The 72089-nt window shown below is 38.8% G+C and overlaps 1 long non-coding RNA gene and 3 pseudogenes across 1 annotated transcript in view; 1 reads left to right on the top strand and 3 right to left on the bottom strand.

Moving 5' to 3' along the window:
- Positions 1 to 2609, bottom strand: part of LOC138148364 (uncharacterized) — a 3068-nt gene extending 459 nt beyond the window's left edge. The window contains exons 1-2 of the long non-coding RNA XR_011165039.1: positions 2510 to 2609; positions 976 to 1107 (exon numbers count right to left, since the gene is read on the bottom strand). This is a non-coding gene — a long non-coding RNA (uncharacterized lncRNA). The remainder of the gene's footprint in view (positions 1 to 975; positions 1108 to 2509) is intronic.
- A 36305-nt stretch (positions 2610 to 38914) lies between these two features.
- Positions 38915 to 42534, bottom strand: LOC138148208 (histone-lysine N-methyltransferase, H3 lysine-79 specific-like; annotated as a pseudogene).
- Positions 42535 to 50533: 7999 nt separating this feature from the next.
- Positions 50534 to 51361, top strand: LOC138148363 (complement component 1 Q subcomponent-binding protein, mitochondrial pseudogene; annotated as a pseudogene).
- A 13612-nt stretch (positions 51362 to 64973) lies between these two features.
- LOC138148234 (vesicle-associated membrane protein-associated protein A pseudogene) lies at positions 64974 to 66111 on the bottom strand (annotated as a pseudogene).
- Between the last annotated feature and the right edge of the window lie 5978 nt (positions 66112 to 72089).

Below are 72089 nucleotides of genomic sequence, written 5' to 3'. Positions count from 1 at the left end.
CCTATCCCACCTCCCACTTGTGCCATTCTCTACTTTGATCCCGTCCCTTTTCAAAAGTGGGTGCTTCCAACTTCCCTCCCCCCCAGCCTGCCCTCCCTTCCATCATCCCCCCTCTCCATCCCCTTCCCCCCCAACTCTCCTGGAGAGTGAGATACCCTATTTAGTGTGTATTTCATTCCCACCTTAAGCCAAATTCAATGGGAATAAGGTTGACCCATTCCCTTTTGCCTTCCTATTCTTCCCCTCCATTGTAACCATTTCCCCTTGCCTCTTCTGTATGAGATAGTTTGCCCCAATCTGTCTCTCCCCATCTCCTCTCATTATATTCCTCTCTCACCTCTTAATTTCACCTTTTAAGTAACATCCCTTCCTGTTAAATTGGTCCTGTACCCTCTATCTATGTATACCTGTAAATATATATATATACACACATTCACATATGTATTCATATGCTCATATGCCCTCATACATAGACATATATATATATATTTCTAATCCCTTCAACTACTTTTTGTCCCCAAAATAGGAGTGTAATGTTGGAATCTTCTGTCTGCTTTGTTTCCTTTGCCTGGTCATGTCACCCCTCAGTCACTTGGCCCCTGGGCTTTTTGCCACAGTAGGATTCTGCCACCAGACAGGGGAGCTTTTGTCCCAAACGCTGGGGTTTTCTCAGCTGCTGGAGGTATTAGATGGGTGCCCTCTCTGAGGTCTCCACATGCTCTGGCAAGCTGGACACACACCCCAGGACCTCCACCCTAGACTGCAATCTAGATCCAAGAAGGTTAAAGCAAGAGCAATTACCCTTCAGACTGGTGCTTGGTCCCCCTACACTCTGCAGGCCAGGAGCTGAAGCTGCCACATGGCGCTGGCTGGCTGTGCTGGCATCTCAGCGGCTTCTTGGCCGGGGAGGGGGGAGGGGAGGGCAAAAGCCACACACTCTCACTTACTGGGTCCCAAAGTCCAGACTGCACTGACCTCTCACTTTGTCCTTTGCATCTATGTGTTGATAAATCTGGAAACGGCCACAGCTCACTTTCAAGCATTCTTGCTGAAAAGACCAGAGCTAAATAGAAAATTTGACTTTCAAATATAAGACTCAAGAGAAACCTGAAAAGTTAAATAGAAAAGAGAAACCATAAGGGACTTATTAAAGTTAAACTATTTATAATCCTATATGGAAAAATGATATTTGTAACTCATGAGACCTTTCTCAGAATTGGGATAGTTGGAAGGAATATATATACATACCTACATATATACACATATATACATACACACACACACATAGAGACAGACTGACAGACAGAGGACAGAGCATTGTTGAATATGATGGAATGATATCTAAAAAAGAAAATTAAGGGTTAAAAAAGGAATATATTGGGAGAAGGAGAAAGGGAGAGGTAGAATGGGGTAAATTATCTCACATAAGAGAGGTAAGAAAAAACTTTTACAGTGGAAGAAAGAGTGGGGGAGGTGAGAGGGAATGAGTGAACCATACTCTCATCTGATTTGGCTTAACAAGGGAGTAATATACACACTCTATTGGGGATGGAAATCTACAGGAAAGTAGGTGGGGAAGGAGATAAGAGAGGAGGGTTTAATAGAAGGGAGGGCATATGGGGGGAGGGGATAATCAGAAGCAAAAACTTTTTAGGAGGGACAGGGTTAAAGGAGAGAACAGAATAAATGGAGGGTGGGATAGAATGGAGGGAAATATAGTTAGTCTTTCACAACATGATTATTATGGAAGTATTTTCATGAGTACACATGTATAACCTTTATAGAATTGCTTAACTTCTCAATGAGGGTGGGTGGGGAGGAAGGATGAGAGAGAATGTGGAACTCAAAGTTTTAAAAACAAATGTTAAAAATTGTTTTTATGCTCAACTGGGAAATAAGATGTACAGGGAATCAGGTATAGAAATCTATCTTATTCTATGGGAAAATAGAAGATAAGGGGATAATCAGAATGTATGACATCTTGGTTTGGAGGAGGGGAGAGATGGGGAGAAAATTTGGAACTTAAAATCTTGTGGAAGTGAAAGTTGAAACCTAAAAATAAAGTAATTTTTAAAAATTGCAACAACAAAAAAAGTCACTTCAAAAAAACAGTTTGGACCAGAGTGCAGAGACACTGATGGCAGTCAGACCAAGCAGCAGACTTGAGCTACAGCCTAGGCCTGAGGTGATAAAGCCTGCCCCAGGATGGAAACAGTGCCAGAAGAGACAAGGGGTATGTAGCGCCAATGCAATATTGATAGCTCTCCCAATCACAATAAAGACCGTGACTATAAGTATCACATGATGTTTCATAGCAAAATATACCAAACTCTCCATATAGAGGATAGAACTGAAGCATTTATTCAGACACCAGAGAACCGAATCCCAAAACCAGTAAACTGATTCCGTTATAGTACCAAAGACATTAAGAAGCCACAATAATGCTGAGAGCCACAGTGTCCTTCAGCCTTCCCACAAACCAATATAAGACCAATATCTACTCACAAACCTTTCTAGCTCCTTGCCTGAGCATCCTCTCTCCTCCACCATCTTGCTAGCTCTGACTACCAGCTTCCTGTGGGCTCTGCTTCCCTTCAGCAAACTCCTCCCACCACAGGCTCCATGTGACTACATTCAGCCTATTAGGGGATAGAGTTTATCTTCACAGCAGGGAAGCTTCCCATGGCCTCTGCTGCACCCTTCAGCAAATTCCCTCCATCACAGACTCCATGTGATTACATTCAGCCTATTAGGGGGAAGAGTTTACTTTCAAAGCAGGGGAGGTCTTCAAACTCCCCCCCTAGGTCTATTAAGGGGCAGGGAAGATTTTCAAATTCCCATTCTCATTACAGGGTAATAGGCAAGAGATGTGATAGAAGGTCAAATCAATGGCCTGGAAAGTTTGGATATTGGAGGATAAGAAAGAAGGTGGTGCTGAGGATGACACGTGGGGTGTCAGCCTGGGAGCCTGAGAGGATGGGAGAGGGGCTCTCAGCAGTACCAGGAACATTAGGAAACAGTGAGGATTTAGGGTGGGGGGGTTGAAAAATGAGTTTGGTCTGGGCCAGCTGAATTTAAGGTGTCCATGGACATCTGGTTCCAAGGGTTCTAAAGGTAGCTGGAGATGCCAGATTGGAGGTCAGGATAAAGGTTAGGGCTGGAAAAGTAGACTTGATGCAGAGATGATCATTGACTCCTTAGGAACTGATGAGATCAAGTGAAATTGTGTAGAGGGAGAAGGAAAGAGTCCCCAGGACAGAGCCCTGACGGAAAGCCTCAGGGGCCCTGGATGAAGATGCAGCAAAGGAGACTAAGAGGGAGGGGTCAGAGAAAGAGGAGGAGAGTTATGAGAAAGGGTTTTCACAACAACCTAGAGAAAAAAAGATGATCAAAGAGAACGTGTATGAAAACTTTGTGGCATTGTTGTAACCCAGCCCTGTTTGACTAAGAAAACCAGACCTACTGCTTGCAGACTGGATTCATTTAATGCTTTAACTCAGGACCTAGTCTAGGGTCACTGGAAGCCCAATCAGATCCAAAGATTGCTGCAAGGAATATAAGGAATACCAAGTGTGACTTATGTCAGATCTGACCTTCATGAGTACCGTCTGAGGTTATCCCCTGCCTTCGAAGCCAAGGTTCGGCAGAAGGGAAGGAGATGCCATTACCTTCCTTGGTCAGCTACAAAACCGATCTTGACCAAAAGGAGGAAGGGTTAAATGCAGCTACCTATGAGCTGACCCCACTCAACCCCAGAGCCAAGAACTCCAGTTATACATTATCATTATCAAATAACCCACCTGTCCTATCTGGAAACTATCTATTCTGGCTAATCAGTGACTGTTCCTTTCTTCCTTTTTTAAAATCCTATATAATGTCTAACTTACAGACACTTAGAGCTGGGGAGAGGGGAAGGAGGAGTGTTTTTTGGCTCTCCCCCTTTGCTGAATTACTTAATTTCTTTCCAAATTTTCCAGTTTAGGAATCCTTTGTTCTCAACTCATGAGGGCAATTTAGATTATTTTTTTTAGCTCAGTGCCTTTATTTTATAGATGAGGAAACTGAGGTTCTGAAAAGGTTTAATGATTTGCCCAAAATCACACAGGTAATAAGTTTGGGATGTATTTGCAAAACCAGGTACTCTGACTTCCCATCTAGAATCCTGCTGCTTCTCACTTCCTTTTCCTTTGAGTCATCACTTGAAATCCTTTCACTCAGCCTTGACTGAGGAGACTGCAAGGAGGGGTGACTGGAACTCATACATGCAGAAACAAAGGGCCTTCAGATTCTGAGGACAAAATCGGACTTTCCCTGACCACATCTTATCCAGGTTTTAGGGGGGTTGGAACATTCTGTGGAACAGCAGTCCTCGGATGTAGCAACAAGGAGTGTCCAAAGAAACAACAGAACCAGTTCTTCAAGGATTTGTTTCTCAGGCAGTTCTTGGCTCTGGGGTTGAGTGGGGTCAGCTCATAGGTAGCTGCATTCAACACTTCCTCCTTTTGGTCAAGATCGGTTTTGTAGCTGACCAATGAATGGCATCTCCTTCCCTTCTGCTGAGGCTTGGCTTCGAAGGCAGAGGATAACTTCAGACGGTACTCATTAAGGTCAGATCTGACATAAGTCACACTTGGTATGAACATGCAGCTTGTCTAAAAAACCGTAAGAGCAACATAGTTAAGAAAATTTTAAAAAAGTAGATAGGGTCAACTAGGTGGTACAATGGATAGATAGTGCACTGGCCTTGAAATAAGGAAGACTCATCTTTCTGAGATCAAATATGGCCTCAGGCACTCACTAGGTATGTCATTTACCTGGACAAGTCACTTAACCCTGATTGCCTCATATTCCTCATCTGTAAAATGAGCTAGAGAAGGAAATAGCAAACCACTCCAGTATCTTTGCCAAGAAAACCCCAAAATGGGGTCATGGAGAGTTCACACAACTGAAAACAACTAAACAACAACAACAAATACAAAAGCTAAACATAAGTTAACAAAGTTCTTAACCCTGGCAATGAAACAAAATAATATTAATGGAAGGAAAAAGGTCAAAATAATATAAATGGGCCTTAAAACAAAACAAAAAAAATCAGATAGCAATAAAACAAATTCTAACCAAATATCCTATTATGAAACAAAATAATCTTCCTACCCATGTTTCTCTGCCAGTCTAAGAACCCAAGACACTTAATTTATAATACCCTTATGTGCCTATAATGTTAAAAATTTGTTTTTAATTAAAGATATTGTTTTACTAAAGTGCTTGCTCAAGCACATGTCAATGAAAAAGCATCAAATCAATACATAGAGTCAGCATAATATTTGAATACCAAGAGTATGAACTCCAGAAATGTCTGTAAAGCTTATAGGAAAAAAAATAGGATAACTCAAATACAACTCATCAAACACAATTCATTCTCTCACCTCTGATTCACAGAGAGACGCAATCTCCTCAATGAATCAGATTGACTGAAACATTGATAGCAGCTGTTGGGCATAGTTTCTTTTGGCAAGCAGGCCTCAAAAAGAAGGTGTGTAGGAACTGAGTGAAAGAGAAGGGTAGCCCACTCCCACTGTCCACTTCATCAGTGCATCATATCTTTAAAGTGTAGATGTCTCTTACAGCTGTCTGGTGTCTGAGAGTATCTCCTATTTCTGGTCCTCTGGAAACTTTCCTCTTATGTCCTCCGGAATAAGCCCATTCTCAGAGTAGCTTCCTGTAGCAGATCTGCTTTTCTGGTTCAGGTCACTTGTAGAGAAGTTCTTTTCTGTACAAATCTCTGGCAAAACAGATTTTAATACAGTCACTTAATTTTGCTTTGCCAATAATTAGGTCATGCAGTAAAAGCTAGCTCAAATGTTATGGTTCTAATCCTATTAATAATATAGTTATATGAAGGACATCAATTTAGGAGACCTCTACTAGTGAATTTGTGTTTTTTCCCTATTCCTTGCTGTTCCTATCCTTATCAAAACCAGACACTTGACTTAGACACTACCAACAAAAGGCCAAAAGGAAAATCTAAAAGAATCAATGAAAATCTGACTTGTAGAAGGAGCTCTTTTGGTGTAAAAAAAAAAGCAAAACATTTACCAATACAGTTATAAAAGCTGAATCTAAAAGTTTCTTTCAAATTGGCATTGACTCCACTATCATTTAACTTCTACTGTTCACCTATTTCACTCTTCACCTTGGATTCAAGTCCCAGAAATGTAAGAAATTTTAGTTTATTACCTATAATTGAAGTACCATGTAAGTTAGCAAATTGTTATGTTGACATATTTAGGAAATTCAAATAACTATCCCTCTTAAATTGCCTGATTTGTGCAGAGGGTGAACAATACAATTGCATGTATAAAATTCTGAACCCAATTCTTAGAACTTGTTATTAGAACATACACAAGGCCTTTGAATTCCATTAGAATAATTTATACTTATTTGATCTTGTTATTTTCTCAAAAAAAATGTTTCACTCTTGCTATTAACTTCAATTATTTTCTCTTGTTATTTAATCTAACTGCTCATTGCCCCTTAGGAGGATGAGATGCTGCTAAGAATCTTATCCTGTACAGGAGCATTTAAATGACAACACTGTTTGTAGGTAGGCAATTTCCAGGCCTAAGTTTAATGGGCACATAAAGGAATTTACCTAAGAAATACTTACTTTAATCCAACTGTAACAGAGGGCTGTTTTTGGAGTATCAGAACAGACTAAGTAAATAATTCTAAATTGTATCAAATTTATTTTCTTTTTTTTTTTTTTAAAGCAATAGGGGTTAAGTAACTTGCTCAAGGTTACACGACCAGTTATTTCTGGGTGTGGTGCTGAGTATCTGAGCCCAGATTTGATCCAGGTCATCACGACACTGGAGCCGGTGCTCTTATTCGCTGAGCCACCTGGCCGCCCCTAAGCAATTGGGGTTAAGTAACTTGCTCAAGGTTACACAGCCAGGTGTTTCTGGGTGGGTGCTAAGTGTCTGAGCCCAAGATTCGATCTCCAGGTCTTCTCAACACTGGAGCCGGTGCTCTTACTCGCTGTGCTACCTGGCCGCCCCCCCAACCCTTTAAACTCTCACCTCTTCTGAAAGAAAAACTAAGCTCTTTTAGCCAATATATAGTCAAGCTGAACACATTCCCATCTTGGCTGTGTCCCAAGATGTGTGTCTCATTCTGAATCTTGAATCCTTTGCCTCAATCAGAAAGAGGGTAGCGGGTTTCATTATTAATATTCTGAAATCAGAGTTGGTCATTATACTGATCAGAGTTCTCAAGTCTTTAAAATTTAACTAATTATTTTTTTATCACTAAGTGCTAAGGTCAGCTGTTTCTTCACATTAGACATCCAAGAAGCCTGATAACTGGGAGGTAGGATTGAAGTGGTAGCCCTTACCTCAAACAGATACTCTGGGAGAGGGGTTTGAAATGCAGCTTGAAGGTGATTTCCTAAAACTCTCAAGATTTTCCTCAATAGAATGTCAGTTCCTTGAGGGCAGGGTCTGTTTCATTTTTGTCTTTTCATCTTTAATGCTTTGCATGGTACTTTGCACATGGTAGATGGTTGGTAGATGCTTGGTGATTGATTAAAAGTGTCATGAGAGAGCCAGAAGGGACCTTAGGAATCATCATTACTTGTATTTATTTTCCCAGCCCTTAGCACGGTTCCTGGCACATAGTATTTGCTTACCAAATGGTCTATCTATCCATTCATTCACCTTTTTATCTAGTCCAGCGGCGGCAGAAGTGGGAGTGGGGCCCAAGAGAGGACAACACTTTGCTCTAGGTCACAGGGGCAGGCAGATTCATTCAGTTCATGCCCACACTGAGACTGAACCAAGGCAGAGTTAAATGGAGCCCAAATCTCATAGATTCATAGATAATCAGCCCTGAAAGGTGTAGAGAACTTTCATGGATCTCCTGGCCCCACTCACGGAATGTTCCCCTTTCCTATACAATATCTGCAAGGTTACAGGGCAGATAATCAGAAGGACGCCATAGTCTTGTTTGTTTATGCCTCCCCACATGGTCCTGTGGTATTGCCCTAATAAATAACTAACCTTAAGGAAGGATAAATAGTAAACAAGATCAAAGGAGGGTCCTTGTACATTGTTTGCATTTTTTTCTGGTCACATAGATCTTCTGCTGGAGGACTCTGTGAGCTCCTTGTATCTTTGGCACTGTATGAAATAGCTCGGTAATAAACCAGACTATTGATTACACCCTAGTCTTATTATTCTCACCACTCACTAGCCCACCAACTGCGCTGGCCGTAGCAGAAAGGGACCTCCGAGACATCTTGTCCAACTCCTTCATTTTCCAGAGGAAGAAATAAGTCTAGCATCAGGGTCAGAGCAGGGATTAGGAGCCAGGTCTCTAGCCTCCCAGTCCACTGATCTTTCAACCAGGTGGCTGAAATTCACCCTCCCCACCCTAAGATTCTCCAGTTTTGCCAGCAAAGTATCTCCTGGTCTCAGAACTCAGGACAAACAACTGAGCAGGGAGTGGGACCTTTGATCCTTCCAGGCTCACTCTGACCCCAAGTTCATCCTCCACACCCACTCCTAAACCTCTGTTCAGTAGGAAAGTTTGAGCAGCTTAAGAGGGCTAATGTTCAAGGGGATTAAATGATACCTGGGATGGGAAAGACTTCCACCAAGAATAGGGGCTGAGGAGTTGTCTCTTTACCCCACTCTCACTGCCTGCTGCCACAATCCCCAATTTCTCTCTCCCCGAGGGCAGTGTTGAGGGGTACTCAGGCATAGATGAAGATATAAGGGGCTGGGGAAGTGTTTGCTTTTCTCCAGGCCCTTTAATCATCCCCTCCACTCACAAGGTGACCCACTATACTTTCTTTTTATTTTATTTTTTTTGCTTTTTTGGGAGGGGTGTAATGGGAATGTAAATTTAAAGATCTTCCCTGCCCCTAGGCTAAAGTGCACCTGGAGCCTGGGGTGGGAGGCGTGTTTTTCAGTAGATACTTATTGATTAGCCAGTGAGTCAATAAGGTTGTTACATTCTCTGAGCCAGGAGAAGGCTATATAAGCCCTGATGTGTAGCTTTGTTTTGGGGCTCACTTTGAGAAGTGTTCTGTGATTTGATCAGATGAAACTCTGGGAAGCCGTTGTTGAGAGTCCCCCTGCTTTGAAAAACCCAGATGTTGATTTGGTTTGGATGTAAGGGTTGGACAATTTGGAAATCTGTCTACTTGATCTGTTTCTGTCTTGATAATTCTGTCCGTATATCTGAAGTTCGGGGTGCTGACCTTTTTACCCTAAACTAGGTAAATGATTAAAGTAAGCTTGTTAACCCATCTTGAGTTGCTTTCCTTTATCAAAGCAGATCCAAGAACCTGTGTTGGCAGCAACCCTGAGGACACTTGGGGTGCTTGCTGCTACGAGGGGGACCCACTATACTTTCAACATGCAAAGATTTTAAAGCCAAGGAGGGTGAAATTTGAAGGAAACCAAAAAAAATGTCTCACCTGGAGAGAGAGGAAAGAGAACCATCCTAGGAAAGTCACACACTCCAGCAGGGGTTAAGGTACCATCTTTTTCACCATCCCCATTAAATGTTCCCTTCTCTAAAGGTCAATTGTAGAAAGGGAGTGTTGTGGGTTGTCTCCTGGTCGCCAGGCTGCCCAGTGTTGTCTCTTCTCCTGGTGTAATGTTAAGGGGATATAAGATCTTCCCCACCCAATAATAGGCCTCACCTGGGGCCCATTAAGGAAAGTTTGCTTAGGGAAGGCTTGCTTGTGGGGAGGCTTTCACACCTGTTGCTAATTTCTAATGCACTGAGTCATGAGGGTTGTGATGCCTTCTTACTCTGAGAAGTGTATATATACTCTGAGTTGGTATTTTGTTTTGGGGACTTGCTTATGAAGAGGATCTTGTGATTCCCTGGTTGAGATTCTGAGTGGCTCTATGTCCAGAACTCCCCAACTGCTCAGATGTAAAGGATGTCTTGATCTAGGGATGTATGTAAAGTGTATAGTTGATTCAGGCAGTCAGAGCCCTGTCTTTTGGTCTTTATTTCTCTGCTTGTGTTTCCTCAGTTTGTATTTTCTCTAAGTTCAGGGTGCTGACTTTTGCCCTGAACTAGTGAATATAATTTAAACAGTTATCTTTCCTAGTAAAGCCTATCTAAGAACCTGTGCTAGCAGCCATCCTGAGTATGCCAGTGTGGTTGCTGCTACACCTGGGGAAGCAAGATGTATTCTAATATGACTGCTGACTTCTCTTGTCACCAGAGGGACTAGGCACATGCCTTCCTTCCCACCCCCGGGCTGTAGCAAAGCTCAGATCTTAAAGGAACAAGATGTCTTCTTCCCCTCTTTCTCTCTTCTCTGAGTAATCTGGAGAGAGAGACTAGCAAGCTGTTCCCACAATTGGAGCCTTCTCTGGGCCCCCTTGTTAGAACCCTGTCACTAGCCCAACCAGCCCCACTCCATCAAGAGGATCTACCCAGTTCTACCCCCAGGCTTTGCCCCTAATCCATCACCAAGCTTCCCTGGACTTCTCCCTGAGAGAAGTATGAGCTCTTTAACATTCCTGCCTTGGAGCAAAGTTCTGATCACCCCACCCTGGTTATGACTTTGACAGCCAGCTGCCATCAGGAAAGATCTGGTTAACTACTTTATACTACTGAATTATGATTCAGTTCAGTTCCACAAACACTGATTAAAGTGTTCCTAAGCAAGACAAGAGGCAGTGTGGCAGATCAGACAGAAGGCCAAACTTGGAGTCAAAAAGTCCTGGATTCAAGTCCTGCTTTTGACACATTCTAGAGGGATGTAACTTTGGTTAAGTCATTCAACCCCTCAGCGGCCCTGGCAGCTCTCTGAGACCAAGAGTTACAGACAAGTTGCCAATGTGTATCAATAAGGAGAGAGTCACACCAGTAGAGAGCTCTGTCTACTGGTAGAATCCCAGGTATGGAAAATGTACAAGTACAGGTTGGCAGGATACTTGCTTGACAAGTGATGCATGATGGCATAACAGGCCAGCCCACCCAGAAATATCTACATTCTAACAAGGGGCCCCTGAGAAATGGCTGAACAAGTTGTGGTATATGATTGTGATGGAATGAGATTATATAATAAGAAATGATGAGTAGGATGAATTCAGAAAAACTTGCATGAGCTGATGCAAAGTAAAGTGAGCAGATCCAGGAGAACATTATACATAATGACAGCAATATTGTATAATTATCAGCTGTAACTGACTTAGTTATTCTCAGAAAAACAATGATCTAAAACAATTCCCAAGGAATCATAATGAAAAATGCTATCCATATACAGAGAAAGAACTGATGAAATTAATACAGATCAAAGCATTGTAGCGGCAAGCACCCCAAGAGTCCTCAGGGTTTGCTGCCAGCACAGGTTCTTGGATCTGCTTTGTCAAAGGAAAGCAACTCAAAATGGGTTAACAAGCTTACTTTAATCAGTCAGACATATATCGTGTACCTTGTTCAGGGGAAAAAGGTCAGCACCCCGAACTTCAAAGTATACAGGCAGAATTATCAAGACAGAAACAGATCAAGTAGACAGATTTCCAAACTGTCCAACCATTACATCCATATCAAATCAACATCTGGGTTTCCACATCTGGGTTTTTCAAAGGGGGGGGGGGCCCTCTGGACAACGGCTTCCCAGAATCCAGATCAAATCACAGAACACTTCTCAAAGTGAGCCCCCAAAACAAAGCCTCACATCAGAGCTTATATAGCCTTCTCCCAGCTCAAAGAATGTAACAACCTTATTGACCCACTGACCAATCAAAAAGTATCTACTGAAAAACAAGCCTCCCACCCCAGGCTTCAGGTACACTTTAGCCTAGGGGCAGGGAAGATCTTCCAAATTTGCATTCCCATTACAAGCACCCTTTAGAAAAAAGAAAAAAAATTTTAAATTTTTCTTGGGGTTTTCTTTGGAAGGGTCTGTATTTTCTTTCAAAACATGACTAAGATGGAAATATATTTTGCATGATTTCACAGATATAACCTATATAAAATTGCCTCCCTTTTCAATGAAGGGAGAAGGAAGGAGAGAATTTGGAACTCAAAATTTTTTAAATGAATTTTAAAACACTTTTGTATTTAAAGTGTATGATCAATCTCTACTGGCCTTGTGGCTATTATTCACTCCTGACGCTCCATCATCTGAGTTGAGGTTCTGAGGGATTCAAAGGGAAGAAGCTTCCGCCATTCCTAAGCTAAGTCTTTGCCCCATCTAACTTTCTAGTATCAAAATGGGGGGGGGGGAGGAGGAGAAAGGAAATTCATAATATTCCAACCAAAAAACCTGCAAATACAAAATCTCTGAGAACCATAAATTTATTAACAAGGCTAACAATTGCCAATAAATGGTGTCAATGTCATAGTCAGAGACCCAGAATAGCATTTTTTAGAATATTTTTATAAGCATGAATGAGGAACAACAGAAAAGAAAGGAACTGGTTGGCATATTTTAGGACTTTCTATTGTTGTCATGGAAAGCTATCCTGCATCAAGAACAGGGAATTTGCACAGAAATGAGGAACCTTAGGGCATGAAGGTTTTCCAGCTCAGATGACAACTTTGTTTTTAGTAGAAATAAAAAATTTAGCCTGTTAGCTGAACACTGCAGGAACTCAGCTATTCAAAAATGGAAATTAATTAAAAGACAAGCTGGATAGATTCAATGTCCTGTTAGGCTACACAGAATATTATATACAACTTTTAACCTACTATGATTTATAAGAACTAAGCTACATATGTAATTAAAGAATATGATAAAAAATAAATGATTAATCAATAATTAATATTTTGCAACAATCAAAGATGAAAGAAAAGCAATTTTAGTAGCTATTTTTCTTAAATATAATCAACAAAACAAATCATAAAATAAAGGAATATTTACAAAAATTGACCAGATTAATAGAGCAAGAAATAGAATATGTGAATAATTTTATCTTAGAAAAAGAAATTGGACATGCCATAAATGAATGCCAACAGGAAAACTATCCCAGAACCAGATGGATTTAAAATTAATTCTATGAAACATTTAAAGAACAATTAATTCCAATATTACATAAACTTGGAAAAAAAGAGATAAAGAAGGTATCCTACCAAATTCCTTCTATTACACAAATATGATCTTGATACCTTAACGAGGAAGATTCAAGACAGAAGAAAACTGTAAACCAATTGTTTTCATGAATATTGAGGCAAAATACTTTTCAATTAAATAAAATACTAGTTAAAAAATAAAAACAATATACAAAGATCATATACTATTTCTTAGCTGGATTTATTCCAGAAGTGAGGGCTGACTCAATATTGGCAAAACCATGAGTATAAGTAACCATATTAACAATCAAAACAAACAAAAAAACATACGATCATTTCAATAGATGCAAAAAATTTTTTTGACAAAATATTATACCCATTCCTATTAAAAATAGAAAGCATAGGAATAAATAGAGTTTTCTTTGAAATGGTAAGTAGTACCTATTTAAAACAAGCATTATCTGTAATGGAGATAAGCTATACACATTTCTAATAATACCAAGGATGAAGCAAGAGTGTCCATTATTACCATTGGTATATTATATTGTGCTAGAAATGCTAGCTATAGAAATAAGACAAGAAAAAGAAATTGAAGGAGTAAGCATTGGCAACAAGGAAACAAAACTATAACTTTTTGCAAATGATGGGATAGTTTATTTGGAGAATACTAAAGAGCTAACTAAATAATTCATTGAAACAATTCACTTCAGTAGATTTGTAGGATATAAAATAAACTCATACAAATGTCAGCATTTTTGTATATTACCGATAAAACTCAAAAGGAAGAGATAGAGAAATTTCATTTAAAATAACTACAGACAGTATAAAATACTTGGGAGTCTGTCAAGATACACATAAGAACTATACAAACACAATGACAAAACACCTTTTGCACAGATAAACATGAATTAAATGAATGGAAGAAAATCAATTTCTCATCACGAGGCAAAGCTAATATAATAAACATGACAATTAACAATGAAATTCATCAGGAGGAAGAAAAACTCAAGAATATTAAGGAAATCATGAAAAAAAATGGAAGCGAAGGGGATCTAGCAGTACCAGATCTCAAACTATGCTACAAAATAAGGGATTGATCAGTGGACCAGACTAGGCACACAATATACAGAAGTTTGCCTCAGTTTACTCATCTGTAAAATGAGCTAGAGAAGGAAATGGCAAACCACTCCAATTTCTTTGCCAAGAATACCACAAATGGAGTCACAAAGAGTCACACATAACTGAAATGACTGAATCACAAAAACAAAGAATATGACTAGTCATATACTAAATTGATATTTGAAAGCATTTCCTTTACAAACCTGTGAAGTATGTTATGCAAGCAATTATTGTGCCCATTTTAAAGTTGATGAAACTGAGGGTTTTTCTAGGGTTGGTAAAATCGTGAAAAAGGAGTCAACAGTCTGATAAAGGAAGCATAAAAAACTACTGAAGAAAATAACACTTTAAAAAGTAGAATAAGCCAAATGGTAAAAGAGGTACAAAAATCCAATGAGAAGAAGGCCTTGCAAAGCATAATTGGCCAAATGGAAAAAGGCCTACAAAAATTCACTGAGCAAAAGAATTGCTTAAAAAGTTAAATTGGCCAAATGGGAAAGGAAATACAAAAGCTCACTGAAAAAAAATAATTCCTTAAAAATTAGAATTGGGCAAGTGGAAGATAATGACTTCATAAGACATCGAGAAACAATAAAACAAAATCAAAATAGAAGAATATGTGAGCAATATCATTGGAAAAATGACTGACCTGGAAAATAGATCAAGGGGGCAGCTAGGTGGTACAGTGAATAGAGCACCAGCCCTGGAGTCAGGAGGACCTGAGTTCAAATCCAGCCTCAGACACTTAATACTTACCAGCCATGTGACCTTGGTCAAGTCACTTAACCCCAAATGCCCCTACTAAAAGCAAAAAAAAATAGATCAAGGAGAGATCATTTTAAAATTACTGGATTACCAAAAAAATTTTTTAAAAAGCCTAGTCATATATGATCAAGCTCTACCAGACTTGTGACTATTATTCACAACTGATACTCTATCTTCTAAGCTGAGGTTCTGTCCTATAAAGGACATATAAAGAAAGATACTCTCTGTGTCCAGAGAAAGAACTGATAAATAGAAGCATGTATAGAATAATTTTACACACACACACACACACACACACACACACACACACAAACCTATTTATGTCAAATAGTCATTTGTAGAGTGTGGTGGGGAGGGAAGAAAAAAAGATATTTACACTATAATTTTATTGTATATTTGAAAGGAATATTAAGTTGTGCATAACAGATTTGCAGTTTCATGTACAATCATATTTTTATTATATATGTTATAGAAATGCTTGTTCCAGAAATTTAAAATAAAATTTAATAATGACTTTAAAAAAAGTTTATCAGTACTCAAACATACAGAAGAAATTTTATTTAAGATTTTTCACTTTTTTTTCCTTTTCTTCTTAAGTTTAAACTCATCCTGGTATAAAGATCAATCATTAGAAATCATTTTTATATTATGCATAAACTTGCAAATCCTCAGTAAGCCAATTTCATTGTTTAGGAACTCCATAACCCAAACAAGTTCTTTTCCCAAGGCTGATGACATTGTCTACATATCTGGTTTCCAGGAACCTGTAAAGTTTACAAAATAAAAGTAATCACAGGGAACCCAGAGAAAGGACTGAGTCTGGTGCCCCTTCCTGCCCACCCCATATATCCTCAAAGCTGCTGTGGGCTGTGCTCTTTGGTACCCCACCCCACACCATGCAAGGTGGAATAGACTGCACACTCTCATACCCCAAGGCAAACTGTTCTAAATACACAGACCCAATCAAGATAAAGCTTTCACCTCATTCCCTCCTTTTCATACAGAGTAATCGATTACCAATTTGAGGTTTTAACATTATGACCATAACCCCCAACACACACACATACATATATACATACATACACATATACATATACACAGGTATATGTACATATATGTATAAACATGCATATATACACATATATACACATACATAGATTTCGATATCTATTATCATATTCATATATAAACATATACATATAAGTAAGACAGACTAAATTTTGCAAGTTTACTTTGTTTTTTGTTTTGTTTTTGCTTTTATTTAAGCAAATGTCTTCAATTCTCAAAGTTTGCTTTTCAATTGACCTTTTGGTTTTGTGGGACAAAGACCAGGAAAAGGGGAGAAGGACTTGAGCTAATAAAGAGAAGGGAATTGTGTAGATGTTTGGACTAGTTTTTTTTTTTAAATCAGGGCTTAAATTTAGGAAAAGAATGTTAGAAAAAAAATGAGAACAATCTCTGGGTTAGTATTCTACATCTGAAACTGTCAAAGAAGGAAATCATGGGGACTAGAGGTGTGATTTCCTTGAAAGTGATAACTCCTGCATGAGGAAAATCACCCTTCCTCTGCCAGGTAGCACCTTCTCTACATTTGCCTTAATACATAATGCCTTAAAGCATTGAGATGTTAGGTGACTTCCCCTGGGTTGCATAGTTAGCATGTATTAGTGGCTGCATATGGAGTCAACTTTCCCCAGAGTTTTCCCAAGTTTTCAAAGTAGGTGAGTTATCTATTCACTATACCATGCTGCCTCTCAGAGTAAAGTAAGATTGAAAGGAAAAGAACAGGATCAAGAAGGATGGATAAGAAGAGGAAGATTTAAGAACAAAAAGTAGTTGGGAAGGCAAGTAAGAAAAAAGAAAGTGGGATAATTAGAGAGTTAAGAAAACTGAGAAAATGGATGGGTGAGTAAAGCAAATTGGTGAAACAAATAAGAAGCGGAACTTCTCCTGGACTTTGTTTAGCATTTCCTTGGTTTCCATTTTCCTGAGGGGAGAGGATGGAAATGACAATGGTCAATTGCAATGTCTTCCTTAAAGAAATCAAGAATAGCTTAAAGAGAGAGAGGATTCTGGGAAGATGGCAGAGAAAGTCAGAAAACTCCAAGCTCTCAAGATTTTCCCCCACAAAAGAAATGAAATAGCACCCCAGGGTGAACAAAGAAAGAGTGGTTTAAAAATATAAACAAGAGTAGGGGCACAAGAGGGGTCCTCCTGGGACAATAGGAAAAGATCTGAAGAAAAATCCCAGGATGAGGTTTGGTCCCTGAGAAAAGTTAACCACTTCAGACTGGGGTCAGCTTAAACAACACGTGGCAAGCCCTAGGGTTAGCTGGGTTGGAGGGCTGCCTCAGTGCCAGCCACTGGAATTTTTACCCCCAGAGAAGGTGAGGGAAATTGGGTTTCTGACTCAAGAAAGATCAAGGGAACCTCTGCCAACAGGAAATGCCAGATCCAGCTGTGCTGCAGAGATGCAGGCCAGGGTGAGAAGCAACCAGCACATGCAAGGTGAGTGCAGAAGCAGCAGGGCACAACACTGATGACTGTGGGCACTTACAGGAGTTTGGAGATTTGGCTTTGGTTCCAGACTAGAGGGGAGAACTGGAGATCTGAGGCCAGAGGCACCATCTCCCATACCCCAGAACTAGAGGTGATTACAAAAATTAAGCAACTACTACCAAAAAAAATGCACAGGCAGGAAGAAAAAAAACAACAATATGGGAATAGAGAAGAATGGGGTTCATCTTGAGAGGAGGATATTGAAGCAAAGAAACCCTCTTCTACCTCAAAGAGTAATGTAAAATGGTCATCTGCTCAAAAAGAATTCATAGAAGAACTTTAAAAAGACTTTAAAAATCAAATGAGAGAGATTGAGGAAAAACTAAAAAAAAAAAGAAAAATCCAAGAAAAACAAGAAGATTTTGGAAAAAAAAAAAGTCAACCAATTAGAAAATGGGATCCAGAATCTTATAGAAGAAAACAACACCTTGGAAATTAGAATTGGCAAGGGGAAGTCAGTGTAAGTTATAAGAGATCAAGAAATAATAAAACAAAATAGAAAGAATGAAAAAATAGAAGAGAAAGTGAAATGTTTTAGAAAAACAACTGATCTGGAAAACAGATCAAGAAGAGAAAGCATAAGAATAATCAGACTACATGAAAGTTATAAAAAAAATCTTGATACAATAATACAATAAATAAAGAAAATTAAATAATTTTAAATTAAATTTGAATAAATAATATAAATTAATTTAAATAATTTAAAATAAAAAATAATACAAGAAATAATTAAAGAAAAATTACCCTGAAGCATTAAAGCAAGAGGAGAAGGTAGAATAGAAAAAATTTATCAATCACTATCTGAAAAAGATCCTATGAAGAAAACTAAGAGGAACATTATAATCAAATTTCAAAACCCTCAGCTCAAGGATAAAATGTTAAGAACAAAAAGAAAAACAATTTAAATGTGGTGGGGCCACAATTAGAATCACACAAGACCTAGCCACGGTGAAATTAAAGGACCACAGGTCTTGGAACACTATATATTGAAGAAAAAAAGAACTGGGGTTCCAGTCAAAAATATCATACCCAACAAAGCTAAGCATAATCCTAAAGGAAAAAAATGGATATTTAATGAACTGTCAGACTTTTAGAATTTCATTTGAAAAAAAGAAACAAACCTGAATTTAATAGAAGATTTGCCATACAAGAGCCAAGAGAAATATAAGGTACATAACAAAGATTAATTACAAGGGTTTCAATAAAAACAGACTGTTTACCTTTTATGTGTGTAAAATGTAAAACGTATGTTTAAGATTGTCATTAGTAACTGGGTAGTTCATAAGAAAGATGGGGTAGACTTGAGTATGATACGACCTTAAAAAGTAAAACCCTTTAGAAATAGTTAGAAAGAGTAATTATCTTATACAAAAGGGGTGCAAGAGGAAGAACTGACATGGAGGAATTAGATCGGGGAGGAGGGCTATTAGTTCTGGAAACCTACTTTCATCAGGAATGGGTTCAAGAGGGAACAATACATACATACATACATGTGTATGTATATATATGAATAAAAAGTCTTCTAAATTTAGAAAGAAATAAAATGCTAAGGTGATAGGGAGGGGGAAAGGATAAGAGAAGGATTTCTAGAGGGGAGGGCAAGGGAATAGTTTAAAGTGGGGTATAGAAGGGAGTTTAGATTAATGAGAATGGGAGTTTAAGAGAGGGATCTTTAAAGGGAAAGGTGAGAGAATAGGTCAAAGAGGGGTATAGAAGGACATTTAGATTTATGGGAATGGGAGGATAAGGGAGGGATCCTGGGCAGGAGGGGTAGGTTAAGTAATAGAAGGGCAGGGTAGCAGGTAGAAGGAAAGTAGAGAAATCAAGAGGGATAGGAAATAAGAAACAGGCACAAACATAAAAACAAAGATCAGGAATAGAATTTGTTAGGGAAAGTATATGTCTATATATGTATGTATGTATGTACCTATATATAAATACATCTGCACTTAATTGTAGCCTGGGGTGAGAGATGGAGTTCCTTATTTGTGGCATGGGGGATAGACAGAGAAAATGCCTGGAGCTGAGAGATGGAGCTTCTTGTTTGTGGAACAGCCAGGAGGTCATTTTCACTTGATCAGAGTACATGGTGGGAAGTAAAATGTAAGAAGATTATAAAGGTAGGAAGCACTAGGTTATGAAGGGCTTTGAATGCCAAACAGACCATTTTGTATTTATTCTTGAAGATAATAAGGTTATGCTGACCAGAAAATCAGATTTGAAGACAGATGAAAGAAGTTTTTTTCACAATTGTAAGTTTCAAGCAACCCACATCTTTTTTTAAAGTAAATATTATTTATCTTTTCCACTTACATGTAAAGAGTTTTCAAAATTCATTTTTTATAATATTTTGAGTTTCAGATTTTTCTTCTTTTCTCCCTTGTATCCTTCCTCCCTTCCATCCTCCCTCCTCCCCAAGACAGCAAACAATTTGATATAGGTTATATATGTGCAATCATGTTAAACATATTTTCACATTAGTCATGCAACCCATATGTCTTATCTGGTCCTGTGCTGATCAATTAGTCATTGTTTCCTTGTTACAGACATTTGGGGAGTGGGACACCTCTTCTGAATTCAGGAAATTGTACCTGTTTACTCCTCCCTTCAATCTAAGGATCCCTACCAGGTCCTACTGACTACTCCCACAGCTGTTAAACTTGTGGGTGTGGACTCCTGGATCATCTGAAGAAAGCCCCTGCTACTGAGTGGATGGAATAACCCTGTAAGGACATCAAGATTCATCTAGTATGGACCCAGAAGCAGCTGACATCCAGATAAGGCAGCTGTCCCAAGATTCTGGACAAGAACTGAGTGTACTGTTCCAGTTTTATTCTTCTCCTCTGTCTCAGTGGGCTGTCACCATCTCCTTATCTCTGATGTCCCCCCGGAGCTTGGCATAAAAGCAGTCCTCAGCATTCACCCTCTGCATGAACTCTGATGCAGGTAGATCACAGAATTGGCTCAGATGAGCCCCAGGTGGCCCTGAATTCAGAGAAGCACTTGAAGGAACTACATTCCCGCCATGAAGCCCTTCTATGAACAGAATTTTTGTCCCTAGGTAAACTTGCCTTATTGTTGCTATTGGAACTCACGGCTTGGTTCCTGTCTAGCCACAGCTATATGTATCAAGGCTTAGACTCATTGCCTCAGGTCTTCTCAGTTCTAGAGCAGACCCTGTCTTGTGTATCTAGTTTTCCTCCTTAGATGGAATAAAGAAGGCTTTTTGCCTATAACCTCTGTGAGTTCTTTCATACTTTCAGGGTTAACAGTCGGTACATAACTTTTATAAGCTCTTTAGTCATTTATCTTCAGGGATGACTCCTGATAGGAGGAAATCCTTGATCTTCTGAGCTCTTTTTGCCTCATCTTACTCCCATTACACTTTATTTTCTCAGTATCTGTCATATATCTACTTTTATATGCACATCGTGTTTTCTCCAATAGAATATCAATTTCTCCAAGGAGCAGAGGGCTGCTGGTTTTTGCCTTTCTATTCACCTGCCTAGTACAGTAATGCCTTAAACACAGTAGAATGTTTCCTGATTGTTACATTACTAAATGTTAGAATATCAGTCTCCTCAAAAATTCAAACAAATTGTGCATAATGTGCTATGGTGAAAGTGAACAAAGTAGAATTGTCATTGTTATTTTCTTTTAATCACATTGCTTTTCCTCCAGTGATGCTTTTAGAGGACAGTCAGAGAAATGGAAAGATCAGGGTGTACCAATGTGGAACACTGTGCAGAAAGTCAAGATTATTTGAAGGGAGCTAGTTTCATGACTTTTTCTTTTTTTCTTCCTCTTAAAAAAAATTTTTTTTTGGAGGGATGGCTGTATGGGAAGCGGGAGGGATAAATATACAGAGAAATATAGGTGGGAGAAAAGAATCAATAAAAATCTATGTTTTATCTTTAGAAAGATGTTATAGGGGGCAGCTAGGTGGTGCAGTGAATAAAGCACCAACCCTGGAGTCAGGAAAACCTGAGTTCAAATCCAACCTCAGATACTTAACACTTACTAGCTGTGTGACCTTGGGCAAGTCAACCCCAATTTCCATGACTTCTCCCCTCCAAAAAAAAGCAAAAAAAAAAAGATGCTGTAGGACTTCTCCCAAAGAGAAGCCACAGCAGTCTCTCTAGTTTTGATGAATGGATAGATTTGTTGTTCGGGCATTTTTTCAGTTGGATCCAACTCTTCATGATTCCATTTTGGGGTCTCCTTGGCAAAGATACGAGATTGGTTTGCCATTTCCTTCTCCAGCTCATTTTACAGTTGAGGAAGTTGTAAGAATTATAACTGTACTTCTCACAGTTTTAGTTTACTTCTTACAATTTCTTCATCAGCAAAGACAACTACAGAAGGAAATGGCAGCAAACCACTCCAGTATCTTTGCCAAGAAAACTCCAAAATGGAGTCACAAAGAGTTGGACATGACTAGAAAAAGACCGAAAACAGGGTTGGATGTTGAGGTAGGAGTGGGAAGGAGGAGTTGGGGGACAGTAGAAGTAGGAGCTGAGAGTGGAGAAAAAGGGAGTGAAAGAGGAGAGAGAGAGAGAGAGAGAGAGAGAGAGAGACAGGCAGGCAGGCAGAGATCCTGTCCTTCAGGAGTTTCTGTTTTCCTAAGAGGAGAAAGGATGGAGAAAAGAGTGGTAACAAGGGAGAGATGTTTTGATTTGGAAAGTCACAAGAATGGTGAGTGTAACCCTGGGGAGGTAAACTGACACACCCTTTCCAAAAACAATATTGATTTCTTCTACTTCCATTTGCAAAGGGGAGGAGGTAGGTAGAAGAAGTATAGCATATGCTGAAAGGCAAGAGGCAGGAGAGAGTGCCACCCTCTGGGACATATTTGCAGGCCCAGAAGTCACTCAAGCCAGGTCAAATGAGGTGTGTTACAGTGGCCAGAGCACTGAGTGAGTGAGGGGACTGGAATCCCAGTCCATCTCTGCTACTTTCTCCCTGGCATGACCCCGTCCAAGACATTTAATTTGGGCCCAGAAAATCTAGGTCCCAGTTATTCATCTGACAAATGAAGGGGTTGAACTAGGTGCCTCCTAAGGTCCATTCCAGGTCAAAGTCTGATTCTACAAGTCAGCATAGTGAGTCCTCTGCTTGTATGGGTATGTTGCTCTATCTGGAGAAGTGCCTTTCCCACTCCATTTTCCAGATTTCTGACTTCATTTAAGGTTTTCTTGGACCTCTACCCTATTGAGATAAGAAGGGGCAGCAGGAAGCATCAGCCAATCTAGCAGAGGCAGCATTCATGTCAGGGCTTGGCTATAGGAAGGCCTTTTTCTAAGGCAGAGGTTCCCAAACTTATTTGGCCTACCAGCTCCTTTAAAAAAAATACTCAGCACGCCCCTGGAAAACTACTTTCTTTAACCCTTTAATGTTTAAAAAAAAAAAATATATATATATATATATATATATCATTTCAAAAATATATATATTTTTAAATGATGCATCTTAAATTTAATAATTTATTGTAAATTTCTGGGGGTTTTTCCTGCATTAAAATTTTGATAATGCAATATTGTGTCATGTAACTGCATAGTATCATATTGTAAACAATTCATTACACGCACACATTCCTGCCAATGCATGCTGGACTTCCCAACAATGCACAACACACTCTCCTGCCAACACTTGCTTGTTAAGGCCTGTTGGTGGAACTGACCACTGAAGGGTTATAACTTGTATTTTGCATATTTATTTGGAAAATAATATAATCACTATGACTTTAACTCGGTTATACAACAGATGAAACATATATGAATGATTTTTCAAAATTTTCTTTTCTCTTCTTTCCCCATGCTTCTACTGATCCCTTTTATTCAGTACCCCACAAATGCACCTGAGGCTACTACCACCACCACCCTGATCCTTCCGGCATCCCCTAGGGGGGCAGTATCACCCACTTTGGGAAACTATGGTAGAGGTTTGGGCTTAGGACAGTTGATTCTGGGCACAACTACTGAATCTAGAGATCTGTAGCAGCAAGCACCCCAAGCGCGTCCTCAGGGTTTGCTGCCCATACAGGTTCTTGGATCTGCTTTGTTAAAGGAAAGCAACTCAAAATGGGTTAACAAGCTTACTTTAATCAGTCAGACATATATCGTTTACCTTGTTCAGGGGAAAAAGGTCAGCACCCCAAACTTCAAAGTATACAGGCAGAATTATCAAGACATTAACAGATCAAGTAGACAGCTTTCCAAACTGTCCAACCATTACATCCATACCCAGTCAACATCTGGGTTTCCACATCTGGGTTTTTCAAAGCCGGGGGACTCTCAACAACGGCTTCCCAAAATTCAGATCAAATCACAGAACACTTCTCAAAGTGAGTCCCAAAACAAAGCTACACATCAAGGCTTATATAGCCTTCTCCTGGCTCAGAGAATGTAACAACCTTATTGACTCACTGGCCAATCAAGAAGTATCTACTGAAAAACAAGCCTCCCACCCCAGGCTTCAGGTGCACTTTAGCCTAGGGGCAGGGAAGATCTTTAAAATTTACATTGGCATTACAAGATCCTACCAAGGAAGGAAATCTAGGCTGGAATATGCCAGTGCCTTTAGGATAACACCTACCACAAGGATCTCCACAAGGGATGATCTGTACCATGCTGATTAACCAATATCTTCCACAGTGATTTAGTTCCACAAATGAAGACCCAGTTCAACTTCTGATTTAACTTGATCCAGTCTTTATAACCAGGAGAATCTCAGGACAGACCTCCCACCTCTCCCCATATGTTGTCCTATTTCATACTAACACCCCTGTCAGTGGGGTCTTATGGATATGAATGTCCCCACTTTACAGATGAGGAAAGCTATACTTAGGGAGGCTGAGTAACTTGCCCATGTCACAAGCATGAATCAAATTCTATGTTCTATTGACTCTGTGTTTCCTGTTCTTTCTAATATATCAGTCTGTCTTTCAGTTCTCAAAATTCTGACAGTGAAAAGCTATGCCTCAGAGAGAAACCTACCTTTGATATTCTTTTAAGATGCTCAACTCCAGCAGGAACTTTAGCTCTGAAAAATAATCTTCACCCAAGTATATGCCAATGAAACTTACAACTTAAATGAAATGGATGAATATTTACGAAAATATAAATTGTCCAGATGAACAGAACAAGAAATAGAGTACTTAAAAAACCCTGTCTTAGAAAAATAAATTGTTTAATCCATAAATGAGCTCCCAAAGGAAAAAAAAGAAACCAAGACCAGATGGATCTACAAGCAGATTTTACCAAACATTTGAAGAATAATTAATTCCAATATGAAATAAACTATTTGAAAAAAAAGGAAAAGGAATCCTAAACAAATCCTTTCTATGACACAAGTGTTGTCTTGATACTTAAATAAGGAGAGAGTTAAAACAGAAAAAGGAAACTATAGACCAATATCCCCAATGGATATAAAGTAAAAAATTTAAATGAAACATTACCAAGGAGAATAGAGCAAAATATCACAAAGATCATATAACCCTCTAGGTCCTCAAATGTGAGCCTTTGACTGAATGCAAACTTCACAGAACAAATCCCCTTAATAAAAGGATTTGTTCCATGAAATTTGGACTCAGTCAAAGGGCTGCACTTAAGAGCCTAGAGAGCCACATGTGGCCTCAAGGCTGCAGGTTCCCACTAGTGCTTGATAAACTCAATGATCTCAGCTACTAGGGCAAGGACTCAGAAAACTGGAAATCAATCTGGAATAAATTAGATATAAACCAACATCTCACACCACATACCATTTTAGACATAAAGGATAAAAGCACATAAAGGGAGCATTGGAAAGCTCTATATCAGCTGTATGGATAAGTGAAGAGTCCAAGACCAAACAAGAGATAGAGATTTTTACAGGAGGTAAAATGGACAATTTTGATTACATAAGATTTAATAATTTTTCCATAAACAAAAACTATACAGCTAAAATTAGAAGAGAAACAGAACATTGAAAAGAAAAAAGGGGCGGAGTCAAGATGGCGGAGTAGAAGCACGACCTCCCCGCTGCTCTGGATTCCACCTTCCCCAATCCATGTAAAAGGGGACCACAGACCAGTTAATCACCCCTCTAATTGGTAAAAAAAATAAAATCTCCAGGGCATTCTGTGTTCTGAAGGATTGAAAAATGGCTTCCTGGGAGAAGGCTAGCATAGGGATACCTTGGAAAACTGAGGGGCTGTCTAAAGTTAATAGATGCATCTAGGAAAAGAAAATAATTCTGGGAAAGAGGGAAAGGTGTGAACAAAGGTATGTAGGCAAGAATGGTCAAATAGTTTGGGGGAACAGTGAAAGTTCAACCTTGATTATTGAGTCAAAGATTTAGAGCTTGAAGGAAACTCAGAGATCATGTAGGTGAAACTTGTCCTTTGGCAGATGGGGAAACTGAGGCAGTTTATGTTTTATTAGGCCGAAGTCGGAGTGACCAGAGCAGGTGACTCCTAACGTGACAGCACCATGCAAAAGAAAGGAGTGAGAAGCAGTGCTGAGAGACAAATAAAGACACAATCCCTGTTCTCAAAGCTTGCAATCGAAAGGAAGCTCTGGTTCCCATTATACCCCTATATGATCCCTGCCCTAGGTAATCTTGCAGTCTGGTAAGTGGCATGTGGCACATTCACAAAAAACTATCATTTAGAAACAGAACATTATGAACACATAGACAAACAAAGATGTGTTATGTGAGGTCTGAGGAAGAAATATCATTTCTGACTGGGGAGGGAAGTGAAGGCATTGAGGAGAAGGTTATATTGGAGCTTGATACTAAAGGATGGATAGCAATACTTTTCCCATTCTCTTTCTCTAAGTAAAATAGAAACCTTCAGACAGTTTCCTGACTGTCAGAGCTAGGATCCCCAGTAAAGATGAAAAATCTCCACTCTTGCAAAAAAAGTGATTTCTGATGATAATTTATTGGAGGCATCTCATTTCTTTAGAAAAGTCCTATTATTTAGAAGTAACATTGAAGCTTAAGACTTCCCAGAGGGGCTCCATTCTAGAAGCACAAGGCACTCCACCTATATCCACCTATATTCCTTGGCTCAAATAAGGGGCTTAATGGCTAAAAAGAAGAAGAATAAGGGAGGGACACAAAACAGGTGATATTTCACTTTACCACCCTGACTCCCAGAGTAGTAAGGTGTCTTCTGAACCATCAGTGGAGAAACCTACACGATTTTCTAAGTGGTGAAAGACCAGCAGTGATCTAGGGCCCTAAATGTTTTATTTGTCTTGTGGTGTAAAGTCCCCGGAGCATCCTAAGTCAGTTATGGGGAGGGCATCCAACTTCCAGAAACTTTCCTTAGATCTTTAGCATATCCAGAGGACACAGCCATTCTCCAGTTCCTCTGCCAACCACTGGAGGTCAGGATTGCCACAGAAATGTCTTATACTCTGTAAAACCTGCAGAATAATTTTGAAAAATTGCTATTGGTAGGAACCCAAAGTAATATGAAATCTCATTCCTTTTTTCAGCTTAGCAGATACTTGTTGAGCTGATATAGTATCTGAGATTGTGTCCAGCACTGTGCTGGGCATAATCAGAGATACAGAGGAGGAGGCCTAAGAAGCCACTGCCATAGACCTCGGGATCTAGCTGGGAAGTCATGGTCACAATAAGATAGAATTCAGGAAGTACTCATTAGTGTGGTATGGACTGTGAATATTGGTATCTGCTCACTCTTTCTCAGGCTTCTTTGCTGGATCCTCACAAAGGCCATGAAATCTGTCCTGGGTCAACTTCTTGTGTCTCTCTGTATTGTTTCAATACACCATTTCACATGAAGGGGTGTGGGGTGTGTTCAAGTAAGACCAGTACCTCTGGTGTAGGGTAGTTTTTCTTGTAGCAGTTTTTGGGAGAGGTGTATTGGTGTGTCCTTGATGTTCCTTATCTTTGATCTTAGGAGCCATATTTGGCCAAATAGGTATGTGCTGCTTATAGGCCACTTATGCTCATGGTGTTCATCAGACAAGCTAAGAGCTTTGTGGTTTCATATCAGCAGATTATAGACACAGCTCCATGAATAACAGTTTAGAGCCTGTAAAGTGTGGGGGACAAGAAGGCTCCCACAGCCTTTTAGAGGTGTTTAGACCTCACACCCTCTGTTCCCGATTGATCAGTCTGGCCATTGATGCCCAGAGAGGTGCATTGATCTTGCCCAGATGATGAGTGGCACTCTCTGAGGAGCCAGCTGGGAGTGGACACAGGCTGTGCAATAGAGACTCCAAGATCTAATGATTCCCACTAAAGACAGATCAGGAATAGAGTGACATTGGCTTCCACTGCCACCCAGGTGGTTGAATATTAAATCAGGTTGGAAATGTGGTTATGGAGAATGAGAAGCCTTTTTTCAGGATCAACCTCTTTGTGCCCCTGTCAATTTGGGGATTTGATCAGGGTTAGCATGTTTGGAAAATCCCCGTTCTCTCACATTGACAGAATGATCTTTTTCCTATCTCAGTCACTTGTACTCCAGAAAAAATAAGAATTCCACCAGAAGAACAGTCAATACCAACAAGTTGGTATATCAATTGGAAAGGAAGATTTCAGGTCAAGGAATAAACTTGATAAGTTGGCAAACACATGTTCAGCTTTTTTTTTTTTTTTTTGCCATCTCACTTTGAATTAATGAGACTGCAGTCAACCAGCCAGCCATACTTGTATATATACATATATGTATATATGGACAGTGTGTGTGTATGTATACAAATGTGTCTATCAGAGAAGAATCCCAGGGAAAGAATAAGTGGGATTGTGAACTCAAGGCTCTTGTGATTGGTTGCCTTCTCATTCTTCCTTGACCACTATTTTCAGGTGGCAACTGACCAAGACTGGTCTCTCCTTGGGATGCAGGCAGAACAATGTGATTTTTGAAGGAGTTGGATGGTGATGAGGTTTTGGAAGGAAAGAAAGAAGGAAGGAAGGAGGAAAGGAAGGAACAAATGAATGAACGAAGGAATGAACGAAGGAAGGAAAAACAGGAGCATAAGGAAGAGGAGGAGGAGGGTGGAACATTTGGCCCAATATAGTGAAGCCTTGAATTTAAATTATTGATATACACAAATACACACTGAGTTTTAAAATTATACATACATGCTGCCTCAGTTGTCATAAGATCATTAGTTTCCCTTTCCCATCCAAATCTATTCATTCATTTAGTTTGGAGTCAAAGGAAGCGGCATAGAGAAGCTATGTTCTAGTGAACACAAGAAAAGATAATTTCATTGACTATATACTCTTCCTAGAAGATTATTTCCAATGCTACTTCACAGAGAAAGGGTGTAAAATCTATTTGGATTTTCCAAAATTCAACCAATACTTCCATTACTCCATTGGGAGGAATACATCCTTTCCTTTGTCATCCCTTGACAACAGTGTCTTCCTGATGTAGTCCATGGCTAAAAATTAGAAGGTGGAAAATACACATTTTGTGAGTATGAAAAGAAAACCTCAGACTATCTGTTTCTTCATTCCCCAGAGAAGTCAAATTCTTAAGGAGATAAAGAAGGCACAGATCACATGGTGGCCCTCAGACAGATCAGTTTCCCAGAGGTGCTCTCACTGCTGGGCTGTAGGAATTTTCTGCCAAATCATACTGTTGGGGTTCAAGGCACATATGTTGAGGTGTTGTCTCGAAAGAATTCGCTCAGACTGCCCCCAAGTCAAGGCATTTATTCATGATAACAGATCAGGCAGGCTCTTCTCCTTAGGGGAGGCAGGAGCAGCCAAGGTGAAAGGGGCTCTTTTATAGGGTAAGGGTGCCTAGGATTGGCTGACAGAAAAACTCTAAGGTTACTATAAGGTAAATAATGTTAAGTACAGCACAGGCACTAAGTTGGAAAATCCTTCTGTGGTTTTCTGGTCCGTTGGTGGTAGGTCATTAGTTAGGGGCTGGGGTATGCTTAGTTGATTCAGAAGCCTCAGAGGTCTTATCTGGATACAAGTTGTTGTCAAGGACATTCCTCATCAGTGCTCCTTTTCAGCATTAGGGCCATTGTATCTGGAGAACCAATTTCACTGGATGTGCAAAGGGCTGGTGTGTCAGGGTTTTAGTCTCTGCAGCCATTTCTATCTGATTGACTGACCCCTTCATTGCCCTTCCTCCCACAGAAAATTCCATCATTGCTGGTGTCTTTTGATTTTGTAAAGTGCGTTGGCAGAGCCTGACGCATTGGCAAAAGTGAATATGTGCCTCTCTGTCCATCACAATACTCACAAACTACCTCTCACTTTTAGTGGTGCCCACAAAAGAGCCCTCTATTCTCATGTGCTAAATGGTGGGTTCAGACCAGAGTCTTTCAGTTTGACGTGGGACAAAGTCCTTAATCCTGCCAACACAAGACGGGGAGAATATAATTTAAAATCCAGTAATGTCATACAGTTTGGAAGTTCAAGACTACCAGAGACAGAATAAACTTTAAAGGTCTTTCAGTTCAAACCTTACATTTCATAGTACTCTCATTCTGTAGTTTTAACTCACTTTTTTTCTTTTTCTGATGAGATGTCAAGGTGCCAAGAAAGGGAGACTCTACTTAAAGCCTAGAATGTCTGTCATACAATCTACAAATTATAGAATGTCAAACTTGAAAAGGGTCTTAAAGAACATTTGCTCTAAGGCCTGCATTGAAGAGTCAACTTTTGTAAGACTTCTTGTCAAACTTAGATCTTAAACCCACTCATGGGTAATTATGACACATAAGTCAACCCACTATATAAGTTTGTGTGTTTATTTTCCTTGCTCAAAATCCACATTACAAATACACTGACCAAATAATTATTAGAAAACAGACATACCTAAATCTACATGAGAAATTCACCAGGACAAAATTTACCTTCTATTTATTTTTTGTCTCTTTCTGCCTTTTGCTCAATTTTTTTCTGAGGGTTCTGAAATCCAAGGTGAAGAAGGAGGACCTATTTTAATAAACAGTTAAGGATGCATGGTAGAAATTTAGTCAGATTATATATTATCATTGAACCAAAACACTTTATCCTATCTGTCTAACAAGATAGGGAAGCTTGCTCATTAAAAATGTGTGTGTCAGGGTGGCTAGGTGGAGCAGTGAATAGAACACTGGCCCTGGAGTCAGGAGGACCTGAGTTCAAATCTGACCTCAGCCACCCAACACTTACTAGCTGCGTGGCTTTGGGCAAGTCACTTAACACCAATTGCCCTACCTTCCCCCCTCCAAAAAAAAGTGTGTGTCTTTATGTGCATACCTGTGGGTGAATGATTAAATAGTTCTTTTATTTTTTGGATATGAATAGAAGATTTCTTTCTCTCCCTTAGTAAGGTGCAGTTTTCTGATCTTTATTAGAAGAATTCGGTGAGGAAACACTGAAAATTACCCCATGTATTAGCAAAGGATAAGAGTAACCTGTAGAGTCACGAACTTTATAAACACATTAGTAGCATGTATGGTGTAATGTCAAGGGCACTGTATTAGGAGCCAAGAGCCCTGGAGTCTCCATTCTGTGCCTAGTTAGATGTGTAATTAATCATCATTTCACTTACAAAATGACGACAGGTTTGAACAAAATGGTCTCCAAAGTTCCTTCTAGCACTAACCCTCTGTGATTTCATTCAAGGAAATATTTGCCACCTCTTCTTCCAAATATCAAAGGATTTCAGAAAACAAAACACTGATTTGTCCATAAAAGTAATTCATTCAGCCAAACTTTAACTTAACAAGGTCCTTTTGGTAGTGCTCTTCATAAATAGCACAAAACAAGGTCAAGCAAAGGAGGGTAATTATCCATATTTACATAATTCTTTATCCATATGCCTGTTTTCTTCTAGACCCAGACTTACAAGCCTATAATAACTTGCAAAGTTCTAGGTTTCATAACATAAAGCAAGGGTTCAGGTAAACTGTGACGCAGGATAGAAATTTAATTTTAGAGTGAATCTTATGGGAAGGTTATCCACCAGGTAGCTCGGAAAGGTATTCTACATGTCTTTTGTTATTTAATATGCTAACAATTCTATATTTCAAATGAAGTTAGCTTAATATTATTCAAATGAAAAATGTTCTGTAGAGCTATTTCTGGGTGAGTGAGGATATGAATCTGGGAGACAATAGGACCCAGACCCATACATATGTTGTCCTTCCCTTTAGCAAAATGTGGGAAGAGGTGCTGTCTGGAAGCTTTTTCATTGACTTTGGAATTTTAGGTCAAAAATCCAGAAGTGACTAAAGAGACAAACATACACCTGGACATGATGTTCCTAGGTGTTGTATGGTTGCAGGCTCCAGGCAGAATCTTGGCTGTAAAGCAAGCAAGCAGCGAGTTCAGAAGCAAACAGCAGCTTTTGAGCTCTGACCCTAGAAGCATAATGAGGTCTCAGTTCCTACCTCTAATACTTACTGAGGTTGGTAATGGAATGACTAGACCATATATATGTATGTGTATATATGCATATATATTTATCTACATGTATATATGTATGTGTGTATATGTGTATGTGTATTCCTCCAAACACCTCAAAGGAAAAATTCAAGTAAGGAAAAGTCACAGTCAGACTCACATGTGATTTAGCAGCTTATTCTATAAAAGAGCAAGTGCTCAGAATCCTCTAGCATAGAAGACAAAGTACTAGGTTTATAAAGAAGAATAACTTATTCAGCAAAATTGAGTATGAGTCCCTAAAAGGGGAAAACATGGATATTTAGTGAATAGAGAATTTCCAAATATACCTGATGAAAAGACCAGAGCTGCAAAGAATCTCTGAAGTGTAAACATAGCATCATCAAGAGATACACCAAAAAACAAACATGAAAAGTTATATACCAGAGTTCGTTTAAACAATAATCAGAGAAAAGCAAATAAAAACTCTAAGGTTCCACATCATATCCATCAGATTGGCAAAACTGACCAGAAAGAACATGACATATACTGGAGGGCATATGGAAAAATCTGTACATTATAAAGAAAGCAGAGTTGGAGCTTCAGGTGGAAGCCCACTCTGGAAAGCAACATGAAACTAAGGAGAGAAAAAATTTTAAAGACTTAGCAACTTTGATCAACACAAAGATCAACCATAATTCTAGAGGTCTCACGAGAAAACATTCTCAGGATAAAGGAGATGATCAATTCAGACTGAGATCATTAGAGACTGAGACATTATTTTTCTTTGGTTAGGGGGGATGCAGGAATCTGTTTAGAATGACAATATATTTGCAATAGGGATTTGGTTTTTCCTTTCTGTATCAAAAGGAGGTAGGAGGGGTGTGATAAGACTGAGAGAAGGCAGGTCTCCATTTCCATTAAATAAATATATACACTCAAATATATGTATACTTATGACATACCTATATATCTATACATACATATACACATACATATCAAGAGTTGCTTACAAACATGCCTTAAAATTAAAAACTTACAAATCATCAAGATATATAATATTTTAAAATTTAGTCCCACAACTGATAACCATATTTGTCTGTAAGCTTGTCCTTCTTTTCTATCTTCCAAAAAGGTGACAGAATCCACAAAGCACATCCTATAGAACTGAATGACAGCTGTGCAAACATTTCCAAGAACTCCTTTCTCTGAAAAAATAGACACATATACATTTTATTTTGTTTTTTTGTTTTTGTTTAGACATATATACATTTTTTAAAGACTACATCCTTTAGGAGTAAGGCTGACTCATTCCCTTTCACCTCCCCCCTCTTCCCCTCAATTATAACCACTTTTTCTTGCCTGTTTTATGTGAGATAATTTACCCTATTCTATTTCTCCCTTTCTCCTTCTCCAAATATAGTTCTCTCTCACCCCTTAATTTTATATATATATTCCCTTGAACTGCCCTAAAACTGAGAAAGGTCTCATGAGTTACAAATATCATCTTTCCATGTAGGAATGTGAACAATTCAACCTTAATAAGTCCCTTATGATTTCTCTTTCCTCTTTACCTTTTCATGCTTCTCTTGATTCTTGTATTTGAAAGTCAAATTTTCTGTTCAGCTCTGGTCTTTTCATCAAAAATGCTTGAAAATCCTCTATTTCGTTGAATATCTATTTTTCCCCTTAAGTATTATACTCCAGTTTTGCTGGGTAGGTGATTCTTGGTTTTAATCTTAGCTCCTTTGACCTCTGGAATATCATAATCCAAGCCCTTCAATCCTTTAATGTAGAAGCTGCTAGATCTTGTATTATTCTGATTGTGTTTCCACAATACTCGAATTGTTTCTTTCTGGCTGCTTGCAATATTTTCTCTTTGACCTAGAAACTCTGGAATCTGGCTATAATATTCCTTGGAGTTTTCCTTTTGAGATCTTTTTCAAGAAGCAATCAGTGGATTCTTTCAATTTCTCTTATCCTCTGGTTCTAGAATATCAGGGAAGTTTTTCTTGATAATTTCTTGAAAGATGGTGTCTAGGTTCTTTTTTTGATCATGGTTTACAGGTAGTCCAATAATTTTTAAATGATCTCTTCTGGATCTGTTTTTCAGGTCTGGTTTTTCCAATAAAATATTTCACATTGTCTTCTATTTTTTCATTCTTTTGGTCTTGTTTTATAATTTCTTGATTTAAATCATTAGCTTCCATTTGTTCCATTCTAATTTTTAAGGAATTATTTTCATCAGAGGGCTTTTGGACCTCCATTTCCATTTGGTCAATTCTACTTTTTAAGGCGTTCTTCTCCTCATTGGCTTTTTAAGGACCTCTTTTGCCATTTGGGTTAATTGATTTTTTAAGGTGTTATTTTCTTCAGTATTTTCTTGCATCTCTTTTGGCCAGCTACTGAGTCATTTTTGATGATTTTCTTGTATCAATCTCATTTCTCTTTCCAATTTTTCCTCCACTTCTCTTACTTGATTTTCAAAATCCCTTTTGAGCTCTTCCATTGCCTGAGACCAATTCATATATTTTTTGGAGGCTTTGAATATAGGAGCTTTGACTTTGTTTTCTTCTGGTTGTATGTTGTGATCTTCTTTGTCACCAGAGTAAGATTCTATAGTCTAAATATTTTTTTATGCTGTTTGCTCATTTTCACAGCCAATTACTTGACTTTTGAGTTCTTTGTTAAGGTAGGACTCTGCTTCCAGAACAGAGAATGTTCTGTCCTAAGTTTCAGGCCTTTTGTACAGCTGTTGTCAGAGATATTTCTAGGAGTCAGGAGGACCTGAGTTCAAATCTGACCTCAGACACTTAACACACTTACTAGCCGTGTGACTTTGGGCAAGTCACTTAATCCCATTGCCCTCCAAAAAAAAAAAAGAGAGAGATTTCTAGGAACCTGTAAATTTTCATTTCTTCTAGGATGGTATGGTCAAAGGAGAGGTGTTTACTCCTCTTCTGGCCTGTGATCTGGTCTGTGAGGGGCCACAAGCACTCTTTTATGCCTTGGAACTGTGAGGAGAATTCCCTCTTCACAGCCGCCACAAGCTCTGCCATGCTAGCACTCCTCCTCACCCAAGAAATGCCACCCAAGACTGAGATCCAGACCCAAATAGAATGAAGCAAGAGAATCCTACCTCAGCACCAGCAAAGAGATCCTTGCAATTCCCCTCTGATCATCTGCTTGATCCCTCCACCATCTGTGGGCCTGGAGCTCCAGAAGTAGTCACTGCTGCTGCTGCCACCACCACCACCACTTCTGCCACCTGAAGCTGGAGCTGGACCATGCTCTTCTCTCACCCAGATCTGAAAGAGTTTTCCCACTGACTTTCTATGCTGTCTTTGGTGTTTGTGGGTTAAGTCTGGAAACTGCCGCAGCTGCCAGTGTTTCAATCCCGAGGCCTGCTTCAGCCTTGTCTGTGCCTGAGTTAGACTTTGCTCCACTCCCAGCCCAGTGCAATAGACCCTTCCTGTCAGCCTTCCAGGTTGTCTTGGGCTGGAGTTTTGTTTCATTCCATCATTCTGTGGGTTCTATAGTTCTAGAATTTGTTTAGAGTATTTTTTACAGGTATTTTGAGGGGTTTGGGGGAAAACTCAAGCAAATCCCTGCTTTTCCTCCGCCATCTTGGCTGTTTATTTTACTTTTTTTTTTTTTTGTTCAACTAACAGGCATTTATTTGTGTTATCTCTCCCTTCTCCCATCCCACCATGGAGTTAGGGGAATTGTAGGGTGTGACCAAACCTTGTAACAAATAAAAATGCATAGTCACTGGTCATATCCAAAAACTGTTTCCTCTCCTTTACACATATGCACACACACACACGTATGTGTTTTTAAATGAACAAAAAATAAGTCTCTCCATGCCACCCTTTCAAACTACTGTGGGAGAAATGCAAAACAATCATGCATCTTAAAGCAAAACAAATTCCCATGTTGGCCATATCCAAAAGTAAGTCATGCTGTATCCTGAGTCTATTGCTTCTCAGTCAGAAGGTGAGCAGTACAATTCATCAATGTACATCAATGATTAATCAATCATACTCTGGAGTTATGGATGGTCACTGGGCATTTATAATTAGAGTTTTAAGTCTTGCAAAGTTGTCATTTAATGCTGCTGCTGTTATTGTATAACTTACACTTCTGTTTCTGCTTATTTCAATCTGCATCAATTCATACAAGTCTTTCCAGCTTTCTCTGATACCATCTGTTGTCATTTTTTGTGTTGCAATAATATTCTATTTATTTATGATAATTTATTCAGCTGCTTTCCAAATAAAGGACACTTCTTTAGTTCCTTTTAACTGCAAAAAGGGATACTAAAAATTTTTTTTGTACATGAGTCTCTTTCCTCTTTCTTTCATCTCTTTGGAGAACAGGCATATAGTTGTATCACTGGATCAAAGGACATGAACAGTTCAGTTGCTTCTAGAGCATAGTTCCAAAATATTTTCCAGATTGGCTATAAATTTTCAATGTGGTTGTATTAGGTGGGTTTCCAGGACACAGCCATATTTATCTCTGTGTGGGGTATGGAGACCCTAACCCAAATTGACTACTCGGAGACCTCTCAAAGTGAAGATAGAAAGATTTATTAGAATCTCGGGAGAAGTGGACAGTCCAGTCTCCAGGACAGTACTGAGAGAGAGGAGGTCAGGGCAAAGAAGCTAAAGCTGGGTTAAATAAGCAAGGATTACAAACATTAACATAATTATTACTAATGAGGCTCTAATCTTGTTGGATAATATACATAATACATGAAGTCTATTGCACAAGTGCAGTAACAACCTTAGAATACTGGACCCCTTTTCAGTCTACTTGATACATTCTTATCTGGACTTGAGGGTCTCAAGGCTACTGTCTAATCCTTGATTGGTCAAATCCACCTGTTGCTGCCAGCTCCTTCCATTCTTCATTATTTTTAGTATTATCTATTAGTTTTTTTCTGAGAACCAGGGTCTAAGTTTCTTCCCAAGGTTACTGCCTATCTCCCTCTTATCAGTAGTCTTGTTCAGCAATTCTTGCAGTTCTATAGAAACTTAACCCTTTTATGGCAAGCTGGGTGAAGGGGGGGTGGTGCTGACTAGAATAGGGCAACTTGTAATGGGAATGTAAATTTTTAAGATCTTCCCTGCCCCTAGGCTAAAGTGCACCTGGAGCCTGGGGTGGGAGGCTTGTTTTTCAGTAGATACTTCTTGATTGGCCAGTGAGTCAATACCAGGAGAAGGCTATATAAGCCCTGATGTGTAGCTTTGTTTTGGGGCTCACTTTGAGAAGTATTCTGTGATTTGATCAGATGAAACTCTGGGAAGCCGTTGCCCAGAGCTGCCGGGCTTTGAAACCCAGATGTTGTTTGGTATGGATGTAATGGTTGGATTTGGAAATCTGTCTACTTGATCTGTTTCTGTCTTGATAATTCTGTCTGTATATTCTGAAGTTCGGGGTGCTGACCTTTCCCCTGAACTAGGTAAACGATACATATTTGACTGATTAAAGTAAGCTTGTTAACCCATTTTGAGTTGCTTTCCTTTATCAAGGCAGATCCAAGAACCTGTGGTGGCAGCAACTCTGGGGACGCTGGGGTGCTTGCTGCTACACAACTATATAGAAAGATTTTTAAGGTTTCAAAATCACACAATTTCTAGAAAAATGGAAACTTAGGCCTAAGGACCTACTTACTATAACAAACGGTCTCTGAGAAACCACATTTTTACCTTTCCCATACATCTCTATATCTTGGATAAATCTCCTTAAAGTGTCATGATACATTAGCAAGATCCTACAAGGTGGTACTCGATTCTTTCTCTATTCAGGAATTTTAATCCTTCTATCAATGTTTATCATAGATTTCCACCCTTTCAAAGGGGACCAGACTTCCAGACTCACTGGAAGTTAAAAAAAAATCCCCCAAACACTGCTTTGTGGGGTAGATGTTTTACAATATTATCTAGGTACCCAGATTTGAATGGCTGGCCTAGACTTCTGACAATGATTTTGATGTTGCCATGAATGAAAAATGGAGATTCATTCATCAATAAAAACTACTTTTCCCATCTTTAGGACTCTAGTCTTTGTACCGTTTTGGTTGGCCATGACAATGTTTCTTCTTTGTAAGAATGATAAGCAGTGTAGCAGCAAGCACCCCAAGCGCGTCCTCAGGGTTTGCTGCCCATACAGGTTCTTGGATCTGCTTTGTTAAAGGAAAGCAACTCAAAATGGGTTAACAAGCTTACTTTAATCAGTCAGACATATATCGTTTACCTTGTTCAGGGGGAAAAGGTCAGCACCCCAAACTTCAAAATATACAGACAGAATTATCAAGACATTAACAGATCAAGCAGACAGCTTTCCAAACTGTCCAACCATTACATCCATACCAAATCAACATCTGGGTTTTTCAAAGCAGGGGGACTCTCAACAACGGCTTCCCAGAATTCAGATCAAATCACAGAACACTTCTCAAAGTGAGTCCCAAAACAAAGCTACACATCAGGGCTTATATAGCCTTCTCCTGGCTCAGAGAATGTAACAACCTTATTGACCCACTGGCCAATCAAAAAGTATCTACTGAAAAACAAGCCTCCCTCCCCAGGCTTCAGGTGCACTTTAGCCTAGGGGCAGGGAAGATCTTCCAAATTTGCATTCCCATTACAAGCAGCTAGATTTTTTTTTGTGTGTGTGTTCTCACTTCCATCTTCAAGAGGCTTTTGTCACACTATAGAGGAATCATTATCAGCCCTTTTTGCCACTTGGAGCCTCTGCTGGTCCATGCTTATTTTCTGTAGTTTAATTAGGCTGTCTTGGTGCCATGTTATGTTTATGACCCTACTTTGTGTTTCAATGTAACTAATGCTGTTTCACTGTGCACCTGAATGATCCTTGAAATGCTTGACTTCCCCACACCAAAAACCAATGAAAGAGCTCTACCAGCCACTCTCTTTAAGAGCTACAAATTCCCTGTTTCCTTGAAGTAACATTCTGATGCTGTTGGGCTTGTCTTCAGGTCCTTGCCCTCCATCGAGGTCAGAAACAAATAAGGTGCCCTATTCATCTAGATCAAGGGCTTCTACTTTTTCAGCACAGGAGGCTGGTCATTGTCCTGGTAAGGAATAAGAAAGTTCATCAGGGAGTTTTCAGGTGAGGAAATGGCTGTTATTTCTAAAGGCTGATTAATGTTATTGACTATAGAGCTGATGTTCAGGGGTTAGACTGAAGATAGGGTGAACTGCAGAGTTTGCACTGGGGTTCCCCATGGAAAATTGCTTCCTTCTCTGCCCCTATTCTTGCCCTCCTGCACACAAGCCTTTCCAAAGACTGTGTAGATGTTAGCTGCCAAAAGGCTGTGTTTGTTAGGAAACTGCTTCAGGTTCTCTTCAGAGAACAATTTTATAGTATCTACATACTCAAAAATCTCCATCATGCTTTGAGAAGCTCCATTGAAGATCAGGATGGCTGGCAGCAAGCGTGTGGGTCGGGGAGCTCTGGCTAGAGTTCTAGGACTGCATTATGAGGAAAGAATGATTCTGTGGTAAAGAACTCTGGGAACCCACTGCGTTAAAAGAGGCTCCCTGAATTGGAGGAATCCACTAGGGCTGCCGGCTCAAGGGCTGGGCTATTAGAAAGTGTACCACTGACTGCTAAGGGGCCACTAAAAAAAACCTGAGGTAGGCAAAGCAACAGACTTGCTTCCTACAGCACTACACATACCATTATGGGAATTGGCAGCAAACTGTTTTTCAAGTGTTGTTGAAGTAGACTCTCGATTCTGATGGACTGGACTAGGTGTGTTTCTCATGTTCTCTACACTGGCCAATGGGATACTGACTGGAAGTTTATTGGACTGCACTGTACTGATAGGGAGGCTGGTAATTCTTTCTCCATTGCTGTCATAACTCTTGCTAAAATCTTGGTACTGCTCTTCCCTCCTGCAATCTGTAAGGCCAAGGAGGAGGAAGGCCTAGTTTCCTGAGGGTTCAGCTTTCGGCCATTTGATATAGCAGGACTCTGATTCACCGTTTTCTTTTGCATGTTCAACTCTGTGGTGTGTTTCATTAGTTGTAGCTTTTCCATGGATTACATGATCTTGATTCCAGTGTCTCCTTAGGGCTAACTTAGCAAGGGAATACCTGGTGTAGTCAAGTAAGGACAAGTTTAACAATTTACCTTCTGTCTGTTGTTATGAATGGGGATGCAAGGAACTATTTCTTGGTCCAGGTAGGAGGTCAGATACTGTCGAGGGTTGTGTTTGAAAGAAAGTTGGCTAAGCATACTAATGAATCTCATAGGTCAGGGTATCTAGGTGGGGCAGTGAATAAGAGCACTGGCCCTGGAGTCAGGAGGACCTGAGTTCAAATCCAGCCCCAGAAACTTGACTGTGTGACCTTGGGCAAGTCACTTAACCCCCATTGCCTTGCCTTCCCCCCCTCCAAAAAAAAATCTCATATGTGGTGGCATGATCATTCATAGAGAGTTCAGGGCTCATGCTATTGATGTTAGGCAAGGACAACTTGGAGCATTTGAGCTCCGGCTGGAACGTGGTAGGGTCAGTCTCCAACTCACCTCTGAGGCTGCTTTTACTCCACAGGTGGAGAGACAGGACTTCATCAGCTGGGCATGCAGGATTCCAGCTGCAGCAGCTCCTGCAGCCTTTGGCTTTTTCTCAGGCTCCACAAAGCTGATCTGACATTCCAGACAATGCTTTTCCTTTTCAGAAATTTGATTCTTCATTGTCTGCTTCTCCTTCAGCAAACTTTCCAGTGAGAGAGTAGACCAATCCAGCTTCAGTCCTTCACACTGAGCCCTTAGCAGCTGCAAACTTTGGTTCTGGAGTTCACTGTTATCACTTTCTAACTACTTTGTCTGTTCTTTCAGCTGTTGGCTGCGAGCAGAGATCTCTTTCTGAGCTTGTATCAGATCATTGTAGGTCAGAGCCTTAACTCCCAACTCATGAAGTTTCTGCTGAAAGTCTCTTTTTTTATTTTATTTTTTTGCTTTTTGGAGGGCAGTTGGGGTTAAGCAACTTGCCCAAAGTCACACGGTTAGTAAGTATTAAGTGTCTGAGGTTGGATTTGAACTCAGGTCCTCCTGATTCCAGAGCCAGTGCTCTATTCACTGTGACACCTAGCCGCCCCTGAAACATCTCTTGTTCTTCATTCTGAGCCTGGCAGGGATGGACAAGATGTACCTAACAACTGAGCATTCTTTTCCTTAAGGGCTTTTTCTGTAGGCCAGGAACTGCAGGTACTGAACTTTATTGATTCTAACAGCTTCTGGAGTATGGGTGGGGTTGGTGTTTCCAATAGCTGGTTGGAGGAATGCCCTTGTACTCTAGGAGGCAGTTGAGGAGAGGAGGCAGCTGGCTGGGACACAGTCTGAGCATGCAGAAGCTCCAAGTGTAGTGGGAGTCTTCTTGCGTTTCCATTCAGGGTTTGCAGCACTCATTTTCTTGGGACGTCCATGTTTTCTTCCTGCCATCTTCCTTCTTTTTTGTTTAACTTCTTTTTTCGAGGCTTGGAAGGAGGTGACTTTTTAAGGGCAGCCATCCCATTTTTATCTTCTTCAGCACCAGAATCCACCCAAGGCTCCAAGGCAACAGGTTCCCTTGTTTTCTTGGACCTTCATTGAAGTTCTCATGTTTCTCTGGCTTTCTCTTTGTTCCCTGAGGCTTGTTACCTCCCGCTCGTATGTGAGTTTCGGATTTTTGAGACTTAGAAAAATAGTTTTCAAGTATGTTTGATCAATACTATGCAGGTAGTAAGAAACTGGCTTGCCAGTCCCTGAAACCGACACTCTCAGTGGCAATAGTTTCACAACTTTCTATAGTTGTGCCAATATAGTGCCAATATCACTCAAGTTTCTGTTTATTCTAAAGGTTTGGAGATCTGGAGAACATGATTCTGCCACCTTCCTTCATGTTAGCAAATCACTCCTTCAGTTGGTGATCCAACTCAAGACCAAAGGCAAAATTATTTACAAAAATAACACTTGTTTTTGCATTTCTTTCCCACCATTCTTCTGAAAGGAAATCACCTCTTTCCAGTGTGTATTCTGCATGCTTCTTCTCAAACCATTTCATCCGTTTTTTAATTCTCTGTCCATTTTCTCAGCATACTTTGCTTGGATGTCTGCTTTCTCCACAGGGTAGTGATGTTTACAGTTTGCAGCTTGCAACTGTGGGTCACTTGCAAAACCATCAGCCCCACTCCACTGCCCAAATCAACAAACAAATCATCCTCTGTCATTTTAATCTCATCAATCATTTGCGCAACTAAGTCTAAAAGAAGTTTCTTCATACAGACCAGGAGAAAAGGGCTCATAGTTGTTGAGTTTCCCTGGATCTGTGACTGAGTGCTTATATACTTGCTGTAAGAGATGTCCAAGAAACCCACTGTATGGACAAGTGTTTCATTTCATGGGCTGGTCTGTTCCTTGCCACAGATGATGAATGTGATCAGAGACTCTGTTGTACTTAACAAAGTCTCTGAATGCTTTCAAAGCTTTGAGTATCACAGTCAATTAAACAATTTTCCATAGCAAGCTTTGAGATACGGTATTTCCTTGCAGACCCATCGAATGGTCTCAATGATTTAATGAGCAGCATCTTGGTGTTTGTCATATACCAGCAGGGGCTCACGGGGACAACCCTGGCTCAGGTCCCACGGGCGACTTAAGCCTCATCTCACCCATGATCGTGAGCGCGGCCCCAGCAGCACCATTCTAGTGGGCGTGGGCGCAGCAGGTTGGCGGGAGAGTGACCGCAGGGATGGTTGGCCGAGGGACGGCGGCTGGGGGCGGTTGGAGCCGGACGGGCAACGGGGGAGCAGGAGGGGCACGTGGACTGGGGTCACAACCGTCGGAGGCGGCAGATGCAGCAGGGCAGCGCAGGCTCTCTTCCTCGCCGGCTCCCTGGCTCTTTGTAATTACAGCCCCCTGGTCTCCAGCGCCTCCGCCACCATCTTGGGCAGGCATGAGGCCAGTGAAATGAACCAGGGGCTGCACCAGCCTTTTCAAAGAGCAGACAGAATCAAACAACTGATGAATGCAATATTTAACGCGAACGCCGAGTCTAAACTTACTAGTTTTCTCTCAGTTGATGAGGCTAAAATTATAGAAATAAAGAAAAACCTTGAAAAGAGGGGTAAAAATACGAATAATCACAATGATGGAAAATTGGAAGTATTTCTAGATTTCTAGTATTGATTTTTTTTTAATCATAGTATATACCCTTACCATTGAAGTTTACTGCATTTAATTTTCTTCGGTGCCCAACATTGATTGTCCTGTCCTCTAGAGACCATTTCCCTCTTTGAAAAACCATACAGCTATTTACAAATGGAAGTTGGTAGTCTGAGTAACCTAGGTTATTTTTGTTTAGGGTTTGAAAATTAAATCATATTTATTGAAAAGTCTTACCATAAAAGAAGTTTAGAAATGTCACAGACATTTTACATGCATGACTTTCAACAGTTGTTACTTTATGATATTTGGTTTGAAACTCTTTGACTTTGTCCTTGAACAAGACCCCTTCCATGTTTTTATTAATATTTTGAATGGAGACAGAAAGAATGCACCTCAGAGTTACCGATGACCTAAAACAGTGATGGCTAACACAATGAACAACAGAATTGTGAGACCAAAACATCCTGACAAACTGGAATGAGAGTTGATTAAAGGTGCAAGACCAGGATGGAGAAAATTATGATTATGATGAAAAGAAGCATAAGATGGGAAAATAAAGTTATGTGAAAATATCAGAAAATGTCATGGGGGACCAGAAATAAGCTATTTTTTCAGTATCACTTCAGAGGATGCAACTAGGAAGTTTGAGTAAATGGTATAGGGAACACTGCTGTGTTTTGTTTTAATCTTTTTTTTTATTTTATTTTTTTTATTAATTTGTTTGTTTCCCTTTAGTTTACAGGATTCAATTCCACAATTCCTTGAATTTCACATTTTGTTCCCCTCCCTCCCCCCCACCATGGCGGTTTATAGTCAAGTATAGGATCTGTAAATACTTTCACATTATACATTAGTCAGGTTATAAGGATGGATTGTACCAGCTGGAATGAAAAATGGTAAAGAGGACATAAAATCAAATAAGAGAATGAAAAAGATCAGGTATTTTGCTTCCACCTGGATATAAACTTAGTTCTTTCTAGTTCTTTCTCTGGTTGCACATATTTCTCTCCATCATGAGTCTTTTGGGATTGACTTATATCACTGCATTGCTGTTGTTTTAAAATCTTAATAGAAATCTGCCTAGGACTTCATAAAAACCTGGAAAGATTTATATGAACTGATGCTGAATGAACTGAGCAGAACCAGAAGACTACTGTACACAGTAACAGCCACAGTCTGTGATGACTGATGGAAAATGTCATTGACATCCAGAGAAAGTACTATGGAGTATGAATGTAGACTGAAGCAGACTGTTTTCTTTTTTGTTTTGTTTTGTTTTTTCTTTCTCATGGTTTCTCCCATTCATTATAATTCTTCTATACAACATGACTAATGTGATATTATGTTTAACAGGAATGTATATAGAGAACCTATATCAGATTGCAGGCTGTCTTGGGGAGAGAGGGTTATAGAATTTAAAACTTACAGAAGTGAATACTGAAAACTAAAAATAAATTTTTTTAAAAAGAAATCTGCCTAAAGTTTAGAACTATTCAATAATAGAATGGGCTATTTTATGAGGCAACAGGATAGGCTGAAATGACTTCTGCTAGAAGCTGGAGGACTCTGTCAGAGCTTTTGCGAGAAAGATTTCTATATTTGTCAGGAAGTGATGGTAGGATACTCAGTTTTGACTTAGCTAATTATGCAGGACAGGATAACTATAGAAATGTATGATAAGTAATGAATTTCATAATAACATGGAAAGAGGCAAAAACAGCATGGACCATATATATCTATGTATAAAAGGAAGTATGTGCTTGCTACAACTTCCAAACTTCTCTCACACAATCTCCTACTCCCTGATGGTTTAATATGGATGGAAGTTCAGTTCCAAAATCTTATTAAATCTTTGACTAAAGTTATGTCTGTTATCTTAATATTTGGCTCTTCTATGTATCTATTCAATTTCTCCTGCCTTCTCTCACATAAAAAGAAAAAAAAGATAGATGAAGATAACAAAGAGAAATGGGAAGAAGAGGAAAGATGCAAGAAGAAAGAGAAAGGAAAAGGGGAAGAAAAGAAACAGGAAGGAAAAGGGAAGAGGAAGAAAATTGGAAGACAAGGGAAGGGAACCAATTCCCAAATTTGGAAAGAACTATTTCTTTAAGATAAGGAATTATATTCCTCAACTGATAAATGATCAAAGGATATGAACAGGTATTTTTCAGGGGAAGATATTAAAGCTATCTATAGTCATGTAAAAATGCTCTAAATCACTATTGATTAGAGAAATGCAAATCCAAACAACTCTTAGGTACCACATCACACCTATCAGATTCACTAACATGACAAGACAGAAAAATTATAAATGCTGGAGAAGATGTGGGAAAACTGGAGCACTAATTCATTGTTGGTGGAGTTCTGAACTGATCCAACCATTCTGGAGAGCAATTTGGAACTATGTCTAAAGGGCTATAAAACTGTGTGTACCCTTTGACTCAGCAATACTACTTCTAGGGCTGTATCCCAAAGAGATCATAAAAAAGGGAAAGGGATCCACATATACAAAAATATTTATAGCAGCTCTTTTTTGTAGTGACCAAGAACTGGATATTGAGGGGATGTCCATGTATTAGGGAATGACTGAACAAGTTGTAGTATATAAATGTAATATGGAATACTATTGTGCTATAAGAAATGATGAGCAGGTGGACTTCAGAAAAACCTGGAAATACTGATGCTGAGTGAAATGAGCAGAACCAAGAGAGCATTGCACACAGTAACAGCAACATTATGCAATGACTGACTTTAATAAACTTAACTCTTCTCAGCAATGCAAGAACTTAAAACAATTCCAAAGGACTCATGATTGAAAATGCCATCTACATCCAGAGAAAGAAGTGTGGAGTCTGAATGTACATCAAAGCATAATATTTGCTCTTTGGGGGTGGTTTATTTTGTTTTTTCTTTTTCATGGTTCTTCTATACAACATGACTAATGTGAAAATAAGTTGAATAAGAATGTATATGGGGGTGGCTAGGTCGCGCAGAGCACTGGCCCTGGAGTCAGGAGAACCTGAGTTCAAATCTGGCCTCAGACACTTGGCACACTTACTAACTGTGTGACTTTGGGCAAGTCACTTAACCCCAATTGCCCTCCAAAAATAAAAAAAAAATGTATATGCAGAGCCCATATTGGATTGCACGCCATCTTGGGAAGGAGGAAAAGGAAGGGGAGAAAATTTAAGACTTATGGAAGTGAATGTTGAAAACTAAAAATAAATATTTTTTAAAAGAGATAATTATAAGATACTAATAATCCAAAAGACTTCCTTAAAGAAAACCTTTATTTATGAGTTAGTTTGAAAATCACTCTAAGATCGAAGTTAGGAACTAAAAAAATACATTTCCTTCATTATATTTTATATCAGCTACTCTGTTTTCAATAACAGGTCATTAAAATAATCAATGAATCTTTATTTTCCCCACTTTTAAACACAATGCACATAAATGGCCATTCTAAATTGACTTTGTCACCACTCCTAATGTCCCTTCACCATTAAGCTTGTCCTGAGGAACCTGAGTGTTCTTGAATCTCAATATCAGCTGACTCCAGGATCATTCAGTCATATCTGAATTAAAAGAATCTTGAGTTTCTAAATACTATTATAGGTGTTCTTTTTGTGCCTTCTTCATCTGAAGTCCTGATTTCTCTTTGGTTTATTCATTTTCTTCTTTCTTCCACTTCTGCTACCTGAAATTTTTCAAAATAAGTTTGTTCCTTTTCCAAATATTACAATTAATTTTTTCTACTAACTTTCACAACTTAAATTCCTGAGTCTGAAATATGCCACCTATCTCTGTAAGACCTGGTCCTCAGTGAACACCATTACAATTCTTTCAGTCAAGATCTTTTTATGGGGTGGCCAAGTAGCACAGCGAGTAAGAGCACTGGCTCCAGTGTTGGGATGACCTGGAGATCGAATCCCAGGCTCAGACACTTAGCACCCACCCAGAAACACCTGGCCATGTAACCTTGAGCAAGTTACTTAACCCCAATCGCTTAGGGGCAGCCAGGTGGCTCAGCGAGTAAGAGCACCGGCTCCAGTGTTGGGATGACTTGGGGATCAAATCTGGGCTTCCATACTCAACACCACACCCAGAAATAACTGGCTGTGTAACCTTAAGCAAGTTACTTTAACCCTGATTGCTTAAAAAAAAAGAGATCTTTTTACAAGCAAGTTGCCTATCTAGCTAACACAGGATTGATAAAACTGCAAAGACATAGTAACATATAAATTAATTATGAAGTAAAAGAGAGGAACACACACAATGAAAAGAACACATCATGATTGCTTCAGAAATATGTAACTGTACTAACAGAAATGACCATGAGGAGATGACTTGCAGCCAGTAGAATATATTAGGGAGCATTTATGAAGACCTTATAGCTGCCCATGAAGGAAACCTAAGGTTTGCAGAAGGAGAGAGGAGAGATTTGGCATTGCAGGGAGAGAGTTACATATGTAGGTTTAAGAGTGTGAAAACACAAGGGACATTTGGGAAAGGCAAGTAAGACAGGTGGACTGAAGTATTGGGTTTGCAGAGTGGCATCATGGTGGGGTGGGGGTGGGGAGGTAAGATTGTAAATAATTGTAGGTCTTTGAAAGGCCTAGAATCTATATTTCATTCCACTAGCCAACAGGGATGCATTGCCAGTTTGTGAGCAAAGGATTGGCTATGATTTAGTGGTCATAGAGCACTTTCTGGTACAATAGTAGAACCACTCACTGTCAGTACTCTTTGAGAAATCCTGCAGAATTACAAGAAAGCCTGGATAGGAGATGTTCCCATTTCCAAAGGGGCCATGTTGTTTTCAACCCTAGAAATTCAAACTATCATAAATTTCTGGAAAGTATTATGATATGGATGGCTAGAGAATTCATCAAGAAGGAAAGGCATGATCACCAAGACCAATATGAGTTCTCCGTGAAGATGTCATGTCCAAAAAACCAAGATCATCTTTCCTAGCCTCACACAATTCCCTTTTTTCCCCTCCTACCTTAATACTTTCATTTACCATCAACTTCATAGTCCCAACATTCACAGCTGTTAAAGCTTTGGTTTTCATGCTTTTCCTACTCCATACCCTGACTTCATTCCATCTAGTGATTTTGCACCTTAGCCCCTGGCGTTTCATTCAATTAAGTTTATACTTTGTTGCACATGGTTGGTTTTGACCATCTCTGTGCCTCTACCCATAGTCCTTCCTCCCACCTGAAATGCTTTTTCTCCCTATCTCTCTACATGACAAGTGTTTCTAAGTTCATAAACAAAAAATAAAACACCTTTACAGGATGAAGTATCCTGCTAATTATTATCTTTCTGTCTCCAATTAAGTATTCAAAATGAAAACTAAATAAACTAACTACATTGCCTTTGGTATACAATGGGAAACAGGCTATGGGAGAAGCAACCCCCTTCCCCTTATTCTTTTGCAGTTTTGAGAGGTACGAGGTGGTGGGATTTGCCTACAATTTCAAACTTTTCCCCAATGCATTGTTTTAATTAATGGGTTTATTTTCCTTTTTTTCAGTGTTTTAAGATATCATTTCTTATAAAATGTGTGGTTATCTCTATATAACAGGAGCGACACTTGGAGAAATATTGACAATTTTTATAGAAAAGCTACCAGCTATCAATAAAAATGTTTACTTAAAAAAATTATTTTAATAATCCAAGCAAGAGGAGACATGACTGTGAACCAGGATAAGAGGTGTTTCTTTAAGTAAAGAAAAAGAAGTAGATGTTACAGACCTAGAAGTGACAAGATTTGATAACTGATATGATGATATATAAAAGTGAGGAAAAAGGAAGAGTCAAAAATGACTCTGAGCTCAGAGAGAGTTGAGTGACTGAAGAGAAGGCAGTGTCTTCAATAGAAGTAGCAAAGTTGAATGGAGAGAGAAATTTTAAAGAAATATAATTTGGATGTGTTGAGGATGAGATACATAATGAATAATTGCTTGGGTCTAGAACTCAAGAGACATATTTTTGCTTGAATGTATAGATTTGGGAGTCTTCTTCAGAGAGATATTCATTCACTCAAATAGAGCTGATGAAATCAACAAAGAGGTGTAAATAGAAAAGACAGGGTGCAGATGTCTAGTGACACTCAGTCTTATTCAGTGGAAGGTAATCCACCATAGTGAAATGAGAAATATCCTATTTTGTAGGAGGGGCACCAGGAGAGAGCAGTGTCTTGAAAGGTGGAGGTAGAAAGAATCTGTATGTGGAAAGGGAAACAGCACCATGTCAAAAGTGGTAGTGTCAAGGAAATATAAAGACTAAGAAAAAGTCAAAAGATTTGAAAATTAAAAGACTGTTGAGGATATAGGAAGGAAAATTTTGAAAAAAAAAAAAGATAGGGGTGGCCAGGTAGCACAGTGAGTAAGAGCACTGGCTCCAGTGTCAGGATGACCTGGGTTCAAATCAGGGCTCAAATACTTAGCACCACACCCAGAAATAACTGGTCGTGTAACCTTGAGCAAGTTACTTAACCCCAATTTCTTTAAAAAAAAAAAAGAAAAATATATATCCAAAGGGCCCATTATTATTGCTATATGGCAAACTATGTCATAAAGCAGTTCTCATCAAAACTCTTTGGTCATAGTTAAAAAAGAGAGAAAAAAAAAAAGAAAGGTTGGATAACCAAAACCTTAGATAGAAGAGAATGCAAGGAACCTAATACAAAAATGAGTGGGAGAAAGATTCTTTGTCCTAGAAAAACTGCAAAGCAGTTAGGCACAAAGTAAATTTGAAATAACATTACGCAGAATTTAATATGGTAAGCTCTGGAGGCATGGCTAGCTTTAACGTAAGAAATTGTTGTTCAAACATCATGTAAATGTAAGGAAACTCCTTTCTGTGACATGGTTATGGGAAAAATTCATAACTGAACAAGGAATAGAAGCCAACATAAAAGAAAAATATTAGCTAATTCTAATTTACATTACATTAGCAAATTTTTGAAGGAACAATCAATATAGCTTACAAGAGGAAAAAAATATCAGATGAGGAAAGTCTGCATTCATTTCTCTGAGTTACAAAATAACTGGCTATGTAACCTTGAGCAAGTTACTTAACCCCAATTGCTTTAAAAAAAATAAACAGCACACCTCCATAATAACTGAGGTGCTGAGTTTCATGATGTTGACTAATATTTAAAATTATTGAAGTTTATAAGAGTGATTTGTTTATATAATAACCCTTTTGGAAAAAATAGTGAATATATATATATATATATATATATATATATTACTATTTCCATCTGAAAAAAAAACATTACAGGGAGAGGATTCTGGGAAGATGGTAGAGTAGGGCAGAAAGATCAAGAACTTCCCCCACAAAACAGATAAAATAGTGCCTCAGGGCAAACATAGAGCAGTAAAAATAAATAAAAGTAGGGGCAGAACAAGGGTCCTCCTGAGACAATTGGAGAAAATTTGAAGACAAACCCCAGGAAGATGTTTGGTCCCTCGTTCTCACCCCCCTTCTGCGTGTGTTGGTCATGGCCCTGCTGCTGCTGCCCCTGCTGTTGTGCTCTGCATCCCGTGCCCTACACCCTGCTGCCCTCCCACCCGCCATGGCCACCACCACCCGCGCCTTTGGAGGCCTCCTGGGAGGAGAAGTCACCAGCGGGCAGGGGCCCACAGGCCCCCGCCTCCTGCAGCCTTCTATGTTCGTGCACGTGTCTGTGGGGGGGGCTCCACATGGAGGGGAACAAGGCCTTTGCTGAATTCCTGACAGATGAAATTAACAAGAGGAGAGGAAGATCCAGAAACATAAATCCCTCCCCAAGATGTCTGGGGATTGGGAACTGGGTGTGCAAGGGACAGAAGCCAAGTTAGTCTGGAGAGTAGCTGGCGAGAGGATCACAGTCACATTCAATATTAACAACAGTATCCCACCAACATTTGATGATGAGCCACCAGAGGAACAGAAAACCCAAGAACAGCAAGAGCCTGAACTTACATCAACCCCGAACTTTGTGGTGGAGGTTGTTGAAGGATGATACCAAGAAGGCCCTTGTGCTGGACTACCACTATTCAGAGGATGAGGTTGAACAGGAAGAAGAGGATGAGAGTGACATCTTCTCCATCTGGGAAGTTAGCTTTCAGCCCACCAATGAATCTGACTGGAAGGATACAAACTACACACTCAACACAGATTCCTGGACTGGGCCTTGTATGATCACTTTATGGACTTCCTGGCTGACCGTGGAGTGGACAACACATTCGCAGATGAGCTGATTGAGCTCAGCACGGCCTTAGAGCACCAGGAGTACATTAACTTTCTGGAAGATCTGAAAGGATTTGTCAAGTGTCAGTAGGGAGGCCTGAGGCTGGGAGGGGGGGGCGGGAGGGCGGGGCCTGCTGTGCTCCCTGAGCCCTTCCTTCCAAGAGAACGTTTCTAGAAGCCATCATGGAGAAAGTGCTGTGCTGTGAAATACTGCCAGGCATAAATTATGTTCCCTAACCCTTTATTTCCTTTGTCAGCTGGCATTTTTGTATGCCACCATAGAATGACGAGAAATAAAACCCTCGGACCCCTAAAAAAAAAAGATGTTTGGTCCCTGTGAAGAGTAAATACCTCCAAGCTAGGTCCACTTAAATAACAAGCAGCAAGCCCTGGGGTTAGCTGGGTTGGGAAGCTGCCTCAGCGCCAGCCACAGGAACTTTTATGCCAGGAGAAAGTGAAGGGAATTGGACATCTGAGCTGGGTAAGATTGAGGGAGCCTCTTCTGACAAGGAATGCCAGACCCAGCTGTGCTGCAGAAATATAGTGGGGGTGAGAAGGTACCAGCACCCTCCCAGTGAGCACAGAAGCAGTGGGGCAAGGACACAGGTAACTGTAGGCACTTATAGAAGGCTCAAGGTCTTGGTTTCAGTTCCAGGCCAGAGAAGAGAACTGAAGGAGGATCTGAGGCCAGAGGCACCATTCCCCTATGCCCCAGGACTGAAGGTGATTACAAAAACTAAGTTACTACAAATGAAAAGAAAATGCACTGGCAAGAAGAAATAATTCAATGATACCAAGTTACTATGGAAAGAGAGGAGACCAGGGTTCATCTTCAGAGGAGGATACTGAAGCAAAGAAACCCTCTTCTACCCCAAAGAGTAATGTCAAATTATCACCTGCCCAAAAAGAATTCATAGAACTTAAAAAAGAGTTTAAAAATCAAATGAAATAGATTGAGAAAAAACTAAAATAATAACAAGAAGAAGAACAATCCAAGAAAAATAAGATTATGAAAAGAAAGTCAACCAACTAGAAAAGGAGATCTAGAATTTTAAGGAAGAAAATGACCCTGAAAATTAGAATTGGGCAGGGTGAAGTCAGTGAAATTATAACAGTTGAAGAAATAATTAAAATACAAATAATGAAAAAATAGAAGAGAAAGTGAAACATCTTATAAGAAAAATAATAGATCTGGAGAACACATCAAAAAGAGAAAATATAAAAATAATCAAACTAACTGAAAGCTATGATCAAAAAAAGAATCCTGATACAATAATACAAGAAATAATTAAAGAAAATTGTCCTGAAGCATTAGAAGAAGATGGGAAATAAAAGAAATAGAAAAAAAATCCACCCATTACCACCTGAAAGAGATCCCATGAGGAAAACCCAAGGAATTTTATAGTCAAATTCCAAAACCCCCAACTCAAGGATAAAATATTAAGAGCAACAAGAAAAAAACAATTTACATATGGTGGTGACAGAATTAGAAATCACACAAGACCTAGCAGTGGTGACACTGAAAGACCACAGGTCTTTGGAATATTATATATCAAAGAGCAAAAGAACTGGGGTTCTGGCAAAATGTATCATACTTCTCAAAACTAAGCATAATTCTAAAAAATAGACACTTAATGAATCGTCAGACTTTCAGGACTCTGTTAAAAAACACAACCTGAACTCAATAGAAGATTTGACACAGAAGAGCCAAAGATTAATTACAAGGGACTCAAGAAAGACTGTTTACCTCTTACATATGCAAAATGTAAAATGTATGTCTAAGACTGTTATTAGTAATTGGGTAATTAGTAAGATAGATTGGGGTAGATTCGAGTATGATATGACTTTAAAAAGTAAAACTGTTTAGGAACAGCTAAAAAAGTATCTTATAAAAATGGGGTGTGAGAGGAAGAATTGACACAGACGAATTAGATGGGGGAGGGAGAGCTGTGAGTTCTGGAAACCTACTTTCATCAGGAATGGGTTCAAGAGGGAACAATTCATATATATTTAGAAGAGTATAAAAATCTTTTAAATTCAGAAGGAAATAAAAGGCTAAGGGAATAAGGAGCGGGGAAAGGATAAGGGATGGATCTTTAGAAGAATGGGTGAGAGAATAAGTCAAAGGAGGGTATAGAAGGGTGTATAGATCAATGGGAATGGGTCATATATATGTATGTGTGTGTATGTATTTGTATATGTATGTATGTGTGTATGTCTATCTATATCTATGTCCACGCTTAATTGTAGCCTTTTTTTTGGGGGGGGGGGAAGGAAGAGGGTAAAAAAGAACAAGGTAAAAAGTGTGCAACAGAGAACAAAAGAAAACTTACAAGGAAGCAAAGATGGAGAGCTCTCAATATGACAGGGCATATTTATCCATAGGCTTTCTTGAAATGGAAATTTATTGCTATATATTTTGAATTCCCTCTTACATTCTGCTGTTCACAGGACATGTTATTTTTCATTTCTTATTTTGTATTTTAAGTTTTGATATATAAGTCTATAATATGTTTCTTTTCTCTCATAGTGAATTTAAGTTTTAGAAAAAAGTTTTAAAAAACATTACAATGCTGGAAAAAAAAATTCTTCACTAATTCAGAATTCCTAGAAACAGGGAAGTAGTAGCATTGCCTCTGCAGAAACATTTTTGTTTGGGGATTCCCACAGAAACTTCCAGCATCTTTAAATTGGGGGCATTGCTATAATTCCTTTTCTAAATACTCCTCACTTTCAGGAGTATATATATATAAACTTTCAGAAGAGTATTTGCTAATAGGTTATGAATAAATCCTTGTGGAAATCAAATGGAAAAGTACCTATGAATTAGACTCTCTCACCATAGTATATAACTCTCATTTTTAAAAAGAATTTGTGGATTTTGTTTTTCAAAAGTGTTATGGCCAGTTGTCTTTTGAATTCGATTTCTCTAGAGAACAAAAACAACAGTGTATGTGTTTTAAGCAGGGAGAGTACTAAATTGGGTATCAGAAGTTTTGGTTTTTATCCCAGTTCTTCCACTGATAGAGTTGAATGTATTAGGTATATTGTATTACATTCGTTGAAATCTATATAATATTGGCATCTTATCATTCTTTTGTGTGTTCCCTTTAACATCTTTCCATTCATTACTAGATAGATAGATAGATAAGATAAGATAGTATTTCTCTTTTAATTCGAAGCCTATATGTTCCCTTGTGGATGGTTACTAAATTATGGTAAATGCTTTTATCTTGGTTCTGTTTTTTGTGTTCACATTAATTTACAGAGAGGTTTCTAGGATTTTCCTTTTTCTTATACTCATTGATTTTAATTCCTGGTATCATTCTTTTTTGTTGATCATCTAGAATATCTTTAATCAGTTTCAACTTGTCAGGTTTTTCAGGCATCTCTGGTTTCTTGCACAAGAAAAAGAATAGTGCATAAACATTAAAAAAAAGAATAGAATATAACCTCTCTTTTTACCTGTTTGCATAATACATTCCATTTGGTATATTTCCAATAAAAGGAAGGCAGGAATAAAGGGGGTGGGGGGGTGGTTAACACTGTTATTTTTGTAACTTGACCAGGATAATGCCATAGTGATTCCTATAGATAATCTACCAATCTCAAACCCCACTAATAATACACTAGTGTACCTGGACCTCCAGTGTGCCAGAGTCAAAGGTTCATAAATTACATTTTCCTTGTTAGTAACATTTTCCTTTTCTCTACTTTGCTTTCCTGTGAAAAAGAAACATTTTTGGAAAGAGACAAGTAGGGACAGCTAGGTGGACAGTGAATAGAGCATTGGCCCTGTATACAGGAGGACCTAAGTGCAAATTTGGCCTCAGACATGACTCACTTGCTAGCTGTGTGACCTTGGGCAAGTCACTTAAACCCAATTGCCTTTCCTTCCCCCCCCCCCAAAAAAAAAAGACAAGTAAAATATATTTCTAATGAGAATCAAAGCCAAATTTATGAAATCAATAAAAGGAGGTTACTCTGAACTTATATTCTGATAAAGTCCCCCACTCCCGGCAGGAAAGATTTCTGAAGTAGATAACAGATATTTTTTTCAACAACCTTTTTTAACTCTTAAGTTTTCAACAACTTAAGAACCAGTGAAACTGCAATATGGACTTTGAAAAAACTTCCAAAGAGTGTTGTCCAAGCAAGATAAGAGTTAGTTCAAAAACATTCAGACTACAAACTTTGCAGAGGGTTGACTTTGTAAGAAACACACAGGAGCCAATGGCTAACAGGTTAAATTGACAAGCACAAAAAGGAAATTCTACTGATAAATCTGTAAGAAATTTTCTATAATATTTGCAATTCCATGCAGATAATATTCCAAACTTTAAAGAGGAAGCATTACCCAAAGAATCTCCCTCCCCTCACTCTGTTGAGGTTGGAGGTATAATATTGTCTATAAATTCACTTTTCTTCGAGGCATTGATAGTTTTGGCTGATTGTTTGCCATTTCTTCTTTTCTTTTATTGCTTTAAAATATTATTTCTTATAGACTGTGTGGGAATCTTTGTGAGGGAGGAGAAAATAGAAGAAATTATGGTGATTTTCAAAACAAAAGTTAGTAACAATTTTTTTTTTTTTATTTTGGGGGGAAAAAGTTATTTCAATAGCACAAGCAAGAGATGAGAGGAGTGTGAATCAGGGTAAGTAGTTCTGCTGGTGAATATCGAGAAAGTAATAAAAACCAAGATATTGAAGAGGCAGAAGTGACAAGATTTGATGAGGGAATATGATGATATATAGGTATAAGTGAGGAAGAAAGGAAGAAGAGATTTCTGAAGGAGATAAGTCATTTCTTCAAAAGTCCTTCCACGCAGAACCTGTAAAAGTGTAATATGAACTTTGAACCAATTTAAGAAGAATGGAGTCGGCAGATGCAGAGGCAGTCCCGGAAGGCGCGGGCTGGCAGAGGCAGGCCCAGAAGGGGCCTGATCAACTCAGAGGGCAAGTCTTCCCACCAATCACAAGGGCCAGTACCAGGCCTATCACCAAAGGGCTGGGACTGGAAAGAGAAAGGTAAGAAGCAAATACAGGGGCCCCTGTCCTGGACAGCAAACACTCCTGGGGCTACCACTTCATAGCCCAGAAATTTTTTAAAAACCCCTTTCAGGACCTCCAAAGACCAGGATGACAGACTGAACCTCACTTGCTCCAAACCCCGCCTCTGACCCTGAAAACATAGTAACTCTTTCCCCAGGGCAAAACCCTCTACAGTAAAGGCTTGGGATTCTAGAGGAAGGGCGTGGCTAGGATCCTGCCTCAAAATGGGTAGAAAGCAGACTACAAAGACAAAGACTCTGGAGTCCTACTATCCTCAGAGGGAGGAACTAAACTCAGAGGGAGACAATGTGGACTCCACACCCACAGCTGAAACTTCAACAGGGCACTGGTCCCAAGCACAGAAGGCTTTCCTAGATGAGATTAAAAGGAACTTTGAAAACAAAATGAGAGAGATAGAAAACAAAATGAATAATTCTCTCAAAACCAAAATTGCAGAATTAGAAAAACATTATAATGAGGAAAACATCTCTCTAAAAAGAAAAGTGTATGATATGGAAAAGGAGCTGAAAAAATTAACCAAGAAAAATTATTTGCTAAAAACTAGAATCAACCAAATGGAAACAACTCTATAAGGAACCAAGAATTAGTCAAGCAAAACAACAAGAATGAAAAATTAGAGAAAGAGGTAAAAATACCTTAAAGGAAAAATAACTGACCTGGAAAACAGATCCAGGAGAGATAATCGGAATCTCCAGAAAATCATGATGAAAAAATGAGCCTGGACAACATTCTCCAAGAGCTTGTTAAGGAAAACTGCCCTGAGATACTAGAACCTGAGGGTAAAATAGAAATCAAGAGAATCCACCGGACACCTGCTGAAAGAGATCCCAAACTGAAAAGTCCTTGAAATGTTGTGGCCAAACTCCAGAACTACCAGATAAAAGAAAAAATACTTCAAGCGGCCAGAAAGAAACAATTCAAATATCGAGGGTCCACAGTGAGGATTGCACAGGATTTGGCAGCCTCTACACTGAAAGATCGGAGGCAGTGGAATTCAATTTTCCGGAAGGCAAAAGAGCTCGGGTTACAACCAAGGATCACATACCCAACGAGACTGAGAATATTCTTCCAGGCAAAGAGATGGTCATTCAATGATATAAAAGAGTTCCAGACCTTCTTGATGAAAAAGCCAGAACTCAATGGAAAATTCAACCTCCAATTACGACACAGTGACTTAAAAAGGTAAACAAGGAAAACACACACACACCCTGCTATCTGATAAGAGCAAACTGGTTATAGACAAGTAGAGGGTATGAGTATAAAATACACAAAATGACGATTTAAAAATATCTTATTAAGGGCTACAAAGGGACTTCAATGGAAGAAAGGGAATGAATGAAGTGGAAAAGGGTAAATTATGCCACACATAGAGGCATAAAAACTGTATAGCAGAGGAAAAGGGAGGGAGATGGGAATCATATGAGCTTTTCCCTCATTGGTTCTGGTACAAGGAGGGAATAACAACCAGCTAAGCATAGGACTCTATGGAGAAGAAACGCAAAAAGTATCATTTTAGAGGGAAAGAGGGGAGGGAGAGGAGCTTCGCATGGGATTTGTTCCTGTCACTCTTGGTGTGAAGAAGAAATAACATACTTCATTAAGTATAAAAATATCCTACAGGTAGTAGGGGGGGGAAAGGGTTACAAAAGGGGGGTGGGAGTGGTCTGTAGGGAGGGAAGGGGAAAGGGGAGGAAAAGGGAGGGGGCTAAGGGAATACTGAGGGAGGTGGTGGTCAAAAGGAAAACTATTAAGGGGGGAAAGAAGAAGGGGGAAAATATGAACATTAAGAGGGGCGAGAATAGGATGGAGGGAAAGAAAGAGATAACAATCATAACTGTAAATGTGAATGGAATTAACTCTCTCATAAAATGGAGATGGATAGCAGAATGGATTAGAAATCATAATCCTACAATATACTGTTTACAAGAAATACATCTGAAACAGAGGGATACACACAAGGTAAAGGTAAAAGGTTGGAATAAAATATATCATGCCTCAGCTAAAGTAAAAAAAAGCAGGGGTAGCAATATTTATCTCAGATAAAGAAAAAGCAAAAATCGACCTAATTAAAAGAGATAAAGAAGGAAACTATATCCTGTTAAAAGGCACTATCGAGAATGAAGCAATATCATTACTTAACATATATGTACCAAGTGGTGTAGCATCCAAATTCCTAGAGGAGAAGGTAAAGGAATTAGAGGAAGAAATAGATAGCAAACCTATACTAGTGGGAGACCTTAATCTCCTCCTCTCCGAACTTGATAAATCCAACCTTAAAACAAACAAGAAAGAAGTTAAGGAGGTGAACAGGATTTTAGAGAGGATAGGTATGATAGATCTCTGGAGAAAACTGAATGGGGATAAAAAGGAATATACTTTTTTCTCAGTGGTTCATGGCACATACTCAAAAACTGACCACATTCTAGGGCATAAAAACCTCAAAATTCTATGCAGTAAGGCAGAAATATTAAATGCATCATTCTCAGATCATGATGCAATAAAAAATTATATGCAATAAAGGGCCAGGGAAAGACAGACTAAAAACTAATTGAAAATTAAACAATTTAATCCTAAAGAATGAGTGGGTCAAACAAGAAATTATAGAAACAATCAGTAATTTCCTTCAAGAGAATGATAATAATGAGACAACATACCAAAATTTATGGGATACATTGAAGGCAGTTCTTAGGGGAAGTTTTATATCCCTGAGCACATACATGATTAAATTAGAGAAAAGGGAGCTCAACAAATTGGGCATGCAATTGAAAAACCTAGAAAAAGAACAAATTCAAAATCCCCAATTAAATACTAAATTAGAAATATTGAAAACCAAAGGAGAGATTAATAAAATTGAAATTAAGAAAACTATTGAATTAATAAATAAAACCAAGAGCTGGTTTTATGAAAAAAAAAACAGCAAAATTGATAGACCTTTAGTCAATATGATAGAAAAAAGAAAGAAGAAAACCAAATTATGAGTATCAAAAATGAAAAGGGTGAATCTACCTCCAATGAAGAGGATATAAAAACAATAATTAAGAATTATTTTTCCCAATTGTATGCACATAAATTTGACAATCTTAGGGAAATGGATGAATATTTACAAACATACAAGTTGCCCAGATTAACTGAAGAGGAAGTAAATTACTTAAATAATCCCATCTCAGAAAAAGAAATTGAGCAAGCAATCAGTCAACTCCCTAGGAAAAAATCTCCAGGGCCAGATGGATTCACTAGTGAATTCTACCAAACATTTAAAGAACAATTGATTCCAATACTCTACAGACTATTTGGGAAAATTAGTGAAGAAGGAGCCCTACCAAATTCTTTTTATGACACAAATATGGTACTGACACCTAAATCAGGAAGAGATAAAACAGAGAAAGAAAATCATAGACCAATCTCCCTCATGAATATAGATGCAAAAATTCTAAATAAAATACTAGCAAAAAGACTACAGCAACTTATCTCAAGGATAATACACTTTGGGGTGGCTAAGTGGTGCAGTAAGTAAAGTGCCGGCCCCGGAGTCAGGAGGACCCAAGTTCGATTCCGGCCTCAGACACTTAATACCCACACAGAAAAAAAAAAAAACTAGCCGTGTAACCTTGGGCAAGTTACTTAACCCCAATTGCCCTCCAAAAGGCAAAAAAAAAAAGAGTAACACACTTTGATCAGGTAGGATTTATTCCAGGAATGCAAGGATGGTCTAATATTAGGAAAACCATCAGTATAATTGATCATATCAACAATAAAACTAGCAGAAACCACATGATCATCTCAATAGATGCAGAAAAGGCTTTTGACAAAATACAACATCCATTCCTATTAAAAACTTTAGAAAGTATAGGAACAAATGGAGCCTTCCTTAAAATAATAGGGAGCATCTATTTAAAGCCATCAGCAAGTATTATATGTAATGGGGAGAAGCTAGAAGCATTTTCCATAAGATCAGGGGTGAAACAAGGATGTCCACTATCACCCCTCTTATTCAATCTGGTACTAGAAATGTTAGCAGTAGCAATCAGAGATGAAAAAGAAATCAAAGGAATCAAATTAGGCAAAGAAGAGACCAAGCTATCACTCTTTGCAGATGATATGATGACATACTTAGAGAATCCTAGAGAATCAAGTAAAAAACTACTTGAGACAATAAATAAATTTGGCAAAGATGCAGGATATAAAATAAACCCACATAAATCCTCAGCATTCCTATATATTTCCAATGAAATTCAACAGCAAGAGATAGAAAGAGAAATCCCATTTAAAGTTACTGTAGACATTATAAAATATTTGGGAATCTCCCTGCCAAAACAAACCCAGGACCTATATGACCACAACTACAAAACACTTTTGATACAAATAAAGTCAGATCTAACCAATTGGAAAAATATCAATTGCTCTTGGCTGGGTCGAGCTAATATAATAAAAATGACAATTTTACCTAAATTAAATTATATATTTAGTGCCATACCAATTAATTTACCAAAAAACTACTTTATAGAGCTAGAAAGAATAGTAAAAAAATTCATTTGGAAGAATAAATGGTTCAGAATATCAAGGGAATTAATGAAAAGAAATGCTAGGGAAGGTGGACTAGCTATACCGGATTTCAATCTGTATTATAAAGCAGCAGTCATCAAAACTACTTGGTACTGGCTGAGGGATAGAGGAGTGGATCGATGGAATAGATTAGGCACATGAGATTCAGAAGTCAATGACTATAGTAATATATTGTTTGATAAACCCCCAGACCCTGGGTTTTGGGATAAGAACTCACTATTTGACAAAAACTGCTGGGAAAACTGGAATATAGTATGGCAGAAACTGGGCATAGACCATTATCTAACACCATATACCAAAATCAAGTCTAAATGGGTGCATGATCTAGGTATAAAGGTTGATATTGTAAGCAGTCTCCTAAAACAAGGAATAGTTTACCTATCAGACTTGTGGAGAGGGAAAGACTTTATGACTAAACAAGAACTAGAGAACATTATAAAATGTAAAATGGATAATTTTGACTACATGAAATTGAAAAGCTTCTGTACAAACAAAGCCAATGTAACCAAGATTAAGAGGGAGGTGTGAAATTGGGAAAGAATCTTTACAACCTATGTCTCTGACAAAGGACTCATTTCTAAAATATACAGAGAATTGAGTCAAATTTATAAGAATACAAGACCTTCTCCAATTGATAAATGGTCAAAGGATATGAACAGGCAGTTTTCAGAGAAAGAAATTAAAGATATCTATAAGCACATGAAGAAATGCTCTAATTCACTATTGATTAGAGAAATGCAAATCAAAACAACTCTGAGGTACCACATCTCACCAGTCAGATTGGCTAAGATGACAAAACAGGAAAACGATAAATGCTGGAGAGGATGTGGGCAAATTGGAACATTAATGCATTACTGGTGGGGTTGTGAACTGATCCAGCCTTTCTGGAGAACAATCTGGAATTATGCCCAAAGGGCTATAAATACTTTCATACCCTTTGATCCAGCAATACCACTCCTAGGGTTATATCCCAAAGAGATCATAGATGTGGGAGAAAGACCCATATGTAAAAAATGTTTATAGCAGCTCTTTTTGTGGTGGCAAAGAATTGGAAATTAAGGGGGTGCCCATCAATTGGGGAATGGCTGAACAAGTTGTGGTATATGCATGTTATGGAATACTATTGTGCTAAAAGAAATGAGGAGCAGACAGTCTTCATATTTACCTGGAGAGGCTTATACAAACTGATGCTGAGTGAGAAGAGTAGAACCAGGAGAAATTTGTACACATTTACAGACACAACGTATGTGTGATGACCAACTTTGATAGACTGGACTCCTCTCAGCAATGCAGTGATATAAGTCAATCCCAAGAGACTCATGATGGAGAGAAATATGTGCATCCAGAGAAAGAACTAGAAAGAACTGAGTTTATATCCAGGTGGAAGCAAAATACCTGATCTTTTTCCTTCTCTTATTTGGTTTTATGTCCTCTTTACCATTTTTCATTCCAGCTGATACAATCCGTCTCTATAACCTGACTAATGTATAATGTGAAAGTATTTACAGATCCTATACTTGACTATATGCCGCCATGGGGGGGATGGGGACAAAATGTGAAACTCAAGAAACTGTGGAATTGAATCCTGTAAACTAAAAGGAAACAAACAAATTTTTAAAAAAGAGAGGTTTCAAAGAAAAAAAAAGAAGAATGGAGTCCAAGCAAGAGTCATCAGTTCAAAAGCATTCGAGCTACCAGCTTTGTAGAGGGAAAACATTCTAACAAACACACAAGAGCCAATGCCCAACAGTCCAAAATGATAAGCTCGGAAAGGAAATCCTACTGACATAAATTTTTTTTTTCTCTGCAACTCAATGCAGATAATTCTGCAGACTTTAAACAGCAAGCAAAGCCCTGAGATGGAGATGAAAGAAGAGACTCCCTCCCCTCACTCTTTTCCAGAGGTGGGAGGTAGAAGGGAGTGGAATATTGCTTATATTTTTCAAACTTTTTTCAATGCATTGACTTTTTGCCAATTGGGTTCCCTTCTCTTTTACTGTTTTAAAATATTTCTTGTAAAAGTGTGTGGACATCTGTGCAAGGGATATGGGAAACTAGGAGAAACTGTGGTGACTTTAAAAAACAAAAGCCATCAATAAGTTTTTTGATCTTTTACAAAACAAAGGTATCTCAATAATCCAAGCAAGAAGTGACAGGACAATGAACCAGATTAAATAGCGTTGTGTTAGGAGCAAGAATGTGCTACATATGTTACATAGGTAGAAATTATAAGAATTGATAACTGATATGATGGTATAAGTGAGGGAGAGTGATGAGTAAAAAATGAATCTGATTGCAGAGACCTGGGCGGCCCAGAACAAAAGGAAGTGTCCACAATAGAAGTAGCAAATTTGAGTGCAGTAACAAGTGTTAAATGAAGGGAATTTGTCTGTGTTGAGTATGAGATGCATATTGATTGATTGATTGATTCATTGGGTCTAGAACTCAAGACACAGCTTGTGCTTTGATTTAAAGATTTGGGAATCATTTCACCCAATGGGAGCTAATGAGATCAGCAAGAATGAAGGTGTAGAGAGACACAATTCCATGTAGCAGAATGCTTGAGGACACCCAATCTTAGTGAGCAGGTGAGAGAAGATGATATGACATAGAAAAATAAGAAGTATACAATTGAGTAGGAAATACAGCAGGAGAGAGTAGTATCATGAAACATGGAGGAGGAGAGAATCTGTATGTGGAAGGGGAACTCCACTGTCAGAAGTGGTTGAGAAGCAAGAAACTACAAAAACTGAGAAAAACCCATAAGATATGACAAAAGATTGCTGAAGATTTTCAGTAGAAAAATTAGAAGAGGGGTGACTAGGTGGCACAGTGAATAGAGAACCAGCCCTGGAGTCAGGAGGACCTGAGTTCAAATCTGACCTCAGACACTTAACACAAAAACTAGCCTATGACCTTAGGCAAGTCACTTAACCCCAAATGCCCTCCAAAAGGCAAAAAAAAAAAAAAAAAAAGAGATAATCTTTGAATCTCAATGAATGTAGGAAAATGCATTTACTTGACACTATTTTCCATTTTATCAAATGTAGACCAAATTTCTTCTTGACTTAATCCTATTAGATCAACATCATTCACATTAATTATCTGGCCAGATAGTTGCAACCTGAAATACAGAAAGACATATTCATATTCATACAACATCACTCTAAAGGGTAATATCTTCCATACTTTCAAGAGAATTTCGAGTTGTACAGACAACACTACACACACCCACACATATACCCTAAAACAAAAAAGCAAAACAAGTAAAACTAAGATATCTCAAAAAAATTGCTAATAGATTCTGAGGGCTGCAGGGGCCACACTATTATATCTCTATGTAATCTTTTGGGACATATCTTCAACTGGATTTATCTATACAATACTCCAAGTGGATTGCATGCAGTCTGTCTCTGCCCCCATGATCAGATCCTTTCTAATCTCCTTAGGACGTTTCTGAGCCTAAGCTCTACTGGCATTGTCTTTAGGAACCTAGAATCTCCATTTCACCAAGAGTCATCAGAAATGAACTTTAGTGAAGGGTGTTCAACTCAAAGACAAAGACACCTGAAAAATCAAGATACATGCATATATACTCTTCCAAAATGAAATTATGGGTATTTTTTCCCCTCTTTACTATCTATAGTGTAAATAAAAATGTAAATGCTATCTTTAGAAGCTGATATAAATTATTCCACTGAGGAGTCAAGTCCCATTATCAGAATTGTGGGGACTTGGGCAAGTCACTTAATTCCAATTGCCCTCCAAAAAGCAAAGAAAAAGAATTATGGGGTCTAACCAAGCTGTCAAAAAATTACTTTTTTTTTCCAGCAAGAATCTGTTAACAGTTTTATTTTTTTATGTTAAATACCATGGGACAGGATTGTAAGGATGAAAAACTCAGTCAACAACTGCCTCACAAGGGATAAGAAAAATTCTGCCATGATATTAGCAAAGGTAAAGGAGAAAATTTACACTGTAAGAGGCACCATTTCCCCACAGAATACCTCTTGGCATATTCCTGAATGAGTGGGATTAGCAATCTAAATAAATCATATTTCAAGAGGTAACAGCAACTGATAAAATTTAAAGGGATTATTAAAATAACATTTACAAGACTCTGAACAATTCTTGAACTCTTATTAAAACCACAAAGAAGGAACAATTCTTTATTTATAAATTTCATAAAGGACTGAATGTGCAACTGACACCTGCTATTGATGATCTGATAATATACAATTTGTCCAGTAGCCAAACAGTTTGTTTTTATTGTGTTTTCTAACCGTGAGAGATCATTAAAGGCAAAGCCTATTATGATGCTGTACACAAAAAATGGTCACCGTGGGCCATACTACCAATGAAATGGTAGGTAAACAAATCTTTTTCTGGTCAAGAAAAAAAAAAAAGGAAACAGCACTCTGCATGCTTCACTCTACAAGATGAATTTCCCTAGAAAGAATCCAATGAAAATGGCTGCAATTACAACAAGAAGTGAAGGAAGAGGACTGGTGACATTCTCTCTGAAAGACATGGCTGAGCTCGATCCAGACTTATCTGCATGTGCTACCTTTCTGAGCCTTAAAACCTTCATCTCTCAGGTGTCGATTTTCTTCTGATAACTTCATCATTTCTCCCTGAAGTCTTTTACACTCTTCCACTAGTTTTCTTGTTTCGGTATCATTGAGTGAAACACTATGCGGTTTTGGCATGGGTCCATCTTGTTTAGATGCATTCAGTGGAAGAGCTTTGCTAGGTTCCATATCAATCAATTTGTCATTTTCATTGGGCATTTCAAATACACATCTCAATTTGGAATCCATCAGTTCATCAGGTTTTGCTTCTTTCCACACAGCCTCCATATCTGAGGTGTTTGATGGAGCAAAAATCATCTGTACCATAAACTTGTGTTTACTGTTCTCATTGGGATCGTAGTCAAAAGGCTGCAGCATTACTGAAACAGTTACAGTCGACCCTGGATCGATAATTCCACTGTTCGGCCTCACACAGTACCGACGAAGTGCTGTTGTCTTCACTTTGAAACATACTTTTCTGTCTGATGGATTTCGAAGTTTAAGATTTGTAGTGACTACATCTGTGAAGGGGCCTTTAAATTTGAGGTCTGTGGGCGGGTCGAGGAGCAGAATCTGCTCGTGCTTTGCCATGGCCCCGGCAGCGGCCGCCATCGGAGAGATAGCGCAGGGGGAGCGGGGCAAAAAATTACTTTATAGAGTTAGAAAAAATAATTTAAAAAATGTAATATGGAAGAACAAAAGAATATGAAGGAAAATAATGAAAAAAAAATGCAAGGGAAGGTAGCCTAGCCGTATCAGATCTAAAACCGTATTATGAAGCAGCAGTCATCAAAATTACTTGGTACTGCCTAAGAAAAAGAGTTGTGGGGGCAGCTAGGTGGTGTAGTGAATAGAGCACCAGCCCTGGAATCAGGAAGATCTGAATTCAAATCCAACCTTGGACACTTAACATTTACCAGCCATGTGACCTTGGGAAAGTCACTTAACCCCAACTGCCCTGCCTTCCCCCCTCCAAAAAGCCAAAAAAAAAAGTGGATCAGTAGAATAGGTTAGGTATACAAGACACAGTAGTCAATGACTATAGTAATCTACTTACTGTTTGATAACAAAGATTCTAGCTTCTGGGATAAGAACTCAGTATTTGACAAAAACTGCTGGGAAAAATGGAATATTTTCCAATATGGCAAAAACTAAGCATAGACCAACATCTTACACTATACACCAAAATAAAGTCAAAATGGGTACACAATTTAGATATAAAGGCTGATACTATAAGCAAAGGAAGAGCAAGGAATAGTTTATCTGTCAGATCTATGGAGAATGGAAGAATCTAGACCAAACAAGAGATATAGAACATTATGAAATGCAAACTGGATGATTTTTATATTAAATTGAAAAAGTTTTACACAAAGCCAATGCTGAAGTGCCCACCAGAAATTATACACTAAAGTCCCCTTGAACCTGCTAGATGGGACCCCTACTAGGTTCCTTGGAAACCACCTAAGAGGCCCCAATAGTAAAGAAATGTTTCACCTGTGTTGCTAGAAACATGCCACAGATTCCCACGGATTCAGGTCTGTTTTGCTTCAGTAGAAATAATACTAATGTTTTGCTTCAATAGGAATAATACTGAGAATGTTTTGCTTCAATAGACACAATGCTAAAGACATTGTACCCCCTTAGGAACATATTCTGTTGCTAGCAATCACATTGTCTATAAAATTATGTCTAACAGAAAGCTCAGGGCTGTCTTTCCCTCTGAGAGGCAGTCCCAGCTGGTTAATAAACACTCCTATCAAATTATAATTGGCCTAACTGTCCTGTTATATCTCGGGTGTCCATTATAAATGCAACCAAAATTAGAAGGGAAGCAGAAAACTGGGAAACAATTTTTACAACCAGTGTCTGTGATAAAGGCCTCATTTCTAAAACACATAGAGAACGGAGTCAAATTTATTAGAATACAAGTCATTCCCCAATTGATAAATGGTCAAAGAATATGAACAGGCAGTTTTCAGAGGAAGAAGTTAAAGCTATCTATGGTTGTATGAAAAAAAATGCTCTAAATCACTATTGATTAGAGAAATGCAAATCAAAACAACTCTGAGGTATCACATAACACCTATCAGATTGGCTAACATGACAAAACAGGAAAATGATAAATGTTGGAGAAGATATAGGAAAATTGGAACACTAATGCATTGTTGGTGGAGTTGTGAACTGATCCAACCATTCTGGAGATCATTTTGGAACTATGCCCAAAGGGTTATAAAACTGTGTATACCCTTTGACCCAGCAATACCACTTCTAGGGCCATATCCCAAAGAAATCATAAGGGGGAAAGACCTGTAAAAAATATTTATAGCAGCTCTTTATGTGGTGGCAAAGAATTGGAAATTGAGGGGATTTCTCTCAAATGAGGAATGGCTGAACAAGTTGTAATATAAGAATGTAATGGAATACTATTGTTCCATAAGAAATGATGAGCAGGTAGACTTAAGAAAAATCTGCAAAGACTTATGTGAAGTGATGCTGAGGGAAATGAGCAGAACCAGTAGAACATTGTACACAGTAACAGCAGCACTGTGTGATGCCTGACATTGATAGACTTGGCTGTTCTCAGCAATGCAAGGATCTAAGACAACTCCAAAAGACTCACGATGGAAGACTCACATCCACATCCAGAGAAAGAACTTTGGAGTCTGAATGCAGATGGAAGCATACTATTTTCTCTCCTTTTCTTTTGCTGTTTTGTTTAGTTTCTTTCTAAGGTTCCTCCCATTAACTCTAATTCTTCTTTACATCATGACTAATGTGAAAATAAGTTTAACATGAATGCATAAGTAGAGCCTATATTTCATTGCACTCTGTCTTGGGGAGCAGGGAGGAGATGGGGAGAAAATTTAAAACTCAAAATCTTATAGAAGTGAATGTCAAAAACCAAAAATAAATAAATTTTTAAAAAGAAAAGGGAGTGGTAGGCCAAATAAGTTTGGGAACCTCTGAGAATCTAGGGTATATAAAGCGGTGGTAGTATTGTTCAATCACTCTTCCTGACCCCATTTAGAGTTTTCTTTGGCAAAGATACTGGAGAGATTTGTCATTTCCTTCTCTAGCTCTTTTTACAGATATGGAAACTGAGGAAAAAGTTCAGTTACTTGCCCTGATCACACAGCTGGTATCTGAGGCTGGATTTAAACTCAGGTCCTCCTGACTCCAGGTCCATACTGGCTCTCTATCCACTGCACCACCTAGCTTCCCAGAGTAGGTAGAATAGCCTTGGGCTACTCTGTAATAGTCTCTGAAGCAAGGGAAGAGTGACAATGGAAGGTGCTGGTGTTGGCAGATCTAGCCCTAAGGCTGAAGACCAGGGAATCTGCAATAAGCAGCTACACTTTCTGTGTCAGCAATGGGGAGGAGCTGTTTACTGGGGAGTGAGGGGAGTAAGGTGGCTACTGGATGTTCCTGTGGAGGGATTCTTCAAGGGGGAGCACTGGAAATTATGGACTAAATTTAATTATACCTAATTTTTCTATATTAGTGAATAATTTTGAATTTTTATTTAGAAGACATTCTTTATATTAGATACTTATTATAAAACAAAACTATATTTAGTGACTAAGAAAGTGATCCAAAGACAGTTTACATATATAAATGTATATACAAATGTAACACACATGCAAATGTACACACACATGCATGTGTGTGTGTTTAAAACAACAACAAAAATAATAGAGGTAGAGAGTACATTTGAACATTGACAGGGAATTCACAGATGAGGGAACTCCCTTTACCATACATCTCAGGACCCTCTGCAGCATAAATCTTTTAGATATCCGAGAACACTATGAATTTAAGTGATTTACCCAGGGTCACACATATGTAGTAAGTGTCAAGAGGTGAAACTCGAACCTGGGTCTTCTTGGCCTAGATAACAGCTATCTACTTTATGAGATAATAATGTAAAATAAGCAACTGTACAAAGAATTTCATAACTTGTTTTTATTTTTACTTGTACTTTTTATTTCAAAACATTATTGACACATTGTATCATATTGCAGATAAGACTCCTTGAGCAGGGTAGTCCCAGATGTCATTGGAATAGGAAAGAAAAACATTTTAAAGAAGACTAAATTTGCATCTTAGATAAATTTACAAACATTCATTAATCCTATTTAGTAAAAATCTCTCTTTTTCATGATAATTCCATTGGTCATGGCAGAGTGAGCCCTCCTCTCTCCAAGAATAATTTTCAATTTCTCAACCCAACTCCATAACTACTATGTCTAGACACTCTCTCCAACTATTAATGATATTTGTGATATAAAAATATCTATTGGGTTTTGATGATGGAAAATTAAGTCCTAAGGAGCTTACAGTATAAAGATATCTTATGAAATATTTATATTAAGGAGGACAACACACATTGAATTGGGTTATCTCCATTGTTAAGATCGACTTACTAAAGGGCAGCTGGGTGATGCCGTGAATAGAGCACCAGCCCTAGAGTCAGGAGGGCCTGAGTTCAAATCCAGCCTCAGACTCTTAACAATTACTAGCTTGTGACCTTGGGCAAGTCACTTAACCCCAATTACCCTACTTTCCCCCCCACCTCAAAAAGCAAAAAAAAAAAAAATGATTGACTTATTAAGAGTCTAGAAACCATACGTATGCATGCACACACACACACACACACACACACACACATCCCTCTCTGGTTTTTATGGGCTAGTCTTTCTCTGCCAGTCAGTCTCAACCCTAATTAAGCATTCTTCTTCTGCTAGCCCTTCTCTTCTTTTTCCAAACACTGCCTGACAAGAACATGCCAAGTACTATCGAAACTTATTGATTAGGGGTGTCTAGGTGTCTTGGTAAATAGAGCACCAGCCCTGGAGTCAGGAGGACTTGAGTTCAAATTCGGCCTCAGACACTTAACACTTACTAGCCATGTGACCTTGGGCAAGTTACTTAACTCCAATTACCCTTCCTTCCCAGGAAGGAAGGAAGGAAGGAAGGAAGGAAGGAAGGAAGGAAGGAAGGAAGGAAGGAAGGAAGGAAAGAAGGAAAGAAGGAAAGAAGGAAGGAAGAAGAGAGTTATTGATTGATTTCTTCCTGCCTGTGAAATTGTTAAAAAAAAAAAAAAACAGTCATAAAGATCTGAGCAAAATGGCCATCATTCCCTATGAAATACCCGGTCAACTTCAGTTTCTCCCAGATCTCCTAAAGCATAAATGGAACATAGAAATTAGGAAAGCTTCATTTAATAATGTCAAAAGTTCTGAGTGCAATCTTTCCCTGGTCCTAGAGACCTAAGATTACAGACATAGATCTGAGCCCACAGTATTGTTAGTGACCCTTCTTGATTTTGTATATGCCTCTATACTTCTGTTATTTTTTCTATACTGCAGCTGCTCTCTGTAGTATCTTATTTGGCGTGCACACACACACACACACACACACACACACACACACACACACACCGATATATACCAAACTCACTCTCCTTAACTTCACTATTCACTATTCCTCAGTTACTAGAGTGGATAGGTTTGGAGTGACCACCCTTTTCTGATATGTGTAAGTAATCTATGTATATAATCCCTTTCCTTTTTTGAAATATACATGTACGTATATACATATGCACACATTATGTGTATATATACATGTGTATGTATGTGTATATATCATATATAAAATTATATAGAAGAATGAAATGCAGAAAGAAAAGTTCAGCATGAGAGTCAACATACCTATCAGCACTTAAAATGCCTTTCAGGTATTTTTATGTTATACAAAGAGAAGTCAATCGATTTGATGGCAATGAGGTCAGCTCTATAAATTCACCCTCAAAGGATCGAAAGGATAACTGCTGCAAGGATGTTGTTTGTTGCAGAACAAGTAGAAATAAATATTAAAAATTAGTTCAACAAAGAGAGATCTCCTGTGTACTCTGCCACACCCTCTGTCACAGAAAATTAATGTAGCATGGGTTTGTTTTCTAGACAAATGTCCATAATGGAGGGAAGCCTGAGAAAGAGAAGCAAGATGCTGAGAAATCTCAGTATACTGAAAGTCAACAAACAATATTCTCTCTGATGTAATTGTTGTGGTGGACGTCCAGTCCTTTTTCAGTGATGTCCTGAAAACTCTTTGTGATCCTATTTAAGGTTTTCTTGTCAAAGATATGGAGTGGCTTGCCATTTTCTTCTCCAGCTCATTTGACAGACAAGGAAACTGAGGCAAACACTTGCCCAAGGTCACACACACAGTATCTGAGGCCAGAAAATGTCTTCCCAACTCCAGGCCCAACACTCTATCCACTGTGCCACCTGACCCCGCCATGGAGATAAAAGGGACATGTACATTGAACTTTGGGAGATCAGATCATACTCTATATTGTCCTTTGTGAAGTGGAGACTGGAAAAAAACGCTCTTACCAAGGCTTTTTTAAAGCTTTTCATGTACTCACTAGAACATACGATGACTTCTCTAGGCCTGTTCTGTGGTTTATGGACAAAATGAACTGAATGGATTGTATGGTGGCAAAGGGAGCATGAGAAGCTGTGAGCTTATGGCAACTAAGGCAGAGCCTCTCAATAAAAATGGTTATGAAATCCCAAGTGTTGCTGCCCCTCAGCTGACCGAATACTT

This window comes from Petaurus breviceps, unplaced genomic scaffold, assembly GCF_028583685.1.
Source record: "Petaurus breviceps papuanus isolate PSGF00001 unplaced genomic scaffold, PetGlider_PUasm1.0 90823, whole genome shotgun sequence".
Classification (NCBI taxonomy): domain Eukaryota; kingdom Metazoa; phylum Chordata; class Mammalia; order Diprotodontia; family Petauridae; genus Petaurus; species Petaurus breviceps.
The sequence above is the reverse complement of the archived record's forward strand: the minus strand, read 5'-3'. Positions and strand labels throughout refer to the sequence as shown.